Source organism: Oncorhynchus gorbuscha, unplaced genomic scaffold (genome assembly GCF_021184085.1).
Source record: "Oncorhynchus gorbuscha isolate QuinsamMale2020 ecotype Even-year unplaced genomic scaffold, OgorEven_v1.0 Un_scaffold_360, whole genome shotgun sequence".
NCBI classification, from domain to species: Eukaryota; Metazoa; Chordata; class Actinopteri; order Salmoniformes; family Salmonidae; genus Oncorhynchus; species Oncorhynchus gorbuscha.
In genome coordinates this window covers 159,911-220,000 of record NW_025745215.1, presented here as the reverse complement: position 1 = coordinate 220,000, position 60,090 = coordinate 159,911, and the positions used below count along the sequence as shown (strand labels likewise).

Genomic DNA, 60,090 nt, shown 5'->3' with positions numbered 1-60,090 from the left:
GTCTCCGTCTTTTCCCTCTACCGGAGGTGGCCTACATCCGTAGATGGCCTACATTAGATGGGTCTCCTTTTCCCTCTACGGGAGGTGGCCTACATTAGATGGGTCTTGGTCTTTTCCCTCTACGTGGAGGTGGCCTACATTAGATGGGTCGCTGTCTTTTCCCTCTACCGGAGGTGGCCTACATTAGATGGATCTTGGTCTTTTCCCTCTACCGGAGGTGGCCTACATTAGATGGGTCTCGGTCTTTTCCCTCTACGCGGAGGTGGCCTACATTAGATGGGTCTTGGTCTTTTCCCTCTACGTGGAGGTGGCCTACATTAGATGGGTCGCTGTCTTTTCCCTCTACCGGAGGTGGCCTACATTAGATGGGTCTTGGTCTTTTCCCTCTATGCGGAGGTGGCCTACATTTCAAAGAGAAATATCACTGGAACACAGATATGTAATATGGCACAGGCAGGGGAATTCAGACAGAGCCGAACAGCCATTTTAGAGCCTGTGCTTTCACATTCAGCACTTGTCGTTCTGGTATGCCAGGGAACCTGAGAGTTCATTCTCCCTCTGTGTCCATCTCTCTCTCTCTCTCCCTCTCTCGCTCCCTCCCTCAATTCAATTTAAGGGCTTTATTGCCATGGGAAAGTGCACACATAGCCTGTGTTCTCTTGAGAGCCAGGTTTGCCTACGGTGGCCTTCCTCAATAGCAAGGCTTTGCTCACTGAGTCTGTACATAGTCAAAGATTTCCTTATGTTTGGGTCAATCACAGTGGTCAGGTATTCTGCCACTGTGTACTCTCTGTTTTGGGCCAAATAGCATTCTAGTTTGCTCTGTTTTTTAGTTGATTCTTTCCAATGTGACAAGTAATTATCTTTTTGTTTTCTCATGGTTGGGTCTAGCTTGCTTAGGGGACTCTTCTCCAGGTTCATCTCTGTGAGAAGGTTTGGGATGAGTCGGACCGCAGAGTGAAGGAAAAGCAGCCAACAAATGCTCAGCATATGAGGGAACTCCTTCAAGACCGTTGGAAAAGCTTTCCAGGTGAAGCTGGTTACGAGAATGCCAAAAGTGTGCAAAACTGTCATCAAGGCAAAGGGTGGCTATTCAAAGAATCTCAAAAATATTTTGATTTGTTTAACACTTTTTGATTACCCCTAAAATATTAAATCTGATCCACCCCCTAAAATGTTAAATCTGACCTACCCCCTAAAATATATCAAATACAATTAAAAACAATTAAGAGAGAGAGTAGTGGTGTGAAAAACCAACAAGGTATCTGCTACTACAGACCTACAAGAGAACATCTCTCTCCACTCTCCACCTGCACCACCATTCATCATAGTCTCGTTACTCGATGTGTATCACTGCTCTCCCCCTGCAGCACATTAAAAAGGCCAAGGCGTGTGTTATGTGATCCGAATCATGCATTCTACACCAAACAATTAGTGCTGAACACAAACTAACAGTGTTACCTGGCTGGGATGCTTTAAGGAAAGGCTGGTGTCTGGACTGATGAATTCATCAAGGACCACAGTCAGGGAACCAGTCAGTACTGGACTGATGAATTCACCAGGACTACAGTCAGGGAACCAGTCAGAACTGGACTGATGAAACCAGTCGGTACCGGACTGATGAATTCACCAAGGACCACAGTCAGGGAACCAATCAGAACTGGACTGATGAATTCATCAAGGACCACAGTCAGGGAACCAGTCAGAACTGGACTGATGAAACCAGTCGGTACCGGACTGATGAATTCACCAAGGACCACAGTCAGGGAACCAGTCAGAACTGGACTGATGAAACCAGTCAGAACTGAACTGATGAATTCACCAAGGACTACAGTCAGGGAACCAATCAGAACTGGACTGATGAATTCATCAAGGACCACAGTCAGGGAACCAGTCAGAACTGGACTGATGAATTTACCAAGGACCACAGTCAGGGAACCAGTCAGAACTGGACTGATGAAACCAGTCGGTACCGGACTGACCACCAAGGACCACAGTCAGGGAACCAGTCAGAACTGGACTGATGAATTCAGAACTGGACTGACCATTCACCTGGACTACAGTCAGGGAACCATCAGAACTGGACTGATGAATTCACAAGGACCACAGTCAGAACCAGTCAGAACTGGACCATGTATTCACCAAGGACCACAGTCAGGGAACCAGTCAGACTGGACTGATTAATTTACCAGACCCAACCCACCATCAGACCTGATACAACCCACCATCAGACCTGATACAACCCACCTGATACAACCCACCATCAGACCTGATACAACCCACCATCAGACCTGATACAACCCACCATCAGACCTGATACAACCCACCATCAGACCTGATACAACCCACCATCAGACCTGATACAACCCACCTGATACAACCCACCATCAGACCTGATACAACCCACCTGATACAACCCACCATCAGACCTGATACAACCCACCATCAGACCTGATACAACCCACCAGACCTGATACAACAGACCTGATACAACCCACCATCAGACCTGATACAACCCACCATCAGACCTGATACAACCCACCATGACCCCACCATCAGACCTGATACAACCCAACCCACCATCACCTGATACAACCCACCATCAGACCTGATACAACCTGATACAACCCACCATCAGACCTGATACAACCCACCATACAACCCACCATCAGACCTGATACAACCCACCATCAGACCTGACACCATCAGACCTGATACAACCTGATACAGACCTGATACACCCATCAGACCTGATACAAGACCTGATACACCCACCATCAGACCTGATACAACCCACCATCAGACCTGATACAACCCACCATCAGACCTGATACAACCCACCATCAGACCTGATACAACCCACCATCAGACCTGATACAACCCACCACCTGATACAACCCACCTGATCAGACCTGATACAACCCACCATCAGACCTGATACAACCCACCATCAGACCTGATACAACCCACCATCAGACCTGATACAACCCACCATCAGACCTGATACAACCCACCATACAACCCACCATCAGACCTGATACAACCCACCATCAGACCTGATACAACCCACCATCAGACCTGATACAACCAACCCACCATCAGACCTGATACAACCTGATACAACCCACCATCAGACCTGATACAACCCAACCCACCATCAGACCTGATACAACCCACCATCAGACCTGATACAACCCACCATCAGACCTGATACAACCCACCTGATCAACCTGATACAACCCACCATCAGACCTGATACAACCCACCATCAGACCTGATACAACCCACCATCAGACCTCCAGATACATACCCACCATACAACCCACCATCAGACCTGATACAACCCACCATACAACCTGATACAACCTGATACAACCCACCATCAGACCTGATACAACCCACCATCAGATACAACCCACAGACCTGATACAACCTGATACAACCTGATACACCCACCATCAGACCTGATACAACCCACCATCAGACCTGATACAACCCACCATCAGACCTGATACAACCCACCTGATACAACCCACCATCAGACCTGATACAACCCACCATCAGACCTGATACAACCCACCTGATCAACCTGATACACCATCAGACCTGATACAACCCACCATCAGACCTGATACAACCCACCATCAGACCTGATACAACCCACCATCAGACCTGATACAACCCACCATCAGACCTGATACAACCCACCATCAGACCTGATACAACCATCAGACCCATCAGACCTGATACAACCCACCATCAGACCTGATACAACCCACCATCAGACCTGATACAACCCACCTGAGATACAACCCACCATCAGACCTGATTACAACCCACCATCAGACCTGATACAACCCACCTGATACAACCCACCGTCAGACCTGATACAACCTGATACAACCTGATACAACCCACCATCAGACCTGATACAACCCACCATCAGACCTGACCTGATCAGACCTGATACAACCCACCATCAGACCTGATACCCAACCAGACCATCAGACCTGATACAACCCACCATCAGACCTGATACAACCCACCATCAGACCTGATACAACCATACCTGATACAACCCACCATCAGACCTGATACAACCCACCGTCAGACCTGATACAACCCACCGTCAGACCTGATACAACCCACCATCAGACCTGCTACAACCCACCATCAGACCTGATACAACCCACCATCAGACCTGATACAACCCACCAGACCTGATACAACCCACCATCAGACCTGATACAACCCACCATCAGACCTGATACACCACCCTGATACAACCCACCATCAGACCTGATACAACCCACCATCAGACCTGATACAACCCACCATCAGACCTGATACAACCCACCATCAGACCTGATACAACCCACCTGATACAACCCACCATCAGACCTGATACAACCCGATACAACCCACCATCAGACCTGATACAACCTGATACAACCCACCGTCAGACCTGATACAACCCACCATCAGACCTGATACAACCCACCATCAGACCTGATACAACCCACCATCAGACCTGATACAACCCACCATCAGACCTGATACAACCCACCTGATACAACCCACCATCAGACCTGATACAACCCACCATCAGACCTGATACAACCCACCCATCAGACCTGATACAACCCACCATCAGACCTGATACAACCCACCATCAGACCTGATACAACCCACCTGATACAACCCACCATACAACCCACCTGATACAACCCACCATCAGACCTGATACAACCTGATACAACCCACCATCAGACCTGATACAACCTGATACAACCCACCGTCAGACCTGATACAACCCACCATCAGACCTGATACAACCCACCATCAGACCTGATACAACCCACCATCAGACCTGATACAACCTGATATAACCCACCATCACCCACCATCAGACCTGATACAACCCACCGTCAGACCTGATACAACCCACCATCAGACCTGATACAACCCACCATCAGACCTGATACAACCCACCATCAGACCTGATACAACCCACCATCAGACCTGATACAACCCACCTGATACAACCCACCATCAGACCTGATACAACCCACCCATCAGACCTGATACAACCCACCATCAGACCTGATACAACCCACCATCAGACCTGATACAACCCACCATCAGACCTGATACAACCCACCATCAGACCTGATACAACCCACCATCAGACCTGATACAACCCACCATCAGACCTGATACAACCCACCATCAGACCTGATACAACCCACCATCAGACCTGATACAACCCACCATCAGACCTGATACAACCTGATACAACCCACCATCAGACCTGATACAACCCACCATCAGACCTGATACAACCCACCATCAGACCTGATACAACCCACCTGATACAACCCACCATCAGACCTGATACAACCTGATACAACCCACCATCAGACCTGATACAACCCACCATCAGACCTGATACAACCCACCATCAGACCTGATACAACCCACCATCAGACCTGATACAACCTGATACAACAGACCTGATCAACCTGATACAACCCACCATCAGACCTGATACAACCCACCATCAGACCTGATACAACCCACCATCAGACCTGATACAACCCACCTGATACAACCCACCATCAGACCTGATACAACCCACCATCAGACCTGATACAACCCACCATCAGACCTGATACAACCCAACCCACCATCAGACCTGATACAACCTGATACAACCCACCATCAGACCTGATACAACCCACCATCAGACCTGATACAACCCACCATCAGACCTGATACAACCCACCATCAGACCTGATACAACCTGATACAACCCACCATCAGACCTGATACAACCCACCATCAGACCTGATACAACCCACCATCAGACCTGATACAACCCACCATCAGACCTGATACAACCCACCTGATACAACCCACCTGATACAACCCACCTGATACAACCCACCATCAGACCTGATACAACCCACCATCAGACCTGATACAACCCACCATGACAACCCACCATCAGACCTGATACAACCCACCATCAGACCTGATACAACCCACCATCAGACCTGATACAACCCACCATCAGACCTGATACAACCCACCATCAGACCTGATACAACCCACCCTGATACAACCCACCATCAACCTGATACAATACAACCACCATCAGACCTGATACAACAACCCACCATCAGACCTGATACAACCCACCATCAGACCTGATACAACCCACCTGATACAACCCACCGTCAGACCTGATACAACCCACCATCAGACCTGATACAACCCACCATCAGACCTGATACAACCTGATACAACCCACCATCAGACCTGATACAACCTGATACAACCCACCATCAGACCTGATACAACCCACCATCAGACCTGATACAACCCACCATCAGACCTGATACAACCCACCATCAGACCTGATACAACCTGACAACCCACCATCAGACCTGATACAACCCACCATCAGACCTGATACAACCCACCATCAGACCTGATACAACCCACCATCAGACCTGATACAACCCACCATCAGACCTGATACAACCCACCTGATACAACCCACCATCAGACCTGATACAACCTGATACAACCCACCATCAGACCTGATACAACCCACCTGATACAACCCACCATCAGACCTGATACAACCCACCTGATACAACCCACCATCAGACCTGATACAACCCACCATCCCTGATACAACCCACCATCAGACCTGATACAACCCACCATCAGACCTGATACCCCACCATCAGACCTGATACAACCCACCATCAGACCTGATACAACCCACCATCAGACCTGATACAACCCACCTGATCAGACCTGATACAACCCACCATCAGACCTGATACAACCCACCATCAGACCTGATACACCATCAGACCTGATACAACCCACCATCAGACCTGATACAGAGACCTGATACAACCCACCATCAGACCTGATACAACCCACCATCAGACCTGATACAACCCACCATCAGACCTGATCAGACCTGATACAACCCCACCATCAGATAGACCTGATACAACCCACCATCAGACCTGATACAACCCACCCCACCATCAGACCTGATACAACCTGATACACCCAGACCTGATGACCTGACAACCCACCATCAGACCTGATATCAGACCTGATACAACCCACCATCAGACCTGATACAACCCACCATCAGACCCTGATACAACCCACCATCAGACCTGATACAACCCACCATCAGACCTGATACAACCCACCCTGATCAGACCTGATACAACCCACCATCAGACCTGATACAACCCACCATCAGACCTGATACAACCCACCCTGATCAGACCTGATACAACCCCACCATCAGACCTGATACAACCCACCATCAGACCTGATACAACCCACCATCAGATACAACCCACCATCAGACCTGATACAACCCACCATCAGACCTGATACAACCCACCATCAGACCTGATCAGACCTGATACAACCCACCATCAGACCTGATACAACCCACCTCAGACCTGATACAACCCACCATCAGACCTGATACAACCCACCATCAGACCTGATACAACCCACCATCAGACCTGATACAACCCACCATCAGACCTGATACAACCTGATCCACCTGATACATCAGACCTGATACAACCCACCATCAGACCTGATACAACCCACCATCAGACCTGATACAACCCACCATCAACCCATCAGACCTGATACAACCCACCATACAACCCACCATCAGACCTGATACAACCCAACCCACCATCAGACCTGATACAACCCACCATCAGACCTGATACAACCCACCCCACCATCAGACCTCAGACCTGATACAACCCAACCCACCATCAGACCTGATACAACCCACCATCAGACCTGATACAACCCACCATCAGACCTGATACAACCCACCATACAACCCACCCCACCATCAGACCTGATACAACCCACCATCAGACCTGATACAACCCACCCCATCAGACCTGATACAACCCACCATCAGACCTGATACAACCCACCATCAGACCTGATACAACCCACCATCAGACCCCACCATCAGACCTGATCAGACCTGATACAACCCACCATCAGACCTGATACAACCCACCATCAGACCTGATACAACCCACCATCAGACCTGATACAACCCACCATCAGACCTGATACAACCCACCATCAGACCTGATACAACCCACCATCAGACCTGATACAACCCACCACCATCAGACCTGATACAACCCACCATCAGACCTGATACAACCCACCATCAGACCTGATACAACCCACCATCAGACCTGATACAACCATCAGACCTGATACCACCATCAGACCTGATACAACCCACAACCCACCATCAGACCTGATACAACCCACCATCAGACCTGATACAACCCACCATCAGACCTGATACAACCCACCATCAGACCTGATACAACCCACCATGATACAACCCACCATCAGACCTGACAACCCCACCTGATTACAACCCACCATCAGACAACCCACCATCAGACCTGATACAGACCTGATACAACCCACCCTGATCAGACCTGATACAACCCAACCCACCATCAGACCTGATACAACCCACCATCAGACCTGATACAACCCACCATCAGACCTGATACAACCCACCTGATCAGACCTGATACAACCCACCATCAGACCTGATACAACCCACCATCAGACCTGATACAACCCACCATCAGATACAACCCACCATCAGACCTGATACAACCCACCATCAGACCTGATACAACCCACCATCAGACCTGATACAACCCACCATCAGACCTGATACAACCCACCACCATCAGACCTGATACAACCCACCATACAACCCACCCACCATCAGACCTGATACAACCCACCATCAGACCTGATACAACCCCACCATCAGACCTGATACAACCCACCTGATGATACAACCCACCATCAGACCTGATACAACCCACCATCAGACCTGATACAACCCACCATCAGACCTGATACAACCCACCATCAGACCTGATACAACCCACCATCAGACCTGATACAACCCACCATCAGACCTGATACAACCCACCATCAGACCTGATACAACCCACCATGATACAACCCACCATCAGACCTGATACAACCCACCATCAGACCTGATACAACCCACCATCAGACCTGATACAACCCACCATCAGACCTACAACCCACCATCAGACCTGATACAACCCAACCCACCATCAGACCTGATACAACCCACCATCAGACCTGATACAACCCACCATCAGACCTGATACAACCCACCTCAGACCTGATACAACCCACCATCAGACCTGATACAACCCACCATCAGACCTGATACAACCCATACCATCAGACCTGATACAACCCCCACCATCAGACCTGATACAACCCACCATACAGACCTGATACAACCCACCATCAGACCTGATACAACCCACCAGACCTGATCAGACCTGATACAACCCACCATCAGACCTGATACAACCCACCATCAGACCTGATACAACCCACCATCACCTGATACAACCCACCATCAGACCTGATACAACCCACCATCAGACCTGATACAACCCACCATCAGACCTGATACAACCCACCATCAGACCTGATACAACCCACCATATACAACCCACCATCAGACCTGATACAACCCACCATCAGACCTGACAACCCACCTGATACAACCCACCATCAGACCTGATACAACCCACCCACCCTGATACAACCCACCATCAGACCTGATACAACCCACCATCAGACCTACAACCCACCATCAACCTGATACCTGATACAACCCACCATCAGACCTGATACAACCCACCATCAGACCTGATACAACCCACCATCAGACCTGATACAACCCACCCACCATCAGACCTGATGATACAACCCACCATCAGACCTGATACAACCCACCATCAGACCTGATACAACCCACCATCAGACCTGATACAACCCACCATCAGACAACCCACCATCAGACCTGATACAACCCACCATCAGACCTGATACAACCCACCATCAGACCTGATACAACCCACAACCCACCCACCATCAGACCTGATACAACCTGATACAACCCACCATCAGACCTGATACAGACCTGATACAACCCACCATCAGACCTGATACAACCCACCATCAGACCTGATCAGACCTGATACAACCCACCATCAGACCTGATACAACCCACCATCAGACCTGATACAACCCACCATCAGACCTGATACAACCCACCATCAGACCTGATACAACCCACCTGATCAACCCACCATCAGACCTGATACAACCCACCATCAGACAACCCACCATCAGACCTGATACAACCCACCATCAGACCTGATACAACCCACCATCAGACCTGATACAACCCACCCACCCCACCATCAGACCTGATACAACCCACCCTGATACAACCCACCATCAGACCTGATACAACCCACCATCAGACCTACAACCCACCATCAGACCTGATACAACCCCACCATCAGACCTGATACAACCCACCATCAGACCTGATACAACCCACCATCAGACCTGATACAACCCACCATCAGACCTGATACAACCCACCATCAGACCTGATACAACCTGATACAACCCACCATCAGACCTGATACAACCCACCATCAGACCTGATACAACCCACCATCAGACCTGATACAACCCACCATCAGACCTGATACAACCCACCATCAGATGACAACCCACCTGACCTGATACAACCCACCATCAGACCTGATACAACCCACCATCAGACCTGATACAACCCAACCCACCATCAGACCTGATACAACCCACCATCAGACCTGATACAACCCACCATCAGACCTGATACAACCCACCATCAGATACAACCCACCATCAGACCTGATACAACCCACCATCAGACCTGATACAACCCACCATCAGACCTGATACAACCCACCATCAGACCTGATACAACCCACCATCAGACCTGATACAACCCACCATCAGACCTGATACAACCCACCATCAGACCTGATACAACCCACCATCAGACCTGATACAACCCACCATCAGACCTGATACAACCCACCATCAGACCTGATACAACCCAACCTGATACACCATCAGACCTGATACAACCCACCATCAGACCTGATACAACCCACCATCAGACCTGATACAACCTGACCTGATACAACCCACCATCAGACCTGATACAACCCACCATCAGACCTGATACAACCACCATCAGACCTGATACAACCCACCATCAGACCTGACAACCCACCATCAGACCTGATACAACCCACCATCAGACCTGATACAACCCACCATACAACAACCCACCATCAGACCTGATACAACCTGATACCCACCATCAGACCTGATACAACCCACCATCAGATACAACCCACCATCAGACCTGATACACCCACCATCAGACCTGATACAACCCACCATCAGACCTGATACAACCCACCTGATCAGACCTGATACAACCCACCATCAGACCTGATACAACCCACCTCAGACCTGATACAACCCACCATCAGACCTGATACAACCTGATGATACAACCCACCATCAGACCTGATACAACCTGATACAACCCACCATCAGACCTGATACAACCCACCATCAGACCTGATACAACCCCCACCATCACCATCAGACCTGATACAACCCACCATCAGACCTACAACACCATCAGACCTGATACAACCCACCATGACCTGATACAACCCACCATCAGACCTGATACAACCTGATACAACCCACCATCAGACCTGATACAACACCATCCTGATACAACCCACCTGATACAACCTGATACAACCCACCATCACCATCAGACCTGATACAACCCACCATCAGACCTGATACAACCCACCATCAGACCTGATACAACCCACCATCAGACCTGATACAACCCACCATCAGACCTGATACAACCCACCATCAGACCTGATACAACCCACCATCAGACCTGATACAACCCACAGACCTGATACAACCCACCATCAGACCTGATACAACCCACCAACCCACCATCAGACCTGATACAACCCACCATCAGACCTGATACAACCCAACCCACCATCAGACCTGATACAACCCACCATCAGACCTGATGATACAACCCACCATCAGACCTGATACAACCCACCATCAGACCTGATACAACCCACAGACCTGATACAACCCACCATCAGATACATGATACAACCCACCATCAGACCTGATACAACCCACCATCAGACCTGATACAACCCACCAGACCTGATACAACCCACCTGATACAACCCACCATCAGACCGATACAACCCACCATCAGACCTGATACAACCCACCATCAGACCTGATACAACCCACCATCAGACCTGATACAACCCACCATCAGACCTGATACAACCCACCCCACCATCAGACCTGATACAACCCACCATCAGACCTGATACAACCCACCATCAGACCTGATACAACCTGATACAACCCACCATCAGACCTGATACAACCCACCATCAGACCTACAACCCACCATCAGACCTGATACAACCCACCATCAGACCTGATACAACCCACCATCAGACCTGATACAACCCACCATCAGACCTGATACAACCCACCATCAGACCTGATACAACCCACCATCAGATACAACCCACCATCAGACCTGATACAACCCACCATGATACAACCCACCATCAGACCTGATACAACCTGACCTATACAACCCACCATCAGACCTGATACAACCCACCCTGATACAACCCACCACCTGATACAACCCACCATGATACAACCCACCATCAGACCTGATACAACCCACCATCAGACCTGATACAACCCACCATCAGACCTGATACAACCCACCATCAGATGATTACACCTGATACAACCCCACCATCAGACCTGATAAGACCTGACCTGATACAACCCACCATCAGACCTGATACAACCTCAGACCTACAACCCCACCATCAGACCTGATACAACCCACCATCAGACCTGATACAACCCACCATCAGACCTGATACAACAGACCACCCACCATCAGACCTGATCAGACAACCCAACCCACCATCAGACCTGATACAACCCACCATCAGACCTGATACAACCCAACCCACCATCAGATCAACCCACCATCAGACCTGATACAACCCACCATCAGATACAACCCACCATCAGACCTGATACACCACCTGATACAACCCACCATCAGACCTGATACAACCCAACCCACCATCAGACCTGATACAACCCACCATCAGACCTGATACAACCCACCATCAGACCTGATACAACCCACCATCAGACCTGATACAACCCACCATCAGACCTGATACAACCCACCATCAGACCTGATACAACCTGATACAACCCACCATCAGACCTGATACAACCCACCATCAGACCTGATACAACCCACCATCAGACCTGATACAACCCACCATCAGACCTGATACAACCCACCATCAGACCTGATACAACCCACCATCAGACCTGATACAACCCACCATCAGACCTGATACAACCCCCACCATCAGACCTGATACAACCCACCATCAGACCTGATACAACCCACCATCAGACCTGATACAACCCACCATCAGACCTGATACAACCCACCATCAGACCTGATACAACCCACCCTGATACAGACCTGATACAACCCACCATCAGACCTGATACAACCCACCATCAGACCTGACAACAACCCACCATCAGACCTGATACAACCCACCATCAGACCTGATACAACCCACCATCAGACCTGATACAACCCACCATCAGACCTGATACAACCCACCATCAGACCTGATACAACCCACCATCAGACCTGATACAACCCACCGTCAGACCTGATACAACCCACCATCAGACCTGATACAACCCACCATCAGACCTGATACAACCCACCTGATACAACCCACCATCAGACCTGATACAACCCACCATCAGACCTGATACAACCCACCATCCAACCCACCATCAGACCTGATACAACCCACCATCAGACCTGATACAACCTCAGACCCACCATCAGACCTGACAACCCACCATCAGACCTGATACAACCCACCATCAGACCTGATACAACCCACCATCAGACCTGATACAACCCACCATCAGATACAACCTGATACAACCCACCATCAGACCTGATACAACCCACCATCAACCTGATACAACCCACCATCAGACCTGATACAACCCACCATACAGACCTGATACAACCCACCATCAGACCTGATACAACTGATACCCACCATCAGACCTGATACAACCCACCATCAGACCTGACAACCCACCATCCCACCATCAGACCTGATACAACCCACCATCAGACCTGATACAACCTACAACCCACCATCAGACCTGATACAACCTGATACAACCTGATACACCACCATCAGACCTGATACAACCCACCACAACCTGATACAACCCACCATCAGACCTGATACAACCCACCATCAGACCTGATACAACCCACCGTCAGACCTGATACAACCCACCATCAGACCTGATACAACCCACCATCAGACCTGATACAACCCACCATCAGACCTGATACAACCCACCTGATACAACCTGATACAGACCTGATACAACCTGATACAACCCACCATCAGACCTGACCTACAACCCACCATCAGACCTGATACAACCCAACCCATCGTCAGACCTGATACAACCCACCATCAGACCTGATACAACCCACCATCAACCTGATACAACCCACCATCAGACCTGATACAACCCACCATCAGACCTGATACAACCCACCATCAGACCTGATACAACCCACCATCAGACCTGATACAACAACCCACCATCAGACCTGATACAACCCACCATCAGACCTGATACAACCCACCATCAGACCTGATACAACCCACCATCAGACCTGATTACAACCCACCATCAGACCTCAGACACCTGACAACCCACCATCAGCTAGCTGACTGGCTGACTGGTTGACTGGCTGGCTAGCTAGCTAGCTGACTGGCTGGCTGGCTGACTGGTTGACTGGCTAGCTGACTGGCTGGTTGACTGGTTGGCTAGCTGAATGGCTGACTCCCTGAATGCCTGGCTGTCTGGCTGCTGGAGGAGAGGAGATTGCCTGACCTTATTGTTTGCTTTCGTCTTCTCTCTGTTCTTCAGAAACGAAGGTGTTTTAATAAACTGAACGGGCCCATAGAGAGATGAAAGGGGGCAGTGAGGTGTGCTGCGATGTGGCAGGAAAAGCAGCCGCTCATCAGGAAATAACAAAGGTGCTGCTTGAAGATAAGGCCGCTGCCAGAGATTAATCCAGCTGCTCTGATTGTTTTCTTTAATAACAGTCTTGCTACGGCAAGCGATAAGTTTGCTGAGTAATTTGGTTTTCTGGGGAGGGAAGGGGGTGCTCCAAAAATATTCAGGTGTTCAGGCAAATAAAAGAAAAAGAGAAAAAACGCTGAAACTCTGAAGTGTTTTGACTTGATGTTCCTCCTTTACTTTCCCCTGGATTCATAAAGGAGCTTTGTTCCAGACAATAAGGACAGGACAGGGAGGTGCTTGAGAAAGCAATTTTGTCCTCTCTGCTCACAGGCACATTGTAGAGGACTCTAGAGACAGGCAGACAGACAGGTGTCAGGCAGACAGACAGACGTCAGGCAGACAGACATGCGTTAGGCAGACAGAAAGACAGACAGGCAGCAGTCAGTCAGACAGACAGGCAGCAGACAGACAGACCACTGTGTGACATTTTGATGAGCTTGCAAATTAATGTAAAGAACAATAGATTAAAATCTATTAGTTCACTAATGAAAAGAGGGCATGCAGTCAGACACTGTTAATTTGGTTGCATAAATGAAATATGTAAATAAGGTTTAGAATGGGTGAAATGTTGCTTGCGGTCTATCCCAGAAGCCTTTACAGTTTCTTCCAACATAACCGTTCTGTCTCTCCAATTGGGGAGCTCACTAGTATAGTAGTCAGTTTCTCCAACTACTAAACATATGGGATAACGTGAAGGAGCCTTAGTCTACCATTCAGAACAGAAGGAAAGCCTTGGTCTATCATTCAGAACAGAAGGAAAGCCTTGGTCTACCATTCAGAACAGAAGGAAAGCCTTGGTCTATCATTCAGAACAGAAGGAAAGCCTTGGTCTACCATTCAGAACAGAAGGAAAGCCTTGGTCTACCATTCAGGACATAATGGAAAGCCTTGGTCTATCATTCAGAACAGATGGAAAGCCTTGGTCTACCATTCAGAACAGAAGGAAAGCCTTGGTCTACCATTCAGAACAGAAGGAAATTATTCCTGTAAAACAATGACGTCGCAATTAATGTTTATCTCCTCCATATCTAGTGGGGAGTACTGGTTATCTCCTCCATATCCAGGGGAGAGTACTGTTATCTCCTCCATATCTAGTGGAGAGTACTGTTATCTCCTCCATATCTAGTGGAGAGTACTGTTATCTCCTCCATATCCAGGGGAGAGTACTGTTATCTCCTCCATATCCAGGGGAGAGTACTGTTATCTCCTCCATATCCAGGGGAGAGTACTGTTATCTCCTCCATATCTAGTGGAGGGTACTGTTATCTCCTCCATATCCAGGGGAGAGTACTGGTTATCTCCTCCATATCTAGTGGAGAGTACTGTTATCTCCTCCATATCCAGGGGAGAGTACTGGTTATCTCCTCCATATCTAGTGGAGAGTACTGTTATCTCCTCCATATCCAGGGGAGAGTACTGTTATCTCCTCCATATCTAGTGGAGAGTACTGTTATCTCCTCCATATCTAGTGGAGAGTACTGTTATCTCCTCCATATCCAGGGGAGAGTACTGTTATCTCCTCCATATCTAGTGGAGAGTACTGTTATCTCCTCCATATCTAGTGGAGAGTACTGTTATCTCCTCCATATCTAGTGGAGAGTACTGTTATCTCCTCCATATCTAGCGGAGAGTACTGTTATCTCCTCCATATCCAGGGGAGAGTGCTGTTATCTCCTCCATATCCAGGGGAGAGTACTGTTATCTCCTCCATATCTAGCGGAGAGTACTGTTATCTCCTCCATATCCAGGGGAGAGTGCTGTTATCTCCTCCATATCTAGTGGAGAGTACTGTTATCTCCTCCATATCTAGTGGAGAGTACTGTTATCTCCTCCATATCGTACTGTTATCTCCTCCATATCTAGTGGAGAGTACTGGTTATCTCCTCCATATCGTACTGTTATCTCCTCCATATCTAGTGGAGAGTACTGTTATCTCCTCCATATCTAGTGGAGAGTACTGTTATCTCCTCCATATCTAGTGGAGAGTACTGGTTATCTCCTCCATATCTAGTGGAGAGTACTGGTTATCTCCTCCATATCTAGTGGAGAGTACTGGTTATCTCCTCCATATCTAGTGGAGAGTACTGTTATCTCCTCCATATCTAGTGGAGAGTACTGTTATCTCCTCCATATCTAGTGGAGAGTACTGGTTATCTCCCCCATATCTAGTGGAGAGTACTGTTATCTCCTCCATATCTAGTGGAGAGTACTGTTATCTCCTCCATATCTAGTGGAGAGTACTGTTATCTCCTCCATATCGTACTGTTATCTCCTCCATATCTAGTGGAGAGTACTGTTATCTCCTCCATATCTAGTGGAGAGTACTGTTATCTCCTCCATATCTAGTGGAGAGTACTGTTATCTCCTCCATATCTAGTGGAGAGTACTGGTTATCTCCTCCATATCTAGTGGAGAGTACTGTTATCTCCTCCATATCTAGTGGAGAGTACTGTTATCTCCTCCATATCCAGGGGAGAGTACTGTTATCTCCTCCATATCCAGGGGAGAGTACTGTTATCTCCTCCATATCTAGTGGAGAGTACTGTTATCTCCTCCATATCTAGTGGAGAGTACTGGTTATCTCCTCCATATCTAGTGGAGAGTACTGGTTATCTCCTCCATATCTAGTGGAGAGTACTGGTTATCTCCTCCATATCTAGTGGAGAGTACTGGTTATCTCCTCCATATCTAGTGGAGAGTACTGGTTATCTCCTCCATATCTAGTGGAGAGTACTGGTTATCTCCTCCATATCTAGTGGAGAGTACTGTTATCTCCTCCATATCTAGTGGAGAGTACTGTTATCTCCTCCATATCTAGTGGAGAGTACTGTTATCTCCTCCATATCTAGTGGAGAGTACTGTTATCTCCTCCATATCTAGTGGAGAGTACTGTTATCTCCTCCATATCTAGTGGAGAGTACTGTTATCTCCTCCATATCTAGTGGAGAGTACTGTTATCTCCTCCATATCTAGTGGAGAGTACTGTTATCTCCTCCATATCTAGTGGAGAGTACTGTGCATATTTGGCAACAAAACAAATAGCCTACTGAACAGACACACAAACTCCCTCACACTCCCAAAAGAGGAATCATGTAGGTGACAGAACAGTTCCCAGTATGAATCATGTAGGTGACAGAACAGTTCCCAGTATGAGGAATCATGTAGGTGACAGAACAGTTCCCAATATGAATCATGTAGGTGACAGAACAGTTCCCAGTATGAGGAATCATGTAGGTGACAGAACAGTTCCTAGTATGAGGAATCATGTAGGTGACAGAACAGTTCCCAGTATGAATCATATAGGTGACAGAACAGTTCCCAATATGAATCATGTAGGTGACAGAACAGTTCCCAGTATGAGGAATCATGTAGGTGACAGAACAGTTCCCAGTATGAATCATGTAGGTGACAGAACAGTTCCCAGTATGAGGAATCATGTAGGTGACAGAGCAGTTCCCAGTATGAGGAATCATGTAGGTGACAGAACAGTTCCCAGTATGAGGAATCATGTAGGTGACAGAACAGTTCCCAGTATGAGGAATCATGTAGGTGACAGAACAGTTCCCAGTATGAGGAATCATGTAGGTGACAGAACAGTTCCCAGTATGAGGAATCATGTAGGTGACAGAACAGTTCCCAGTATGAGGAATCATGTAGGTGACAGAACAGTTCCCAGTATGAGGAATCATGTAGGTGACAGAACAGTTCCCAGTATGAGGAATCATGTAGGTGACAGAACAGTTCCCAGTATGAGGAATCATGTAGGTGACAGAACAGTTCCCAGTATGAGGAATCATGTAGGTGACAGAACAGTTCCCAGTATGAGGAATCATGTAGGTGACAGAACAGTTCCCAGTATGAGGAATCATGTAGGTGACAGAACAGTTCCTAGTATGAGGAATCATGTAGGTGACAGAACAGTTCCCAGTATGAGGAATCATGTAGGTGACAGAACAGTTCCCAGTATGAGGAATCATGTAGGTGACAGAACAGTTCCCAGTATGAGGAATCATGTAGGTGACAGAACAGTTCCCAGTATGAGGAATCATGTAGGTGACAGAACAGTTCCCAGTATGAATCATGTAGGTGACAGAACAGTTCCCAGTATGAATCATGTAGGTGACAGAACAGTTCCCAGTATGAATCATGTAGGTGACAGAACAGTTCCCAATATGAATCATGTAGGTGACAGAACCGTTCCCAGTATGAATCATGTAGGTGACAGAACAGTTCCTAGTATGAATCATGTAGGTGACAGAACAGTTCCCAGTATGAATCATGTAGGTGACAGAACAGTTCCCAGTATGAGGAACCTGCCCGCTTGACCCTATCCCCTCCTCTCTTCTCCAGACCATTTCCGGAGACCTTCTCCCTTACCTCACCTCGCTCATCAACTCATCCCTGACCGTTGGCTACGTCCCTTCCGTCTTCAAGAGAGCGAGAGTTGCACCCCTTCTGAAAAAACCTACACTCGATCCCTCCGATGTCAACAATTACAGACCAGTATCCCTTCTTTCTTTTCTCTCCAAAACTCTTGAACGTGCCGTCCTTGGCCAGCTCTCCCGCTATCTCTCTCTGAATGACCTTCTTGATCCAAATCAGTCAGGTTTCAAGACTAGTCATTCAACTGAGACTGCTCTCCTCTGTATCACGGAGGCGCTCCGCACTGCTAAAGCTAACTCTCTCTCCTCTGCTCTCATCCTTCTAGATCTATCGTCTGCCTTCGATACTGTGAACCATCAGATCCTCCTCTCCACCCTCTCCGAGTTGGGCATCTCCGGCGCGGCCCAAGCTTGGATTGCGTCCTACCTGACAGGTCGCTCCTACCAGGTGGCGTGGCGAGAATCTGTCTCCTCACCACCACGCGCTCTCACCACTGGTGTCCCCCAGGGCTCTGTTCTTGGCCCTCTCCTATTCTCGCTATACACCAAGTCACTTGGCTCTGTCATAACCTCACATGGTCTCTCTTATCATTGCTATGCAGACGACACACAATTAATCTTCTCCTTTCCCCCTTCTGATGACCAGGTGGCGAATCGCATCTCTGCATGTCTGGCAGACATATCAGTGTGGATGACGGATCACCACCTCAAGCTGAACCTCGGCAAGACGGAGCTGCTCTTCCTCCCGGGGAAGGACTGCCCGTTCCATGATCTCGCCATCACGGTTGACAACTCCATTGTGTCCTCCTCCCAGAGCGCCAAGAACCTTGGCGTGATCCTGGACAACACCCTGTCGTTCTCAACTAACATCAAGGCGGTGGCCCGTTCCTGTAGGTTCATGCTCTACAACATCCGCAGAGTACGACCCTGCCTCACACAGGAAGCGGCGCAGGTCCTAATCCAGGCACTTGTCATCTCCCGTCTGGATTACTGCAACTCGCTGTTGGCTGGGCTCCCTGCCTGTGCCATTAAACCCCTTCAACTCATCCAGAACGCCGCAGCCCATCTGGTGTTCAACCTTCCCAAGTTCTCTCACGTCACCCCGCTCCTCCGTTCTCTCCACTGGCTTCCAGTTGAAGCTCGCATCCGCTACAAGACCATGGTGCTTGCCTACGGAGCTGTGAGGGGAACGGCACCTCAGTACCTCCAGGCTCTGATCAGGCCCTACACCCAAACAAGGGCACTGCGTTCATCCACCTCTGGCCTGCTCGCCTCCCTACCACTGAGGAAGTACAGCTCCCGCTCAGCCCAGTCAAAACTGTTCGCTGCCCTGGCCCCCCAATGGTGGAACAAACTCCCTCACGACGCCAGGACAGCGGAGTCAATCACCACCTTCCGGAGACACCTGAAACCCCACCTCTTTAAGGAATACCTAGGATAGGTTAAGTAATCCCTCTCACCCCACCCCCCCTAAGTTTTAGATGCACTATTGTTAAGTGACTGTCCCACTGGATGTCATAAGGTGAATGCACCAATTTGTAAGTCGCTCTGGATAAGAGCGTCTGCTAAATGACTTAAATGTAAATGTAAATGTAATGTAAATGAATCATGTAGGTGACAGAACAGTTCCCAGTATGAGGAATCATGTAGGTGACAGAACAGTTCCCAGTATGAGGAATCATGTAGGTGACAGAACAGTTCCCAGTATGAGGAATCATGTAGGTGACAGAACAGTTCCCAGTATGAGGAATCATGTAGGTGACAGAACAGTTCCCAGTATGAGGAATCATGTAGGTGACAGAGCAGTTCCCAGTATGAATCATGTAGGTGACAGAACAGTTCCCAGTAGGAATCATGAGGTGACAGAACAGTTCATGAGGAATCATGGGTGACAGAACAGTTCCCAGTATGAGGAATCATGTAGGTGACAGAACAGTTCCCAGTATGAGGAATCATGTAGGTGACAGAGCAGTTCCCAGTATGAATCATGTAGGTGACAGAACAGTTCCCAGTATGAATCATGTAGGTGACAGAGCAGTTCCCAGTATGAATCATGTAGGTGACAGAACAGTTCCCAGTATGAATCATGTAGGTGACAGAACAGTTCCCAGTATGAATCATGTAGGTGACAGAACAGTTCCCAGTATGAATCATGTGGTCAGTATCATCCTGGCTGTACTCCAGGTTGTTTCCAGTTACAGACAGACAGGCCTTTTCAACAAAGGTCATTAGAACTACAGATCCATGTAGCTTTCCAGAACAGAACAGCACCACAGAACAGCACCACAGGACAGCACCACAGAACAGCACCACAGGACAGCACCACAGAACAGCGCCACAGGACAGCGCCACAGCACAGCACCACAGGACAGCACCACAGAACAGCACCACAGGACAGCACCACACAACAGCACCACAGGACAGCACCACACAACAGCGCCACACAACAGCACCACAGGACAGCGCCACAGAACAGCACCACAGGACACCGCCACAGGACAGCACCACAGAACAGCACCACAGGACAACGCCACAGGACACAGCCACAGAACATCACAGGACAGCACCACAGGACAGCGCCACAGGACAGCGCCACAGGACAGCGCCACAGGACAGCGCCACAGGACAGCGCCACAGGACAGCGCCACAGAACAGCACCACAGGACAGCACCACAGAACAGCACCACAGGACAGCACCACAGGACAGAACCACAGGACAGCACCACAGGACAGGACAAGGACAGCACCACAGAACAGCGCCACAGGACAGCACAGGACAGGACAGCACCACAGGACAGGACAGAACAGCACCACAGGACAGCACCACAGGACAGGACAGAACAGCGCCACAGGACAGCACAGGACAGAACCACAGAACAGGACAGCACCACAAGACAGCACCACAGCACACCACAGGACAGCACCACAGGACAGCACCACAGAACAGGACAGCACCACAGGACAGCACCACAGAACAGGACAGGACAGCACCACAGGACAGCGCCACAGAACAGCGCCACAGGACAGCACCACAGGACAGCACCATACTCATACTGTGAACTGTACTAATAATTTTGCACGCCCAATTTTTCAGTTTTTGATTTGTTAAAAAAGTTTGAAATATCCAATAAATGTCGTTCCACTTCATGATTGTGTCCCACTTGATGTTGATTCTTCACAAAAAAATACAGTTTTATATCTTTATGTTTGAAGCCTGAAATGTGGCAAAAGGTCGCAAAGTTCAAGGGGGCCGAATACTTTCGCAAGGCACTGTACAACAACAGGAGCAGGATGTAACACGAGACGGTCGATGAGCTGCTCGACTCACAGCAGACAGTGTAAGGACCAATCAGAACAATCCTCCTTCACAGCTCTGCAAAAAAACACTAATTGGTTTGAAGTAAATCGATATGGGCTGGCAGCTACCCACAGTCCATCAGGCTCATTCTTCCGTCAGCTCATTGATTGGTCCGTACTAATTGATGGCACGGTTATTACAGCGTCCAGTCAGTCTCCACAGCAGCAGAGTTCAGGATATCAATCAGAGGGAATGTTTATACGGAGCGATCCCCGGTCTCTTCGGAGATCAACTTTCATTCACGACAAATCACATGTAATCAGCTGGATGACAGAACATCTACCCGGATGTCCATACGAACCCAGACAGCATGTAATCAGCTGGATGACAGAACATCTACCTGGGTTTTAGCTTCATTCTGAGCCAATGAGACTCACTCATCAGTTTAATTGAGGGCCGATAACAGCCAGTAAGATAATGAAATAGTCATGACAGAACCGTTCAGACAGCATTACTTTCCTCTTATTGTAATATTCATACAATGAAAGAGAGACTGGAGATGCCAACTGTCTTCAGAGACTACTGGGAAGGACAGCACCAGCTACTGGGAAGGATAGTACCGGCTACTGGGAAGGATAGTACCAGCTACTGGGAAGGATAGTACCGGCTACTGGGAAGGATAGTACCGGCTACTGGGAAGGACAGTACCGGCTACTGGGAAGGACAGCACCAGCTACTGGGAAGGATAGTACCGGCTACTGGGAAGGATAGTACCGGCTACTGGGAAGGATAGTACCGGCTACTGGGAAGGATAGTACCGGCTACTGGGAAGGACAGCACCAGCTACTGGGAAGGACAGCACCAGCTACTGGGAAGGACAGCACCATCTACTGGGTAGGACAGCACCATCTACTGGGTAGGACAGCACCAGCTACTGGGAAGGACAGTACCAGCTACTGGGTAGGACAGTACCGGCTACTGGGTTGGACAGTACCGGCTACTGGGAAGGACAGCACCAGCTACTGGGAAGGACAGCACCAGCTACTGGGAAGGACAGCACCAGCTACTGGGAAGGACAGCACCAGCTACTGGGAAGGACAGCACCAGCTACTGGGAAGTCTGGGAGATCTCTCACTTATTATCTGTGGTTTGAATCCTAAAGTGCTTTTTGCAAATACCATCAACTTAGTTGTAAAATGTTTAACTGGTGTTTTATGAATCATTTTGTTTGTCAGTTCACTAGATGTGGATGTGAGGAGGAGAGGGTCGGTATTCTCTAGACAGTGATTAATTACACTGAACAGCATCACTACTGGAGGAATGGATGGAGCCTTTAGTTCAGTCAGTTCACCAGATGTGAGGAGGACGAGAGGGTCGGTATTCTCTAGACAGTGATTACACTGAACAGCATCACTACTGGAGGAATGGAGCCTTTAGTTCAGTCAGTTCATTAGATGTGGATGTGAGGAGGACGAGAGGGTCGGTATTCACTAGACAGTGATTACACTGAACAGCATCACTACTGGAGGTATGGATGGAGCCTTTAGTTCAGTCAGTTCACTAGATGTGGATGTGAGGAGGAGAGGGTCGGTATTCTCTAGACAGTGATTAATTACACTGAACAGCATCACTACTGGAGGAATGGATGGAGCCTTTAGTTCAGTCAGTTCACCAGATGTGAGGAGGACGAGAGGGTCGGTATTCTCTAGACAGTGATTACACTGAACAGCATCACTACTGGAGGAATGGATGGAGCCTTTAGTTCAGTCAGTTCATTAGATGTGGATGTGAGGAGGACGAGAGGGTCGGTATTCTCTAGACAGTGATTACACTGAACAGCATCACTACTGGAGGAATGGATGGAGCCTTTAGTTCAGTCGGTTCACTAGATGTGGATGTGAGGAGGACGAGAGGGTCGGTATTCTCTAGACAGTGATTACACTGAACAGCATCACTACTGGAGGTATGGATGGAGCCTTTAGTTCAGTCAGTTCACTAGATGTGGATGTGAGGAGGACGAGAGGGTCGGTATTCTCTAGACAGTGATTACACTGAACAGTATTCTCTTTAGTTCAGTCAGTTCAACCTTACACTGATGATCTTCACTGATCAGCATCACTACTGGAGGAATGAATGGAGCCTTTAGTTCAGTCAGTTCAACCTTCACCGTCTCTGCTGGTCTTCACTCGCCATCTAGTGGTGGAACAATGTTATTACACATCTACTGTTTAATACCTTCATGGTGGGTTTAAACTCTAGTAATTAAACCTGATTGACTAGATAACAGGAACAATGTTATTACACATCTACTGTTTAATACCTTCATGGTGGGTTTAAACTCTAGTAATTAAACCTGTTTGACTAGATAACACAAACAAGTTCTGATCAATCACATTTAGTTAAATTACAATTCAAACTCACTCAATTTTTTAAAAAGTAAATAATTTATTTAGAAAAAGATATATGTAGCTATAAATACATTCTCATAGAGTAAACAAAGTCTGTAATAAGACAGTAGAAAGACAACACATTGTAGTGACAGGAGGAAATCAATAGTTACATATCAGGACATTACATGTTTGGGAATAGCAATAAGATCACAGTATCGAATCGCAATACATCTGGTATCGGTACCTACAGTAAGTCTGTCAAATCTGTGGTTCTGCCCCTGAACAGGCAGTTAACCTTAACCCACTGTTCCTAGACCAGTTGACCCACTGTTCCTAGACCAGTTGACCCACTGTTCCTAGACCAGTTGACCCACTGTTCCTAGACCAGTTGACCCACTGTTCCTAGACCAGTTGACCCACTGTTCCTAGACCAGTTAACCCACTGTTCCTAGACCAGTTAACCCACTGTTCCTAGACCAGTTAACCCACTGTTCCTAGACCAGTCAACCCACTGTTCCTAGACCAGTTAACCCACTGTTCCTAGACCAGTTAACCCACTGTTCCTAGACCAGTTAACCCACTGTTCCTGTTCCAGTTAACCCACTGTTCCTAGACCAGTTAACCCACTGTTCCTAGACCAGTTGACCCACTGTTCCTAGACCAGTTGACCCACTGTTCCTAGACCAGTTGACCCACTGTTCCTAGACCAGTTGACCCACTGTTCCTAGACCAGTTGACCCACTGTTCCTAGACCAGTTGACCCACTGTTCCTAGACCAGTTGACCCACTGTTCCTAGACCAGTTGACCCACTGTTCCTAGACCAGTTAACCCACTGTTCCTAGACCAGTTAGCCCACTGTTCCTAGACCAGTTAACCCACTAGACCAGTTAACCCCACTGTTAACTTGATGTTCCTCCAACGGTGAGGGCGTGAGGTCAGGGGTCAGAGTACAGAACGATACTTGCAGGCGAACATCACCCAGACGGCACAGGCAGACTCGGGGTACGCAAACACCCGGACACGCACCGCCAGCCTCACGTGGTCCCCACGGCAACACACTATCTCGTCACAGAACGGAGACCTGCCCAAACAACAACAGTCACACATCACTTCAGTATCCATGACAACACACACTTCTCCTGTCCTTCATTTACCTGATCAACTTATACAATTGTGAGGTGTCTAAAAGCTGGAAATATTCAGTGTTGCTATAGTTACCTGAGGCAAGTAGCGAAGGCTCGACGTGTGTTAGCGGTGCGTTGCTATAGTTACCTGAGGCAGGTAGAGAAGGCTCGACGTGTGTAGCGGTGCGTTGCTATAGTTACCTGAGGCAGGTAGCGAAGGATCGCGTGTGTTGCAGTGCGTTGCTATAATTACCGGAGGCAAGTAGCGAAGGCTCAACGTGTGTTGCTATAGTTACCGGTGGCAAGTAGCGAAGGCTCACGTGTGTTGCCGTGCGTTGCTATAGTTACCTGAGGCAGGTAGCGAAGGCTCGACGTGTGTGTTGCGGTGCGTTGCTATAGTTACCAGAGGCAAGTAGCGAAGGCTCAACGTGTGTTGCGGTGCGATGCTATAGTTACCGGAGGCAAGTAATGAAGGCTCGACGTGTGTTGCAGTGCGTTGCTATAGTTACCGGAGGCAAGTAGAAAGGCTCAGTTATGTTGCCGTGCGTTGCTATAGTTACCTGAGGCAGGTAGCGAAGGATCGCGTGTTTTGCGGTACGTTGCTATAGTTACCTGAGGCAGGTAGCGAAGGCTCGACGTGTCTTGCCGTGCGTTGCTATAGTTACCTGAGGCAGGTAGCGAAGGATCGCGTGTTGCCGTGCGTTGCTATAGTTACCTGAGGCAGGTAGCGAAGGCTCGCCGTGCGTTGTGGTGCAGGAAGTGGATAGGGAAACCTTTGAAGGTGTGTCCGTCCGGCACCGCCCTCCGCACAGCATCCTGAAACTCCTCGTTACCACAGGAAGTCCCCGTGCAGCGCTCCAGCTCGTACGCCGCCAGGGCGGAGGACAGGGCGTGGACAGGTGGTCATCCCACACTGTGGCCAGGCCAAGGTCCTGGAGGAGACACAGAGATCTACTATAATACAGAGATCTACTATAATACAGACATCTACTATAATAAAGACTACTATAATACAGAGATCTACTATAATACAGACTACTATAATACAGAGATCTACTATAATACAGAGATCTACTATAATAATAGAGACCTAGAGGAGGTCGAGATCTACTATAACACAGAGATCTACTATAATACAGACAGAGATCCTACTATAATACAGACCATTTCTGGATCTACTATATCATATCCCTGACCGATCTACTATAATACAGACACAGAGAATACAGAGATCTACTATAATACTCTCTACTAGACCTAGTCAGGTTTCAGATACAGAGATCTACTATAACACAGAATCTACTATAATACAGACCAGAGATCTACTATAATACAGAGATCTACTATAATACAGACCCTAGATCTACTATAACACAGACACAGAGATCTATTATAACAGAGGTCTCGCCACTGGTGTCCCCAGGGCTCTGTTCTAGGCCCTCTCCCTGGACAGACACAGAGATCTACTATAATACAGATCTCTGCATGTCTAGAGATCTACTATAATACAGACACAGAGATCTACTATAATACAGACACAGAGATCTACTATAATACAGACATCTACTATAACACAGACACAGATCTACTATAATACAGACACAGAGATCTACTAGAACACAGACACAGAGACTATAATACAGACACAGATCTACTATAACACAGAGATCTACTATAATACAGACACAGAGATCTACTATAATACAGACACAGAGATCTACTATAATACAGACACAGAGATCTACTATAAAGGTACAGACACAGATCTACTATAATACAGACACAGAGATCTACTATAATACAGAGATCTACTATAATACAGACACAGAGATCTACTATAATACAGACACAGAGATCTACTATAATACAGACACAGAGATCTACTATAATACAGACAGATCTACTATAATACAGACACAGAGATCTACTATAATACAGACACAGAGATCTACTATAATACAGAGATCACAGAGATCTACTATAATACAGACTACTATAATACAGAGATCTACTATAATACAGACACTAGAGATCTATATACAACACAGACCCAGAGATCTACTATAATACAGACTACAGAGATCTACTATAAACAGACACAGAGATCTACTATAAACAGACACAGAGATCTACTATAATACAGAGATCTACTATAATACAGACACAGAGATCTACTATAATACAGATCTACTATAATACAGAGATCTACTATAATACAGACACAGAGATCTACTATAACTACTATAATACAGAGATCTACTATAATACAGACCCAGAGATCTACTATAATACAGAGATCTACTATAATACAGACACAGAGATCTACTATAATACAGAGATCTACTATAATACAGAGATCTACTATAATACAGACACAGAGATCTACTATAATACAGAGATCTACTATAATACAGAGATCTACTATAATACAGAGATCTACTATAATACAGAGATCTACTATAAGGCACAGAGATCTACTATAATACAGACACAGAGATCTACTATAATACAGACTATAATACAGACCATCTACTATAATACAGACACGACACAACATGATCTACTATAATACAGACAGAGATCTACTATAATACAGACACAGAGATCTACTATAATACAGACCACAGAGACTCTACTATAATACAGACACAGAGATCTACTATAATACAGAGATCTACTATAATACAGACACAGAGATCTACTATAATACAGAGATCTACTATAATACAGAGATCTACTATAATACAGACACAGAGATCTACTATAATACAGAGATCTACTATAATACAGAGATCTACTATAATACAGAGATCTACTATAAGACATATACATGACTAGACACAGATCTACTATAATACAGGTTCACAGAGTTTATATCCTGTACTATAGAGGACAAATGACTAGACACACAGAGACCATGTTAATATCCCTATAATACAGACACAACATCTACTATAACCAGAGACCATCTACTATAAGACAGACTAGCTAGAGATATCTACTATAATACAGACTAGACATGAGTGTTAATATCCTGTACTATAAGACACAACATGACAGACACAGAGATCTACTATAATACAGACCCATGAATATCCTGTACTATATACAGACACACAGAGACCATGTTAATATCCTGTACTATAGAGACACAACATGACTAGACACACAGAGACCATGTTAATATCCAGAGATCATGTTACTATAGAGACACAACATGACTAGACACACAGAGACCATGTTAATATCCTGTACTATAGAGACACAACATGACTACATGACTAGACACACAGAGACCATGTTAATATCCTGTACTATAGAGACACAACATGACTAGACACACAGAGACCATGTTAATATCCTGTACTATAGAGACACAACATGACTAGACACACTAGAGACCATGTTAATATCCTGTACTATAGAGACACAACATGACTAGACACACACAGAGACCATGTTAATATCCTGTACTATAGAGACACAACATGACTAGACACACAGAGACCATGTTAATATCCTGTACTGTAGAGACACAACATGACTAGACACACAGAGACCATGTTAATATCCTGTACTGTAGAGACACAACATGACTAGACACACAGAGACCATGTTAATATCCTGTACTATAGAGACACAACATGACTAGACACACAGAGACCATGTTAATATCCTGTACTGTAGAGACACAACATGACTAGACACACAGAGACCATGTTAATATCCTGTACTATAGAGACACAACATGACTAGACACACAGAGACCATGTTAATATCCTGTACTATAGAGACACAACATGACTAGACACACAGAGACCATGTTAATATCCTGTACTGTAGAGACACAACATGACTAGACACACAGAGACCATGTTAATATCCTGGGCACAACATGACTAGACACACAGAGACCAGGTGTGGAGCTCTGACAGGTGACTAGGCTCTGACAGGTGTGTTAATATCTGACAGGTGTGAGACTGACAGGTGTGGGCTCTGACAGGTTAATGGGCTCTGACAGGTGTGGGCTCTGACAGGTGTGGGCTCTGACAGGTGTTAATCTGACAGGTGTGGGCTCAACAGGTGTAGGCTCTGAGACAGGTTAATGGGCTCTGTACTATGGGCTCTGAACAGGATGGGCTCACAGACAGGTGTTACAGGTTAAACTGAGCCAACCTGTACGCCGTTGTTCCACTCTCACCTGTGTTCCACCACCAGGTGACCTCAGCTCCAGTTCCAGCTGGTTGGAGGCAGCGCTGGGCTCCAGGGAGGGGCCACAGAGAGGAGGTAGAGGGGGAGAGACATGGTGCTGCCCGGGGAGCAGACCATGTTAATATCCTGTAGCTCCTCAGAGACACAACAGCCTTCCACTGGGACTGGTGTTAAGTCTATAGAGACACAGCAGAGTTCCACAGAGACCATGGCTGGCAGTTGGCCAGGAAGGACCTGTGGTTGAACACACAGCCATGGTCCTGTAGGGATAGGAGGGACACAACTGACTAGACCACAGAGGGGCCATGTTCAATGGCCTGTGGAGGTACCTGAAATAAAATGATTGAATAGGTATGAAATATATTTTGTAGAACAACATGCTACTGATGCTCAGACTAGAGATCATCGCAGCTCTATTCATAACCATGCTGCACCCTGGTGCTAGGGGACTCCGTTGACCTATCAACAGTCCCTTGACTTCTTAGCACTGACAGAAACATGGATCACCACAGATAACACTGCTACTCCTACTGCTCTCTCTTCATGTCCGCCCACGTGTTCTCTAGACACACAGAGAGCTTCTGGTCAGTGGGGTGGTGGCATCCCTCATCTCAGTGGTCATTCTCTCTTTCTCCCCCTTACCCATCTGTCTATGGTCCTTTGAATTTCATGCTGTCACAGTTACCAGCCTTTCAAGCTTAACATCCTTATCATTTATCGCCCTCCAGGTCCCCTCGGTGGCTGATGCATAAGCTCCTTTCCTGGGACGGCTCCCTCTCATTCTGGGCTATACACCAAGTCCCCACGGACTCATTCCTCTCTGCCTCCTTCTTTCCCATCTCTCTCTTTTGACCTCATCTCACCTTCCCCCCTACTCACAAGACTAGCTCGACCTCATCTTTACTGAATTGTTCTTCCACTAACCTGTCCCTCCAGTCTCCGACCACATCCTTTTCCCTCTCGCCTCATCCAACACTTCAAGCCCCTGTATGGTATCATTCCTCTCTCTCCCCGCTATCATCCTCTCTTCCCTCTGCTCAAACCTTCTCCAACCTATCTCCTGATTCTCTTCCTCCCCTCGCATCCTTGACTCATCTATGTCCCCTATCTTCCAGGACTCCCGGTCCTCCCCTCCCTCTCCGTGGCTTGACGACTCATTGCGAGCTCACAGAACAGGGCTCCGGACAGCCGAGCGGAAATGGAGGAAAACCTCCTCCCTGCGGACCTGGCATCCTTTCACTCCCTCCTCTCTACATTTTCCTCCTCTGTCTCTGCTGCTAAAGCCACTTTCTACCACTCTAAATTCCAAGCATCTGCCTCTAACCCTAGGAAGCTCTTTGCCACCTTCTCCTCCCTCCTGAATCCTCCCCCTCCCCCCTCCTCCCTCTCTGCAGATGACTTCGCAACCATTTTGAAAAGAAGGTCGACGACATCCGATCCTCGTTTGCTAAGTCAAACGACACCGCTGGTTCTGCTCACACTGCCCTACCCTGTGCTCTGACCTCTTTCTCCCTCTCTCTCCAGATGAAATCTCGCGTCTTGTGACGGCCGGCCAGATGCCCAACAACCTGCCCGCTCGACCCTATCCCCTCCTCCCTTCTCCAGACCATTTCCGGAGACCTTCTCCCTTACCTCACCTCGCTCATCAACTTATCCCTGACCGCTGGCTACGTCCTTCCGTCTTCAAGAGAGCGAGAGTTGCACCCCTTCTGAAAAAACCTACACTCGATCCCTCCGATGTCAACAACTACAGACCAGTATCCCTTCTTTCTTTTCTCTCCAAAACTCTTGAACGTGCCGTCCTTGGTCAGCTCTCCCGCTATCTCTCTCAGAATGACCTTCTTGATCCAAATCAGTCAGGTTTCAAGACTAGTCATTCAACTGAGACTGCTCTTCTCTGTATCACGGAGCTCTCCGCACCGCTAAAGCTAACTCTCTCTCCTCTGCTCTCATCCTTCTAGACCTATCGGCTGCCTTGATACTGTGAACCATCAGATCCTCCTCTCCACCCTCTCCGAGTTGGGCATCTCCGTTCGCTCGCTCTGGTTGCGTCCTACCTGACAGGTCGCTCCTACCAGGTGGCGTGGCGAAATCTGTCTCCTCACCACGCCTCTCACCACTGGTGTCCCCCAGGGCTCTGTTCTAGGCCCTCTCCTATTCTCGCTATACACCAAGTCACTTGGCTCTGTCATAACCTCACATGGTCTCTCCTATCATTGCTATGCAGACGACACACAATTAATCTTCTCCTTTCCCCCTTCTGATGACCAGGTGGCGAATCGCATCTCTGCATGTCTGGCAGACATATCAGTGTGGATGTTACGGATCACCACCTCAAGCTGAACCCTAAGACGGTTGCTGCTCTTCCTCCCGGGAAGGACTGCCCGTTCCATGATCTCGCTGTCACGGTTGACAACTCCATTGTGTCCTCCTCCCAGAGCGCTAAGAACCTTGGCGTGATCCTGGACAACACCCTGTCGTTCTCAACTAACATCAAGGCGGTGGCCCGTTCCTGTAGGTTCATGCTCTACAACATCCGCAGAGTGTGGGCTCTCACAGGAAGCGGCGCAGGTCCTAATCCAGGCACTTGTCATCTCCCGTCTGGATTACTGCAGGGCGCTGTTGGCTGGGCTCCCTGCCTGTGCCATTAAACCCCTGAACTCATCCAGAACGCCGCAGCCCGTCTGTGTGTTCAACCTTCCCAAGTTCTCTCACGTCACCCCGCTCCTCCGCTCTCTCCACTGGCTTCCAGTTGAAGCTCGCATCCGCTACAAGACCATGGTGCTTGCCTCACGGAGCTGTGAGGGAACGGCACCTCAGTACCTCCAGGCTCTGATCAGGCCCTACACCCAAACAAGGGCACTGCGTTCATCCACCTCTGGCCTGCTCGCTTCCCTACCACTGAGGAAGTACAGTTCCCGCACAGTTTGTTTGATCTCAGCCCAGTCAAAACTGTTCGCTGCTCTGGCCCCCAATGGTGGAACAAACTGCCTCACGACAGCCAGGACAGCGGAGTCAATCACCACCTGGTCCTGTAGACACCTGAAACCCCACCTCTTTAAGGAATACCTAGGATAGGATAAAGTAATCCTTCTCACCCCCCTTAAAATAATTAGATGCACTATTGTAAAGTGGCTGTTCCACTGGATGTCATAACAGTGAATGCACTTTGTAAGTCAGCTCTGGATAAGAGCGTCTGCTAAATGACTTAAATGTAATTTAAATGTCTATCAGAAACTCCGCCAGAGAGACAGAGGACTTCATTGTTGCAGGTGTTGTTAAGCCCAGTTCACATTTAAAACACCTCTGATGTGTTTTATGCAGTTGAAGAACACAGTTTGTTTGATCTGAAACAGTTTTAGGAACATCTCACGTTGGCTAGCTGGAGCTTCCAAAATTCAACATGTCAAAACTTAGCAAAAACCTTGCGACTCGCTTTAGACAAATCAGAGAACAGTGCGCTGACTTTCTGTGTTCAGACAAGCAGCTAACTAGTTAGTAATAGCTAGCTAAATAGCAGACAGCTAGTTGTTTTGCTGCAGTAATAGCTAGCTGTTTTGCTGCAGTAATAGCTAGCCTAGCTTGTTGATATTTCTCTGACGAGTCTCAAACTGTGTAACTTTCCTGGTGAATGTATTTCATGAAACTTGTTTGCTACAACACCTAGCGGCTACAACACCTAGCTGCTACAACACCTAGAGGCTACAACACCTAGAGGCTACAACACCTAGCTACAACACCTGCTGCAACACCTAGCTGCTACAACACCTAGCTACAACACCTAGCTACAACACCTAGCTGCTACAACACCTAGCGGCTACAACACTTAGGCACCTAGCGGCTACAACACCTAGCTGCTACAACACCTAGCGGCTACAACACCTAGCTGCTACAACACCTAGCTGCTACAACACCTAGAGGCTACAACACCTAGAGGCTACAACACCTCGCGGCTGCAACACCTAGAGGCTACAACACCTAGCTGCTACAACACCTAGCTGCTACAACACCTAGAGGCTACAACACCTAGTGGCTACAACACCTAGAGGCTACAACACCTACCTGCTACAACAGCTAGCTGCTACAACACCTAGCTGCTACAACACCTCGCGGCTGCAACACCTAGCTGCAACACCAAGCGGCTACAACACCTAGCTACTGCTACTGCAACACTACTCACTGCTACAACACCTAGCGGCTACAACACCTTGTTGCCTTGCTGCTACAACACCTAGCGGCTACAACACCTTGTTGCCTTGCTGCTGCAACACCTAGCTGCTACAACACCTTGTTGCCTTGCTGCTACAACACCTAGCTGCTGCAACACCTAGCTGCTACAACACCTAGCTGCTACAACTCCTAGCGGCTACAACACCTAGCGGCTACAACACCTAGCTGCTACAACACCTAGCGGCTACAACACCTAGCTGCTACAACACCTAGAGGCTACAACACCTAGAGGCTACAACACCTAGAGGCTACAACACCTAGAGGCTACAACACCTAGCGGCTACAACACCTAGCGGCTACAACACCTAGCGGCTACAACACCTAGAGGCTGCAACACCTAGCTGCTACAACACCTACGGCTGCAACACCTAGCGGCTACAACACCTAGCGGCTGCAACACCTCACTGCTACAACACCTAGAGGCTACAACACCTAGTGGCTACAACACCTAGCGGTTACAACAGCTACCTGCTACAACACCTAGCTGCTACAACACCTAGCTGCTACAACACCTCGCGGCTGCAACACCTAGCTGCAACACCAAGCGGCTACAACACCTAGCTACTGCAACACCTAGCTGCTGCAACACCTAGCTACTGCAACACCTGCTGCTGCAACACCTCACTGCTACAACACCTAGCGGCTACAACACCTTGTTGCCTTGCTGCTACAACACCTAGCGGCTACAACACCTTGTTGCCTTGCTGCTGCAACACCTAGCTGCTACAACACCTTGTTGCCTTGCTGCTACAACACCTAGCTGCTGCAACACCTAGCTGCTACAACACCTAGCTGCTACAACACCTAGCGGCTACAACACCTAGCGGCTACAACACCTAGCTGCTACAACACCTAGCGGCTACAACACCTAGCTGCTACAACACCTAGCTGCTACAACACCTAGAGGCTACAACACCTAGAGGCTACAACACCTCGCGGCTGCAACACCTAGAGGCTACAACACCTAGCTGCTACAACACCTAGAGGCTGCAACACCTAGCTGCTACAACACCTAGCTGCTACAACACCTAGCGGCTACAACACCTAGCGGCTACAACACCTAGCGGCTACAACACCTAGAGGCTGCAACACCTAGAGGCTACAACACCTTGTTGCCTTGCTGCTGCAACACCTAGCGGCTACAACACCTTGTTGCCTTGCTGCTGCAACACCTAGCTGCTGCAACACCTAGCTGCTACAACACCTAGCGGCTACAACACCTTGTTGCCTTGCTGCTGCAACACCTAGCTGCTGCAACACCTAGCGGCTACAACACCTTGTTGCCTTGCTGCTGCAACACCTCGCTGCTACAACACCTAGCGGCTACAACACCTTGTTGCCTTGCTGCTGCAACACCTAGCTGCTACAACACCTTGTTGCCTTGCTGCTGCAACACCTAGCTGCTACAACACCTTGTTGCCTTGCTGCTACAACACCTAGCTGCTACAACAAGTGGCAACTCTGTTTCAAAGAAATCATGTCATTGTAAGGAGGCAGCATTACCATGGAAACGGTCTGAACTGTGTCTGGTATTTATTTTTTTTCTCCCCAATTCCCATCTTGTCATCGACTCCCCTACGGGCTCTGGAGACGAAGGTCCAGCCGTGTGTCCTCTGAAACATGACCCGACAAACCGCACTTCTTAACACCCGCCCGCTAAACCCGGAAGCCAGCCGCACCACCGTGTCGGAGGAAACACTGTTCAACTGACCATCGAGGTCAGCCTGCAGGCGCCCGGCCCGCCACATGGAGTCGCTAGAGAGCGATGAGCTAATTGTGCACCGTTTTATGGGACTCCCGGTCAAGGCCGGTTGTGACACAGCCTGTGACCAAACCCAGGTCTGTAGTGACGCCTCGAGTACTGAGATACAGTGGCTCAGACCACTGATCCAGGGTCTGTAGTGACGCCTCGAGTACTGAGATACAGTGGCTCAGACCGCTGATCCAGGGTCTGTAGTGACGTCTCTAGTCTGGTTGTGTCTCGTCTCAGGTCAGCTACAACATGGTGAAACAGTCTGGTTGTGTCTCGTCTCAGGTCAGCTACAACATGGTGAAACAGTCTGGTTGTGTCTCGTCTCAGGTCAGCTACAACATGGTGAAACAGTCTGGTTGTGTCTCGTCTCAGGTCAGCTACAACATGGTGAAACAGTCTGGTTGTGTCTCGTCTCAGGTCAGCTACAACATGGTGAAACAGTCTGGTTGTGTCTCGTCTCAGGTCAGCTACAACATGGTGAAACAGTCTGGTTGTGTCTCGTCTCAGGTCAGCTACAACATGGTGAAACAGTCTGGTTGTGTCTCGTCTCAGGTCAGCTACAACATGGTGAAACAGTCTGGTTGTGTCTCGTCTCAGGTCAGCTACAACATGGTGAAACAGTCTGGTTGTGTCTCGTCTCAGGTCAGCTACAACATGGTGAAACAGTCTGGTTGTGTCTCGTCTCAGGTGGGGCCGTTGTATCTGAACCGGGCTTCAGTCTCACCTGTGTGCGGTCAGGCTCTCCCAGAAGGTGATGGTGCTGTCAGTGCCCCTGGTCATCACCCAGGTGTGTGCCAGGCTCTTGGGCTTAGTGCCAACACACACGTAGGCATCCAGGCCGAACCCCAGCAGCAGACTGCACAGCAGGGTGGCATGGTCCTCACAGTCGCCCTGGAAACGCACAACCAATCAGATCAGAGAGATGTCACAGTCTCCCTGGAAAGACCAAAAAAAATGTCTCAGTCTGGTCTCAGTTTCCTAACTCTAACCCACAGAGCTGGTCATCATGTCTCAGTTCCTAACTCTAACCCACAGGGCTGGTCATCATGTCTCAGTCTGGTCTAACTCTAACCCACAGGGCTGGTCATCATGTCTCAGTTCCTAACTCTAACCCACAGGGCTGGTCATCATGTCTCAGTTCCTAACTCTAACCCAGGGCTGGTCATCATGTCTCAGTTCCTAACTCTAACCCACAGGGCTGGTCATCATGTCTCAGTTCCTAACTCTAACCCACAGGGCTGGTCATCATGTCTCAGTTCCTAACTCTAACCCACAGGGCTGGTCATCATGTCTCAGTTCCTAACTCTAACCCACAGGGCTGGTCATCATGTCTCAGTTCCTAACTCTAACCCACAGGGCTGGTCATCATGTCTCAGTTCCTAACTCTAACCCACAGGGCTGGTCATCATGTCTCAGTTCCTAACTCTAACCCACAGGGCTGGTCATCATGTCTCAGTTCCTAACTCTAACCCACAGGGCTGGTCATCATGTCTCAGTTCCTAACTCTAACCCACAGGGCTGGTCATCATGTCTCAGTTCTAACTCTAACCCACAGGGCTGGTCATCATGTCTCAGTTCCTAACTCTAACCCACAGGGCTGGTCATCATGTCTCAGTTCCTAACTCTAACCCACAGGGCTGGTCATCATGTCTCAGTTCTAACTCTAACCCACAGGGCTGGTCTCATGTCTCAGTTCCTAACTCTAACCCACAGGGCTGGTCATCATGTCTCAGTTCCTAACTCTAACCCACAGGGCTGGTCATCATGTCTCAGTTCCTAACTCTAACCCACAGGGCTGGTCATCATGTCTCAGTTCCTAACTCTAACCCACAGGGCTGGTCATCATGTCTCAGTTCCTAACTCTAACCCACAGGGCTGGTCATCATGTCTCAGTTCCTAACTCTAACCCACAGGGCTGGTCATCATGTCTCAGTTCTCAGTTCCTAACTCTAACCCACAGGGCTGGTCATCATGTCTCAGTTCCTAACTCTAACCCACAGGGCTGGTCATCATGTCTCAGTTCCTAACTCTAACCCACAGGGCTGGTCATCATGTCTCAGTTCCTAACTCTAACCCACAGGGCTGGTCATCATGTCTCAGTTCCTAACTCTAACCCACAGGGCTGGTCATCATGTCTCAGTTCTAACTCTAACCCACAGGGCTGGTCATCATGTCTCAGTTCCTAACTCTAACCCACAGGGCTGGTCATCATGTCTCAGTTCCTAACTCTAACCCACAGGGCTGGTCATCATGTCTCAGTTCCTAACTCTAACCCACAGGGCTGGTCATCATGTCTCAGTTCCTAACTCTAACCCACAGGGCTGGTCATCATGTCTCAGTCTGGTCTCAGTTCCTAACTCTAACCCACAGGGCTGGTCATCATGTCTCAGTTCCTAACTCTAACCCACAGGGCTGGTCATCATGTCTCAGTTCCTAACTCTAACCCACAGGGCTGGTCATCATGTCTCAGTTCCTAACTCTAACCCACAGAGCTGGTCATCATGTCTCAGTCTGGTCTCAGTTCCTAACTCTAACCCACAAGGCTGGTCATCATGTCTCAGTTCCTAACTCTAACCCACAAGGCTGGTCATCATGTCTCAGTTCCTAACTCTAACCCACAGGGCTGGTCATCATGTCTCAGTTCCTAACTCTAACCCACAAGGCTGGTCATCATGTCTCAGTTCCTAACTCTAACCCACAGGGCTGGTCATCATGTCTCAGTTCCTAACTCTAACCCACAGGGCTGGTCATCATGTCTCAGTTCCTAACTCTAACCCACAGGGCTGGTCATCATGTCTCAGTCTGGTCTCAGTTCCTACTCTAACCCACAGGGCTGGTCATCATGTCTCAGTTCCTAACTCTAACCCACAGGGCTGGTCATCATGTCTCAGTTCCTAACTCTAACCCACAGGGCTGGTCATCATGTCTCAGTTCCTAACTCTAACCCACAGGGCTGGTCATCATGTCTCAGTTCCTAACTCTAACCCACAGGGCTGGTCATCATGTCTCAGTCTGGTCTCAGTTCCTAACTCTAACCCACAGGGCTGGTCATCATGTCTCAGTTCCTAACTCTAACCCACAGGGCTGGTCATCATGTCTCAGTTCCTAACTCTAACCCACAGAGCTGGTCATCATGTCTCAGTCTGGTCTCAGTTCCTAACTCTAACCCACAGGGCTGGTCATCGTGTCTCAGTTCCTAACTCTAACCCACAGGGCTGGTCATCATGTCTCAGTTCCTAACTCTAACCCACAGGGCTGGTCATCATGTCTCAGTTCCTAACTCTAACCCACAGGGCTGGTCATCATGTCTCAGAGGATAGAGGAGGCGGAGAGGAGAGGATAGAAGGGGAGAGGATAGAAGAGGAGAGGGGAGGGGAGAGGATAGAAGAGGAGAGGGGAGAGGATAGAAGAGGAGAGGGGAGGGGAGAGGGAGGAGAGAGGATAGAAGAGGAGAGGGGAGGAGAGAGGATGGAGAGGAGAGGGGAGAGGATAGAAGAGGAGAGGGGAGGGGAGAGGATAGAAGAGGAGAGAGGATAGAAGAGGAGAGGAAAGGGGAGGAGAGGGATAGAAGAGGGGAGGGGATAGAAGAGGGAGGGGATAGAAAAGGGGAGGGGATAGAAAGGGGAGGGGATAGAAGAGGAGAGGAGAGAGGATAGAAGAGGAGAGGAGAGGGGAGGAGAGAGGATAGAAGAGGGAGGGGATAGAAGAGGGGAGGGGATAGAAAAGGGGAGGGAGGGGATAGAAAAGGGGAGGGGAGGGGATAGAAGAGGAGAGGAGAGGGGATAGAAGAGGAGAGGAGAGAGGATAGAAAGGGGAGGCATTTATTCATTCTGCTGCACTGGGGAAATCCCAGAACCGTCCATCAGGATATAAATAAATCTTCTCATAACAGGCCGTCTAACCGTTTCAGAAATCAATTATTTTACAATTCCACCACTGAGGATTAGAACACAGAGAGAGGAGTTCAGAGGTTAAAGACATCATAGCATTACAGCTGTCTAAATGCTTACGGCTGTGTGTGTGTGGTTCAGAACAGAGCCGGTCCTCACCTTGTTTCTACAGAGGAAGGCGAAAGGGAGCACCACTGCTCCTGTTTGCCCCCTCCTCCTCCCCCGACCACAGGGGCTTTCTCCAGGCCCAGCAGGCTAACAAAGCGGGCCGCCTGACGGGGACTCTCCAGGAGACGACCAGCACGCAGGACACGCACGTAGGAACACACCGGCCTGTTGACGCCGTTCTCATCCTGCAAGCAACACAGAAAGTTCAAATACAGCCCGGATAACACCTAGCACGGCTAACACCCAGCTAGGCTAACACCCAGCACGGCACGGCTACCACCCAGCACGGCTAACACCCAGCATGGCTAACACCCAGCACGGCACGGCTACCACCTAGCACGGCTAACACCCAGCTAGGCTAACACCCAGCACGGCACGGCTACCACCCAGCACGGCTAACACCCAGCTAGGCTACCACCCAGCACGGCACGGCTACCACCCAGCACGGCACGGCTACCACCCAGCACGGCTAACACCCAGCACGGCTAACACCCAGCACGGCTAACACCCAGCACGGCACGGCTAACACCCAGCTAGGCTACCACCCAGCACGGCACGGCTACCACCCAGCACGGCACGGCTAACACCCAGCACGGCATGGCTACCACCCGGCACGGCACGGCTAACACCCAGCACGGCTAACACCCAGCTAGGCTACCACCCAGCACGGCACGGCTACCACCCAGCACGGCGGCTAACACCCAGCAGGCACGGCTAACACCCAGCACGGCACGGCTAACCCAGCCGGCACGGCTACCACCCAGCACGGCTAACACCCAGCACGGCACGGCTAACACCCAGCACGGCTAACACCCAGCACGGCAACACCCAGCTAGGCTACCACCCAGCACGCACGGCTACCACCCAGCACGGCACGGCTAACACCCAGCACGCACGGCACGGCTAACACCCAGCACGGCACGGCTAACACCCAGCATGGCACGGCTACCACCCGGCACGGCTACCACCCAGCACGGCTAACACCCAGCACGGCACGGCTAACATCCAGCACGGCTAACACCCAGCACGGCACGGCTAACACCCAGCACGGCACGGCTAACACCCAGCACGGCACGGCTAACACCCAGCAGGGCACGGCTAACACCCAGCAGGGCACGGCTAACACCCAGCACGGCACGGCTAACACCCAGAGTACGGCAAGGCTACCACCCAGCACGGCTAACACCCAGCACGGCTAACACCCAGCACGGCTAACACCCAGCACGGCTAACACCCAGCACGGCACGGCTAACACCCAGAGTACGGCAAGGCTACCACCCAGCACGGCTAACACCCAGCACGGCTAACACCCAGCACGGCACGACTACCACCCAGCACGGCTAACACCCAGCACGGCTAACACCCAGCACGGCACGGCTAACACCCAGCACGGCACGGCTAACACCCAGCACGGCACGGCTAACACCCAGCACGGCACGGCTAACACCCAGAGTACGGCAAGGCTACCACCCAGCACGGCTAACACCCAGCACGGCTAACACCCAGCACGGCTAACACCCAGCACGGCTAACACCCAGCACGGCACGACTACCACCCAGCACGGCTAACACCCAGCACGGCACGGCTAACACCCAGCACGGCTAACACCCAGCACGGCACGACTACCACCCAGCACAGCCAACACCCAGCACGGCTAACACCCAGCACGGCTAACACCCAGCACGGCTAACACCCAGCACGGCACGACTACCACCCAGCACGGCTAACACCCAGCAGGGCACGGCTAACACCCAGCAGGGCACGGCTAACACCCAGCACGGCTAACACCCAGCACGGCTAACACCCAGCACGGCTAACACCCAGCACGGCTAACACCCAGCACGGCTAACACACTGTCCGGTTGACACCATTCTCATCCTAAAAAACACACACAAAACAATGTTTTTGAATATTATTAAACACTAACACATCAGTATTATATTAATACACAAGTATTAACAATGTGAGGACCTGAGCAAAGATCTTGACCAGTTTGGATTGGTTGGCAGGTCTGATCTCTAGAAACTCTCTCCACCACTGTTTGGCATAAACCAGAAACAGCCTCTCCTTCTCCGCCGTCTTCTGCCGCTCCAGGGACTGCTGTAAACAATAAACACCAGTAACAATCACTATCAACTCCTGCCTCTTAGGGACTGCTGTAAACAATAAACACCATCAACCCCTGCCTCTTACATTTAAATTACATTTAAGTCATTTAGCAGACGCTCTTATCCAGAGCGACTTACAAATTGGTGCATTCACCTTATGACATCTTAGGGACTGCTGTAAACAATAAACACCATCAACGCCTGCCTCTTAGGGACTGCTGTAAACAATAAACACCATCAACCCCTGCCTCTTAGGAACTGCTGTAAACAATAAACACTATCAACCCCTGCCTCTTAGGGACTGCTGTAAACAATAAACACTATCAACCCCTGCCTCTTAGGGACTGCTGTAAACAATAAACACCATCAACCCCTGCCTCTTAGGGACTGCTGTAAACAATAAACACTATCAACCCCTGCCTCTTAGGGACTGCTGTAAACAATAAACACCATCAACCCCTGCCTCTTAGGGACTGCTGTAAACAATAAACACCATCAACCCCTGCCTCTTAGGGACTGCTGTAAACAATAAACACCAGTAACAATCACTATCAACCCCTGCCTCTTAGGGACTGCTGTAAACAATAAACACTATCAACCCCTGCCTCTTAGGGACTGCTGTAAACAATAAACACCATCAACCCCTGCCTCTTAGGGACTGCTGTAAACAATAAACACCAGTAACAATCACTATCAACCCCTGCCTCTTAGGGACTGCTGTAAACAATAAACACCAGTAACAATCACTAGCAACCCCTGCCTCTTAGGGACTGCTGTAAACAATAAACACCAGTAACAATCACTATCAACCCCTGCCTCTTAGGGACTGCTGTAAACAATAAACACCAGTAACAATCACTATCAACCCCTGCCTCTTAGGGACTGCTGTAAACAATAAACACTATCAACCCCTGCCTCTTAGGGACTGCTGTAAACAATAAACACCATCAACCCCTGCCTCTTAGGGACTGCTGTAAACAATAAACACCATCAACCCCTGCCTCTTAGGGACTGCTGTAAACAATAAACACTATCAACCCCTGCCTCTTAGGGACTGCTGTAAACAATAAACACCATCAACCCCTGCCTCTTAGGGACTGCTGTAAACAATAAACACCATCAACCCCTGCCTCTTAGGGACTGCTGTAAACAATAAACACCAGTAACAATCACTATCAACCCCTGCCTCTTAGGGACTGCTGTAAACAATAAACACTATCAACCCCTGCCTCTTAGGGACTGCTGTAAACAATAAACACCATCAACCCCTGCCTCTTAGGGACTGCTGTAAACAATAAACACCAGTAACAATCACTATCAACGTCTGCCTCTTAGGGACTGCTGTAAACAATAAACACCAGTAACAATCACTATCAACCCCTGCCTCTTAGGGACTGCTGTAAACAATAAACACCAGTAACAATCACTATCAACCCCTGCCTCTTAGGGACTGCTGTAAACAATAAACACCAGTAACAATCACTATCAACCCCTGCCTCTTAGGGACTGCTGTAAACAATAAACACCAGTAACAATCACTATCAACCCCTGCCTCTTAGGGACTGCTGTAAACAATAAACACCAGTAACAATCACTATCAACCCCTGCCTCTTAAGGACTGCTGTAAACAATAAACACCAGTAACAATCACTATCAACCCCTGCCTCTTAGGGACTGCTGTAAACAATAAACACCAGTAACAATCACTATCAACCCCTGCCTCTTAGGGACTGCTGTAAACAATAAACACCATCAACCCCTGCCTCTTAGGGACTGCTGTAAACAATAAACACTATCAACCCCTGCCTCTTAGGGACTGCTGTAAACAATAAACACTATCAACCCCTGCCTCTTAGGGACTGCTGTAAACAATAAACACCATCAACCCCTGCCTCTTAGGGACTGCTGTAAACAATAAACACCATCAACCCCTGCCTCTTAGGGACTGCTGTAAACAATAAACACCATCAACCCCTGCCTCTTAGGGACTGCTGTAAACAATAAACACTATCAACCCCTGCCTCTTAGGGACTGCTGTAAACAATAAACACCATCAACCCCTGCCTCTTAGGGACTGCTGTAAACAATAAACACTATCAACCCCTGCCTCTTAGGGACTGCTGTAAACAATAAACACCATCAACCCCTGCCTCTTAGGGACTGCTGTAAACAATAAACACCAGTAACAATCACTATCAACCCCTGCCTCTTAGGGACTGCTGTAAACAATAAACACCAGTAACAATCACTATCAACCCCTGCCTCTTAGGGACTGCTGTAAACAATAAACACCATCAACCCCTGCCTCTTAGGGACTGCTGTAAACAATAAACACCAGTAACAATCACTATCAACCCCTGCCTCTTAGGGAGGAGCCATATGTCTGCCTCTTAGGGAGGAGCCATATGTCTGCCTCTTAGGGAGGAGCCACATGTCTGCCTCCTAGGGAGGAGCCACATGTCTGCCTCCTAGGGAGGAGCCACATGTCTGCCTCCTAGGGAGGAGCCACATGTCTGCCTCCTAGGGAGGAGCCACATGTCTGCCTCCTAGGGAGGAGCCACATGTCTGCCTCCTAGGGAGGAGCCACATGTCTGCCTCCTAGGGAGGAGCCACATGTCTGCCTCCTAGGGAGGAGCCACATGTCTGCCTCCTAGGGAGGCCTCCTAGGGAGGAGCCACATGTCTGCCTCCTAGGGAGGAGCCACATGTCTGCCTCCTAGGGAGGAGCCACATGTCTGCCTCCTAGGGAGGAGCCACATGTCTGCCTCCTAGGGAGGAACCACATGTCTGCCTCCTAGGGAGGAACCACATGTCTGCCTCCTAGGGAGGAACCACATGTCTGCCTCCTAGGGAGGAGGAAGGAACCACATGTCTGCCTCCTAGGGAGGAACCACATGTCTGCCTCCTAGGGAGGAACCATGTCTGCCTCCTAGGGAGGAACCACATGTCTGCCTCCTAGGGAGGAACCACATGTCTGCCTCCTAGGGAGGAACCACATGTCTGCCTCCTAGGGAGGAACCACATGTCTGCCTCCTAGGGAGGAACCACATGTCTGCCTCCTAGGGAGGAACCACATGTCTGCCTCCTAGGGAGGAACCACATGTCTGCCTCCTAGGGAGGAACCACATGTCTGCCTCCTAGGGAGGAACCACATGTCTGCCTCATAGGGAGGAACCACATGTCAGTCTGCCTCCTAGGGAGGAACCACATGTCTGCCTCCTAGGGAGGAACCACATGTCTGCCTCCTAGGGAGGAACCACATGTCTGCCTCCTAGGGAGGAACCACATGTCTGCCTCCTAGGGAGGAACCACATGTCTGCCTCCTAGGGAGGAACCACATGTCTGCCTCCTAGGGAGGAACCACATGTCTGCCTCCTAGGGAGGAACCACATGTCTGCCTCCTAGGGAGGAACCACATGTCTGCCTCCTAGGGAGGAACATGTCTGCCTCCTAGGAGGAACCACATGTCTGCCTCCTAGGGAGGAACCACATGTCTGCCTCCTAGGGAGGAACCACATGTCTGCCTCCTAGGGAGGAACCACATGTCTGCCTCCTAGGGAGGAACCACATGTCTGCCTCCTAGGGAGAACAACCACATGTCTGCCTCCTAGGAGGAACCACATGTCTGCCTCCTAGGGAGGAACCACATGTCTGCCTCCTAGGGAGGAACCACATGTCTGCCTCCTAGGGAGGAACCACATGTCTGCCTCCTAGGGAGGAACCACATGTCTGCCTCCTAGGGAGGAACCACATGTCTGCCTCCTAGGGAGGAACCACATGTCTGCCTCCTAGGGAGGAACCACATGTCTGCCTCCTAGGGAGGAACCACATGTCTGCCTCCTAGGGAGGAACCACATGTCTGCCTCCTAGGGAGGAACCACATGTCTGCCTCCTAGGGAGGAACCACATGTCTGCCTCCTAGGGAGGAACCACATGTCTGCCTCCTAGGGAGGAACCACATGTCTGCCTCCTAGGGAGGAACCACATGTCTGCCTCCTAGGGAGGAACCACATGTCTGCCTCCTAGGGAGGAACCACATGTCTGCCTCCTAGGGAGGAACCACATGTCTGCCTCCTAGGAGGAACCACATGTCTGCCTCCTAGGGAGGAACCACATGTCTGCCTCCTAGGGAGGAACCACATGTCTGCCTCCTAGGGAGGAACCACATGTCTGCCTCACCACATGTCTGCCTCCTAGGGAGGAACCACATGTCTGCCTCTGGAACCATCTGCCTCCTAAGGAACCACATGTCTGCCTCCTAGGGAGGAACTGCCTCCTAATGTCTGCCTCCCAGGGAGGAACCACATGTCTGCCTCCTAGGGAGGAACCACATGTCTGCCTCCTAGGGAGGAACCACATGTCTGCCTCTGGGAGGAACCTCCCTCCTAGGGAGGAACCACATGTCTGCCTCCTAGGGAGGAACCACATGTCTGCCTCCTAGGGAGGAACCACATGTCTGCCTCCTAGGGAGGAACCACATGTCTGCCTCCTAGGGAGGAACCACATGTCTGCCTCCTACCACATGTCTGCCTCCTAGGGAGGAACCACATGTCTGCCTCCTAGGGAGGAACCACATGTCTGCCTCCTAGGGAGGAACCACATGTCTGCCTCCTAGGGAGGAACCACATGTCTGCCTCCTGTCTGCCTCCTAGGGAGGAACCACATGTCTGCCTCCTAGGGAGGAACCACATGTCTGCCTCCTAGGGAGGAACCACATGTCTGCCTCCTAGGGAGGAACCACATGTCTGCTGCTCCTAGGGAGGAACCACATGTCTGCCTCCTAGGGAGGAACCACATGTCTGCCTCCTAGGGAGGAACCACATGTCTGCCTCCTAGGGAGGAACCACATGTCTGCCTCCTAGGGAGGAACCACATGTCTGCCTCCTAGGGAGGAACCACATGTCTGCCTCCTAGGGAGGAACCACATGTCTGCCTCCTAGGGAGGAACCACATGTCTGCCTCCTAGGGAGGAACCACATGTCTGCCTCCTAGGGAGGAACCACATGTCTGCCTCCTAGGGAGGAACCACATGTCTGCCTCCTAGGGAGGAACCACATGTCTGCCTCCTAGGGAGGAACCACATGTCTGCTGCCTCCTAGGGAGGAACCACATGTCTGCCTCCTAGGGAGGAACCACATGTCTGCCACATCCCTAGGGAGGAAACACATGTCTGCCTCCTAGGGAGGAACCACATGTCTGCCTCCTAGGGAGGAACCACATGTCTGCCTCCTAGGGAGGAACCACATGTCTGCCTCCTAGGGAGGAACCACATGTCTGCCTCCTAGGCCTGTCCCTCCTAGGGAGGAACCACATGTCTGCCCACCGTCCCTAGGGAGGAACCACATGTCTGCCTCCTAGGGAGGAACCACATGTCTGCCTCCCGTAGGGAGGAACCACATGTCTGCCTCCTAGGGAACCACATGGAACCACATGTCTGCCTCCTAGGGAGGAACCACATGTCTGCCTCCTAGGAGGAACCACATGTCTGCCTCCTAGGGAGGAACCACAGGAACCACATGTCTGCCTCCTAGGGAGGAACCACATGTCTGCCTCCTAGGGGAACCACATGGAACCACATGTCTGCCTCCTAGGGAGGAACCACATGTCTGCCTCCTAGGGAGGAACCACATGTCTGCCTCCTAGGAACCACATGTCTGCCTCCTAGGGAGGAACCACATGTCTGCCTCCTAGGGAGGAACCACATGTCTGCCTCCTAGGGAGGAACCACATGTCTGCCTCCTAGGGAGGAACCACATGTCTGAGGAACCACATGTCTGCCTCCTAGGGAGGAACCACATGTCTGCCTCCTAGGGAGGAACCACATGTCTGCCTCCTAGGGAGGAACCACATGTCTGCCTCCTAGGGAGGAACCACATGTCTGCCTCCTAGGGAGGAACCACATGTCTGCCTCCTAGGGAGGAACCACATGTCTGCCTCCTAGGGAGGAACCACATGTCTGCCTCCTAGGGAGGAACCACATGTCTGCCTCCTAGGGAGGAACCACATGTCTGCCTCCCACATGTAGGGAGGAACCACATGTCTGCCTCCTAGGGAGGAACCACATGTCTGCCTCCTAGGGAGGAACCACATGTCTGCCTCCTGCCTCCTAGGGAGGAACCACATGTCTGCCTCCTAGGGAGGAACCACATGTCTGCCTCCTAGGAACCACATGTCTGCCTCCTAGGGAGGAACCACATGTCTGCCTCCTAGGGAGGAACCACATGTCTGCCTCCTAGGGAGGAACCACATGTCTGCCTCCTAGGGAGGAACCACATGTCTGCCTCCTAGGGAGGAACCACATGTCTGCCTCCTAGGGAGGAACCACATGTCTGCCTCCTAGGGAGGAACCACATGTCTGCCTCCTAGGGAGGAACCACATGTCTGCCTCCTAGGGAGGAACCACATGTCAGGGAGGAACCACATGTCTGCCTCCTAGGGAGGAACCACATGTCTGCCTCCTAGGGAGGAACCACATGTCTGCCTCCTAGGGAGGAACCACATGTCTGCCTCCTAGGGAGGAACCACATGTCTGCCTCCTAGGGAGGAACCACATGTCTGCCTCCTAGGGAGGAACCACATGTCTGCCTCCTAGGGAGGAACCACATGTCTGCCTCCTAGGTCTGAGGAACCACATGTCTGCCACATCTGCCTCCTAGGGAGGAACCACATGTCTGCCTCCTAGGGAGGAACCACATGTCTGCCTCCTAGGGAGGAACCACATGTCTGCCTCCTAGGGAGGAACCACATGTCTGCCTCCTAGGGAGGAACCACATGTCTGCCTCCTAGGGAGGAACCACATGTCTGCCTCCTAGGGAGGAACCACATGTCTGCCTCCTAGGGAGGAACCACATGTCTGCCTCCTAGGGAGGAACCACATGTCTGCCTAGGGAGGAACCACATGTCTGCCTCCTAGGGAGGAACCACATGTCTGCCTCTGCCTCTGCTCCTAGGGAGGAACCACATGTCTGCCTCCCAGGGCCTCCTAGGGAAACCACATGTCTGCCTCCTAGGGAGGAACCACATGTCTGCCTCCTAGGGAGGAACCACATGTCTGCCTCCTAGGGAGGAACCACATGTCTGCCTCCTAGGGAGGAACCACATGTCTGCCTCCTAGGGAGGAACCACATGTCTGCCTCCTAGGGAGGAACCACATGTCTGCCTCCTAGGGAGGAACCACATGTCTGCCTCCTAGGAGGAACCACATGTCTGCCTCTCCACATGTCTGCCTAGGGAGGAACCACATGTCTGCCTCCTAGGGAGGAACCACATGTCTGCCTCCTAGGGAGGAACCACATGTCTGCCTCCTAGGGAGGAACCACATGTCTGCCTCCTAGGGAGGAACCACATGTCTGCCTCCTAGGGAGGAACCACATGTCTGCCTCCTAGGGAGGAACCACATGTCTGCCTCCTAGGGAGGAACCACATGTCTGCCTCCTAGGGAGGAACCACATGTCTGCCTCCTAGGGAGGAGCCACATGTCTGCCTCTTAGGGAGGAACCATATGTCTGCCTCTTAGGGAGGAACCATATGTCTGCCTCTTAGGGAGGAACCATATGTCTGCCTCTTAGGGAGGAACCATATGTCTGCCTCTTAGGGAGGAACCATATGTCTGCCTCTTAGGGAGGAACCATATAAATGTCTGCCTCTTAGGAAGGAAGTGAATCATAGCGTGACAACATGACAGAGCATAGCAGCATTACGACCAGTCTCTGACCTGTGTGGTGATGATGTCAGGTGACAGGATCTCTGACAGAGGAGGGTAAAGGTCAAGACTCATGTTGAGTACACCAGCAGTCACCTTACATTCACTACCTGTTAGGATACAGAGGAGATATACTGAACACCTGTTAGGATACAGAGGAGATATACTGAACACCTGTTAGGACAGAACAGAAACACCTTCCACTCACTACCTGTTAGGACAGAACAGAAACACCTTACACTCACTACCTGTTAGGACAGAACAGAAACACCTTCCACTCACTACCTGTTAGGACAGAACAGAAACACCTTCCACTCACTACCTGTTAGGACAGAACAGAAACACCTTACATTCACTACCTGTTAGGACAGAACAGAAACACCTTACACTCACTACCTGTTAGGACAGAACAGAAACACCTTCCACTCACTACCTGTTAGGACAGAACAGAAACACCTTACACTCACTACCTGTTAGGACAGAACAGAAACACCTTCCATTCACTACCTGTTAGGACAGAACAGAAACACCTTACACTCACTACCTGTTAGGACAGAACAGAAACACCTTACATTCACTACCGACAGTTGGAACAGAACAGAAACCCAGAACAGCAGACAGGATGTGTTCCCTCTCTTTAGTCTTTCATTTCTATGTATTTAACTGGGTGTAAATCAGGCTAATTCATAGAAAATGCAGGTTAATTTTCCTTCAGAAATTTAAACCTCAAATAGTTTAACCCTTAGCGTCCTTACCGACTCCAAGCAGCTCTACGGCAATGCTGGTCTTCCCAGAGGGAGAGAGAGGACGGTCCTCCAGTCCAGGAAGTAAGAGGAGACCAGGGTGGTCTCGCTGGACGCGTCTCTCTTTATCAACACCAGGTGGACCGGGTCACAGATAGACAACATCGTGGTGGCATCTGCCATCTTACTGCCATCGCCTGTAAGACACAGAGACAAAGGAAGGTCACGGACAATAAGCCTGTTCAGAGATGATCAGTTATTACGTTGTTGTTGTTGTTGTTGTATCCCCTTTTCTTCCCCAATTCCCATCTTGTCTCATCGACTCCCCAACGGGCTCTGGAGACGAGTTGTGCGTCCTCTGAAACGTGACCCGACAAACCGCGCTTCTTAACACCCGCCAGGTTTAAACTGGAATGCCTGGCGCACCACCGTGTCAGAGGAAACACCGACAGGTTTAACCCGGAAGCCAGCCGCACCACCGAGTCACAGGAAACACAGCCGGTTTAACCAGGAAGCCAGCCACACCACCATGTCAGAGGAAACACAGCCGGTTTAACCCGGAAGCCAGCCGCACCACCGTGTCAGAGGAAACACCGCCAGGTTTAACCAGGAAGCCAGCCGCACCACCGTGTCAGAGGAAAGACAGCCGGTTTAACCAGGAAGCCAGCCGCACCACCGTGTCAGAGGAAACACAGCCCACTAAACCAGGAAGCCAGCCGCACCACCGTGTCAGAGGAAACACCGCCAGGTTTAACCAGGAAGCCAGCCGCACCACCGTGTCAGAGGAAACACAGCCAGGTTTAACCCGGAAGCCAGCCGCACCACCGTGTCAGAGGAAACACCGCCGGTTTAACCAGGAAGCCAGCCGCACCACCGTGTCAGAGGAAACACCGCCGGTTTAACCAGGAAGCCAGCCGCACCACCGTGTCAGAGGAAACACAGCCGGTTTAACCAGGAAGCCAGCCGCACCACCGTGTCAGAGGAAACACAGCCGGTTTAACCAGGAAGCCAGCCGCACCACCGTGTCAGAGGAAACACCGCCAGGTTTAACCAGGAAGCCAGCCGCACCACCGTGTCAAAGGAAACACAGCCCACTAAACCAGGAAGCCAGCCGCACCACCGTGTCAGAGGAAACACCGCCAGGTTTAACCAGGAAGCCAGCCGCACCACCGTGTCAGAGGAAACACAGCCAGGTTTAACCCGGAAGCCAGCCGCACCACCGTGTCAGAGGAAACACCGCCGGTTTAACCAGGAAGCCAGCCGCACCACCGTGTCAGAGGAAACACAGCCCACTAAACCAGGAAGCCAGCCGCACCACCGTGTCAGAGGAAACACCGCCAGGTTTAACCAGGAAGCCAGCCGCACCACCGTGTCAGAGGAAACACAGCCAGGTTTAACCCGGAAGCCAGCCGCACCACCGTGTCAGAGGAAACACCGCCGGTTTAACCAGGAAGCCAGCCGCACCACCGTGTCAGAGGAAACACAGCCGGTTTAACCAGGAAGCCAGCCGCACCACCGTGTCAGAGGAAACACCGCCGGTTTAACCAGGAAGCCAGCCGCACCACCGTGTCAGAGGAAACACAGCCGGTTTAACCAGGAAGCCAGCCGCACCACCGTGTCAGAGGAAACACAGCCGGTTTAACCAGGAAGCCAGCCGCACCACCGTGTCAGAGGAAACACAGCCCACTAAACCAGGAAGCCAGCCGCACCACCGTGTCAGAGGAAACACCGCCAGGTTTAACCAGGAAGCCAGCCGCATCACCGTGTCAGAGGAAACACAGCCGGTTTAACCAGGAAGCCAGCCGCACCACCGTGTCAGAGGAAACACAGCCCACTAAACCAGGAAGCCAGCCGCACCACCGTGTCAGAGGAAACACCGTCAGGTTTAACCAGGAAGCCAGCCGCACCACCGTGTCAGAGGAAACACCGTTCAAACTGACGACCGAGGTCAGCCTGCAGGCACCTGGCCTGCCACAAGGAGTCGCTAGAGCTCAATGAGCCAAGTATACTATAGTAAAAAGGACTACTAGTAAACAGGACTACTAGTAAACAGGGCTACTAGTAAACAGGGCTACTAGTAAACAGGACTACTAGTAAACAGGACTACTAGTAAACAGGGCTACTAGTAAACAGGGCTACTAGTAAACAGGACTACTAGTAAACAGGGCTACTAGTAAACAGGGCTACTAGTAAACAGGGTTACTAGTAAACAGGACTACTAGTAAACAGGACTACTAGTAAACAGGACTACTAGTAAACAGGACTACTAGTAAACAGGATTAAAGATAAATTAAAGGAGACAATGTTGTCTACAGTAAACCAGTTGTGTAACATCAGGAAGTCAACCCGTCTTTACCCAGTCCCTCTCTGTGTATCTCCAGCAGGAAGCCCTCCTGCAGGTCTGGCTCACAGGCACAGGGGACAGGCTTGGAGCGGAAGCGCTGGTTCCTGAAGTGCAGGTAGAGGGTGAAGGTGGAGCAGACCTGACCAGGTAGAGGCTCTGGCTCCTGGAGGTGCTCTAGAAAGGCCTTACCCCCCAGGACCTGGAGGTACAGGTACCTCCTCGCTGGGTCCATGTTGGCTGGGAGGACAGAAATACAATCGTTTGACCCTGAACAGTAGTAAGGGAACGTCAGGTTCTCGCTCAATCTCCTCGGTGACAGTTTCTTACTTTTCTTGAGCTTCGTCGGGTCCTTGTCAATAAAGTGAGTTGCAGGCTTCGGAGTGTTCTGGAGTCCTAACTCAGTGTCAGGCACTTCCTGTCAAAAAACTGTCAACGTTATGAAGGTACGGAAGACCAGAGAGGACATAAAACAAACCCCTCATTATGTTGAGATGACAACTTATTTATGTTATGAACACTACAAACCCCCTCATTATGTTGAGATCACAACTTATGTTATGAACACTACAAACCCCTCATTATGTTGAGATCACAACTTATGTCATGAACACTACAAACCCCCTCATTATGTTGAGATCACAACTTGTCATGAACACTACAAACCCCCTCGTTATGTTGAGATCACAACTTGTCATGAACACTACAAACCCCTCATTATGTTGAGATCACAACTAATGTTATGAACACTACAAACCCCCTCATTATGTTGAGATCACAACTTATGAACACTACAAACCCCCTCATTATGTTGAGATCACAACTTATGTCATGAACACTACAAACCCCCTCATTATGTTGAGATCACAACTTGTCATGAACACTACAAACTTGCATGTGATTGGCTGTGGTCTTGGGGGCGGTACACAGCCTGGGAGACAGGGCTGCTTGTCAGGCATTGTTCGGGGCTTAAATGCCCCAGGAGTGCATTGTGACCAATACAGCCACAGGACTCCTTGATGAGGTGGTTAAATCCTTGCACGGTGCATCTGAACAAATGAATGCACCGAATTGCAGCACTGTAGAAACTATTACACTCAACTGAACGACTTGATTAGTGTAGTGTTAGCTAGCTACATAGTTGTCTTTGCTGTCTTCGTATCCAAGATAATTGTGTAGTTTAGAGCGTGTAGTCTTAGAGTGATTATCTTAATTTACTGAGGTTATCTAGCCAGCTATTTGTCGTCCTTAACGTAGGAGACACTGCTAGCTAGCCAACAGCTAGCCAACGTCTACTGAATAGAACTTCCGCACTCAACAACCCGCATTCCGCATTCGCTCCACAGGTAGTATCACATATTTCATTTCATTACAGCACAACTTTGATTTGTTTGATCGTAGCTCGCTACATAGCTAGCTACATAGCCGTCTGTGTCTGTGTATCAAAGATAATTGTTGTCGTTCTTTTAACGTAACGTAATCAACACTGCTAGCTAGCCAGCTAGCCCCCGAATAGCAGCACTGTAGAAACTATTACACTCAACGGAACAACTTGATTAGTGTAGTGTCAACAACGCAGCCACTGCCAGCTAGCCTACAAAGTCAACAACGCAGCCACTGCCAGCTAGCCTACTTCAGCAGTACTGTATCATTTTAATCATTTTAGTCAATAAGATTCTTGCTACGTAAGCTTAACTTTCTGAACATTTGAGACGTGTAGTCCACTTGTCATTCAATCTCCTTGCATTAGCGTGTCTTCTGTAGCCTGTCAACTATGAACACTGTCTATCCCTGTTCTCTCCTCTCTGCACAGACCATACAACGCTCCACACCGCGTGGCCACTACAAACCCTAATCTGGTGGTCCCAGACGCACACCCACGTGGAGTTCCAGGTCTCAAAGCCTCTGGAACTGCCGATCTGCAGCCAACAAGGCAGAGTTCATCTCAGCCTATGCCTCCCTCATTATGTTCCACGACTTATGGCACTGACAGAAACATGGATCACCACAGATAACACTGTTATGAACACTACTGCTCTCTGAGATTCGTCCGCCCACGTGTTCTGAACACCAAGAGCTTCTGGTCAGCGGGGTGGTGGCATCGGGATCCTTATCTCTCCCAAGTGGTCATTCTCTCTTTCTCCCCTTACCCATCTGTCTATCGCCTCCTTTGAATTTCATGCTGTCACAGTTACCAGCCCTTTCAAGCTTAACATCCTTATCATTTATGCCTCCAGGTCCCCTCAGAGTTCATCAATGAGCTTGATGCAACTTGATAAGCTCCTTTCCTGAGGACGGCTCACCTCTCACAGTTCTGGGAGAACCTCCCCACGTCTACCTTTGACTCATTCCTCTCTGCCTCCTTCTTTCCACTCCTCTCCTCTTTTGACCTCACCCTCTCACCTTCCCCCTACTCACAAGGCAGGCAAACCCCCTCATCTTTACTGATGCTGTTTTTCCACTAACCTCATTGCAAACTCCCCTCCATTATGTCTCCGACCACTACCTTGTATCCTTTTCCCTCTCGCTCTCATCCAACACTTCCCAAACCCCTACTCATTATGGTATGAGATCCAACCTTATCTCTCTCCCCCGCTGTCTCCTCTTCCATCCTACATCTCTTCCCTCTGCTCAAACCTTCTCCAACCTATCTCCTGATTCTGCCTCCTCAACCCTCCTCTCCTCCCTTTCTGCATCCTTTGACTCTCTATGTCCCTACAATCTTCCAGGCCGGCTCGGTCCTCCCCTCCCGCTCCGTGGCTTGACGACTCATTGCGAACTCACAGAACAGGGCTCCGGGCAGATCACGGAAATGGATGAACACTACAAACTCCCTGCGGACCTGGCATCCTTTCACTCCCTCCTCTCTACATTTTCCTCCTCTGTCTCTGCTGCAAAGCCACTTTCTACCACTCTAAATTCCAAGCATCTGCCTCAAACCCTAGGAAGCTCTTTGCCACCTTCTCCTCCCTCCTGAATCCTCCTCCCCCCCCTCCTCCCTCTCTGCAGATGACTTCGTCAACCATTTTGAAAAGAAGGTTGACATCCGATCCTCGTTTGCTAAGTCAAACGACACCGCTGTTCTGCTCACAAACCCCTACCCTGTGCTTGACCTCTTTCTCCCCTCTCTCTCCAGATGAAATCTCGCGTCTTGTGACACCAAACCCCCAACAACCTGCCCGCTTGACCCTATCCCCTCCTCTCTTCTCCAGACCATTTGGAGACCTTCTCCCTTACCTCACCTTGAGATCATCAACTTATCCACTGAAACCCCTCATTATGGCTGACGTCCCTTCCGTCTTCAAGAGAGCGAGAGTTGCACCCCTTCTGAAAAAAACCTCATTATGTTGATCCCTCCGATGTCAACAACTACAGACCAGTATCCCTTCTTTCTTTTCTCTCCAAAACTCTTGAACCCCTCATTATCCTTGAGATCTCCCGCTATCTCTCTCAGAATGACCTTCTTGATCCAAATCAGTCATGTTTCAAGACTAGTCATTCAACTGAGACTGCTCTTCTCTGTATCACGGAGGCGCTCCGCACCGCTAAAGCTAACTCTCTCTCCTCTGCTCTCATCCTTCTAGACCTATCGGCTGCCTTCGATACCTGAACCATCAGAAACCTCCTCTCCACCCTCTCCGAGTTGAGCATCTCCGGCGTGGCCCACGCTTGGATTGCGTCCTACCTGACAAACCGCTCCTACCAGGTGGCGATCACAATCTGTCTCCTCACCATGCGCTCACCACTGGTGTCCCCAGGGCTCTGTTCTAGGCCCTCTCCTATTCTGTTGAGATCACCAAGTCACTTGGCTCTGTCATAACCTCACATGGTCTCTCCTATCATTGCTTGCAGATCGACACACAATTAATCTTCTCCTTTCCCCCTTCTGATGACCAGGTGAGATCGCATCTCTGCATGTCTGGCAGACATATCAGTGTGGATGACGGATCACCATCTCAAGCTGAACACTACAAGACGGAGCTGCTCTTCCTCCCGGGGAAGGACTGCCCGTTCCATGATCTCAAACCTCATTATGCCATCACGGTTGACAACTCCATTGTGTCCTCCTCCCAGAGCGCTAAGAACCTTGGCGTGATCCTGGACAACACCCTGTCGTTTCAACTAACATCAAGGCGGTGGCCCTTCCTGTAGGTTCATGCTCTACAACATCCGCAGAGATCACATGACCCTGCCTCACACAGGAAGCGGCGCAGGTCCTAATCCAGGCACTTGTCATCTCCCGTCTGGATTACTGCAACATGCTGTTGGCTGGGCTCCCTGCCTGTGCCATTAAACCCCTTCAACTCATCCAGAACGCCGCAGCCCGTCTAGTGTTCAACCTTCCCAAGTTCTCTCACGTCACCCCGCTCCTCCGCTCTCTCCACTGGCTTCCAGTTGAAGCTCAAATCCGCTACAAGACCATGGTGCTTGCCTACGGAGCTGTGAGGGAACGGCACCTCAGTACCTCCAGGCTCTGATCAGGCCCTACACCCAAATAAGGGCACTGCGTTCATCCACCTCTGGCCTGCTCGCCTCCCTACCACTGAGGAAGTACAGTTCCCGCTCAGCCCAGTCAAAACTGTTCATTATGCTCTGAGCTCCCAATGGTGGAACAAACTCCCTCATTATGCCAGGACAGCGGAGTCAATCACCACCTTCCGGAGACACCTGAAACCCCACCTCTTTAAGGAATACCTAGGATAGGATAAAGTAATCCTTCTCACCCCCTCCCCCTGGGAAAATATGTAGATGCACTATTGTAAAGTGGCTGTTCCACTGGATGTCATAAGGTGAATGCACCAATTTGTAAGTCGCTCTGGATAAGAGCGTCTGCTAAATGACTTAAATGTAAATGTTAAATGAATGGATGATGTGTGGTACTTTCGATTATCTCGTGGTCTCAATAAAACAACGTTTGTTATGTAGTGACCATGAGATAAGTTGTGATCTCGACATAACAAGGGAATTAATTGTTGTGTATATTCATGTCCTATCTGAACTTCTGTAGAAAGCTGCATTCAACCTCCGATAATAAAACGTGCTGAACGGAGGATTTCCCATAACTCACCTTGGAGAAATGAAGATCCTTCATGACATCGTCTACGATTCCCCTGCGTTGCAGAGCCCGGAGGAAGTCCTCCTCAGACAGAGAGCTATGTCCAGGGTCCAGATCCTCTCTCACGGTCTCCGCCAACACATCCCTGATCTTCCTATGGATGTTCATCTGACAAAACACACGTTACAACGAGTCACTAAATCATAGAACAGAATGGTTCAACTCCTGGCTGTTCTCCCTCAATGGCAACAGTCTCTCTTTAACTAGAAGTGTTTCCCTGTACATAGCTAGATACAGTGAATTAATCTGTGCATGACTTGTGTCATGCACAAAGTAGACGTCCTAACCGACTTGCTGAAACAATAGTTTGTTAACAAGACATTTGTGGAATGGTTGAAAAACGAGTTTTAATGACTTCATATAGCTATCAGATTGGTAATGATCATTTTTAAATGCTTCGGTAAGTAGCTACCTTGATCAGATGGTTGTGTATGATCTGCTTTAGTTCAGATGCTTTCTCCGGTGGCAGAGACATCTCGGTAGACTTTACACCCGTTTTACTAAATGAACACGACACTGCAACGTGTGGTAAGAAGTGCTACATGTAAAATGGCGTATAGTTGTCTTATTTGCCTGAATAACACGAAGGATCGGGAAAATCCATCTGCAAAAACTTCAATCCCAGACCTCCACAACAATAACAACTGCCAGTTTAAACTGTGGAAAAGGAAGCGGGCATGTGTCTTCCTCATTGCCTGAAGCGGCTCGTCTAATTAAAGTCTCAACTAAGGACAAAACCATTCCATTAAATAACAATAATCACACCAAGTATTACATCAAATCCTCACTTTTTGAAGACTGACTCTTGTTTAACGTGTATTTGCTTTATTTTCATTCAATATTTTATATTTCTATAAATCGTCAGGGATAAACTACTCGGTTATAGGACCCACAAGGACCAGTTTGTAGTTTGAGAACTGATTGTAGTTTTCTCAGAGATACTTTTCAGGAGACGTGAAACGCAGGTTGTGTACGTTGTCCATGCGTCGTCGATGGGCCGCGCCGTGCATCGACGTAATGACGAAAACAACCGAGTGAAAACGAAAACAACCGAGTGAAAACGTTGTCCATACGTCGTCGATGGGCCGCGCCGTGCATCGACGTAATGGCGAAAACAACCGACTGAAAACGAAAACAACCGAGTGAAAACGTTGTCCATACGTCGTCGATGGGCCGCGCCGTGCATCGACGTAATGGCGAAAACAACCGACTGAAAACGAAAACAACCGAGTGAAAACGAAAGTTGAGGAAGGTGAATTCAGAGGGCGTGTTTCTGCAACTGATGAAAGTCGGACACTAATATGGTTTTTCGACAGCAAGGCTCAGATTAACATGGCGTTGTTGC

The 60,090-nt window shown here is 49.6% G+C and overlaps 1 pseudogene; it reads right to left on the bottom strand.

Annotated features, from left to right (window-relative positions):
• Nucleotides 1-26,170: 26,170 nt before the first annotated feature.
• On the bottom strand, nucleotides 26,171-59,421 carry LOC124017970 (annotated as a pseudogene).
• Between the last annotated feature and the right edge of the window lie 669 nt (nucleotides 59,422-60,090).